Source organism: Capricornis sumatraensis, chromosome 1, assembly GCF_032405125.1.
Source record: "Capricornis sumatraensis isolate serow.1 chromosome 1, serow.2, whole genome shotgun sequence".
In the NCBI taxonomy this organism is placed as follows: domain Eukaryota; kingdom Metazoa; phylum Chordata; class Mammalia; order Artiodactyla; family Bovidae; genus Capricornis; species Capricornis sumatraensis.
This window is the reverse complement of record NC_091069.1, coordinates 192520058-192592146: the sequence shown is the minus strand read 5'-3', so window position 1 is coordinate 192592146 and position 72089 is coordinate 192520058.

Sequence of the window (72089 nt, the reverse complement as noted above, 5' to 3'; positions counted from 1 at the left end):
TGAATCACTTTGCTATACGCCTGAAAATAACACTGTTAATCAACTATATTCCAAAATAAAATAAAAACTTTGAAAAAACCCAATACCACTAAATAGTTATGAAGATGTAGAGCAGCTGGAACTCTGTTCACTGCTGGTGGGAATGCAATGTGATCAATAACTTTGGAGAACTGGTAGGCCGTTTCTTATAAAGATTATATGAAACAGAAGTTATATATAAAGTATAAATTTTTAAAAAAGAGTTAAGAGGGAGGCCTTTAAAACAAAACTTACTGAGGGAATATTACAGTGCTTATTAAGTGTGACATAATCCAGCTTGTTGTGACTACTTTAGGACACCTAATTCAGGTGCAAAAATAATTATCAAGCTGTGGCTATATTTTCATCACTGCTGCTCACCTCAGCTAATTTGGGCCACAGAGACCATGGCTGAATGAATTATGAAGAGAGAAAGAGCAACTATCCTCTTGATGGGCAGCAACTAGTTGAGAGGAGGAATCATTGTTTGTCCAAAATACCCTACTCATCTCTGCCAGTAACCCACTCCGCCAGGATTGAAGGCTATTTGGGAAAAACAGATCTTTATAAAGAGTGAACCTGGAATAAGGCAGTAAATTAGAACAATGTATTTTTTTTAAGGCCTGACGATTTGCCCCAAAGCCAAAAAACATGGCAGAGGGCCCAAATCCCCATTTGCTTTCTTCTGTAGAACCAAAGGGGCTTCTCAGGTGGCGCTAGCGGTAAAGGACCCACCTGCCAATACAGGAGACACAAGAGATGCAAGAGATGCAGGTTCAATCACAAGAGACACAGTTTCAATCCCTGGGTTGGGAAGATCCCCTGGAGAAGGAACCAAAGTGCTCCCTGCCAGTCTTCTTCTGCAATTAACCCTGGAAGACACAATATGGCTGCTGGGCAAACCCATTCTAAAACTTCATGTTGTGTTTTTCCCAACTACCTGCTTCCTAGAGGAGAAATATTTGTTAGCTCCCAAGTACCATTCAAGATCCTAAAGCCCATTTGGATGAGATTATTTTCCAATTATTGGCTTAGTCAAAACTGTGAACACAAATAACTGCTCTGTGTATCTCAGGGTACAAGAGGACATAAGCCTTAAATTGTGGCATAAATAACTTGTTTTTGAGATAGTCCTAATGCTGTTACTATGATGCCGGGCTGTGGGGAGCAGAATTCAAAGAATGCTGTGACAAAGACTATGTCTTCAGCTGCAATCCTGGGTTATATGACTAGACACAAAACCAACAGACTAGGATAAAGATGTTCAATGCAAACACTTAAATTATTTTTTTCTTAAAAAAAAAAAAACCCTACCCTTTCATCTATTAGTCTTCAAATGAGAGGACAAAGTTAAAAAAGAGAGAGATAACAAAGATATAACAGTCCCTCCTTATGTGAGGAGAATTTGTTCCAAGACCTCCAGTAGATATCTGAAATCTCAGATACTACCAAATCCTATATATATGCACACACACACACACACATATGCATGTCCTATGTATATACACACACATATATATATACTATTTTTTTTCTTATACATACATACCTGTGATGGTATGCTGTACTCCATGGGGTTGTGAAGAGTTGGGCACAGTGTGGTGCCTGAAACAACAATAATGAATGTATAATAAAGTTTAATTTATAAATTAGGCACAGTAAGAAATTAACAATAATAGCTAGTAATAAAATAGAATAATTAAAACTATATACTGAAATAAAAGTTATGTGAGTGTGATTTCTCTATCTTATTATGCTATACCCACCCTTCTCCTTGTGATGGTGTGAGATGATAAAATGCCTACATGAGGAGATAGAGTGAGGTGAATGACAGGCACTGTGACTTAGCGTTAGGCTTCATTTGACCTTCTGACTATATGTCAAAAGAAGAACTATCTGCTTTGGGTGATCTTGGACTACTGAGCTTGATGATGGTTGAATGTTAGGAGCAGATAATGTCGGTGAATGGGGACCCCTGGCATGAGCAAGTAGGATGGTGTAAGATTTCATCATGCTACTCAGAACAACTTGCGATTTAAAAACTCATGAATTGTTTATTTCTGGAATTTTCCATTTAATATTTCAAAACACAAGGACCTTGAGGAACTGGAACTGCAGAAAGCAAAACCACAGAAAAAGGAGGACTACTGTAATAACTAGGCAAGTATGAGAATTTTCCCACACAAACTCTATTCTAAGTGAAACTTGGTCATGGATGAACATATTGCAAATTTGAGAGGAAAAATCTTAGTGAGGCTTTCCAAGGAAGTACAAAATGAGAGAAGGAGGTTTAAAATGTGTGAAATTACTTTTTTAAAGTAATAGAAGCCAAATGTGTTTATAATTTTTCAGTCTGCCACTCTAGCATCAGTTACACTGTCTTCTCTGTTGTTGTTCAGTCACTAAGTCATGTCCAACTCTTTGCGACCCCAAAGACTGTAGCACACTAGACTTCCCTGTCCTTCACTATCCCCAGAGTTTACTCAAACTCATATCCTTTGAGCTGGTGATGCTATCCAACCATCTCATCCTCTGTCGCCCCTTCTCCTCCTGCCCTCAATATTTCCCAGAGTCAAAGTCTTTTCCAATGAGTTATATGCATATATAACATAACACTTTTAGCCAAATAAATAAATACACACAACTAGATAGGATTAAGGGTGTGTATGTGTGTGTTTGTGTGTGTGTGTACTTACAAACAGTATTTGTGCATGTGTGTATAACCCTATATATAGGATTAAGGATCTATATTTATATTTTTATAGATATAAAAATGTTGCCATTTCCTTCTCCAATATAAAACCAATGTAATGTGGTATTGGAGAAGACTCTTGAGAGTCCCTTGGACTGCAAGGAAATCAACCCAATCAGTCCTAAAGGAAATCAGTCCTGAATATTCATTGGAAGGACTGATGCTGACACTGACACTCCAATACTCTGGCCACCTGATGCAAAGAACTGACTCATTGGAAAAGACCCTGATGCTGGGAAAGACTGAAGGCAGGAGGAGAAGGGGATGACTGAGGATGAGATGGTTGGATGGCATCACCGACTCAATGGACATGAGTTTGAGCAGGCTTTGGGAGTTGGTGATGGACAGGGAAGCCTGGTGTGCTGCAGTCCATGGGGTTGCAAAGAGTCTGACAGGACTGAGGGACTGAACTGAACTGAACCAATGTAACAAGCTGTGTGCATTGGTTATTTTAATAGTGGGGAAGGGAACAAATATGAGATTTTATACTTTGGGGTTTTTTTTGTTTTTTTTTTTTTACATTTTTGGCTTTGTACTAACACCTTGAAATGTCTATGCCGTACTTTTTTCTTTAAGAGCAGAAAGGGAGGAGTTCATCTCCAACACCAAAGTGAAGAACTGGAGATTATCCTGTGCTCACAGGCTTTGGCAGCAGTGTGATTGTGAACAGTCTGCAGCCAGGTCATTTTCTAGTGGTCTGCAGAAAGCCCTCAGAAAACCAACTCCCTCCTTCTGTGAAGGCTTCCCAATAGAACCAGGCCTTCTGCAGGCCCTAACCTGAGTGAGAGCAAGGGAGCACATCCAGCTGGAGCTTGGGACAGGGACCTAATTTCTCCGAGTGCGCAGAACTCCCCCCAAGCAGTGCAGAGACCTCAGAGTCTTTCCAACGGAACAAAGTAATCTGACCCACAACATCTGTCCTGACCTTTTCTTGAAAAACAGCCTGGAGTTAGCCATATTCCTCCACTCAAAATAACTATTAGAATGCTTGCATAGCAGAACAAGAAAAGTGTGCACAGAACAAAAACAATTTAAAGGAGAAATGACACAGGCCTGGCTTAACTGTGTGTAAACTTGTTATAGGGAGAACCCCAATTTTATTTCTTCTGTATTTCAGGCACATTCAAAGGAGAGTCAGGAGGACATCACACCGATTGTAGATTCTACTCATCACTGGCATGTGAGGTGAGAAATAAATAGTCTATCTGGTCGTGCATGAATGCAACAAGTGGGCTCTTCACTCCTTTGATCTCTAATTTTCACAAGTCTCTCTTTAGCAGCTGAGGAAACTGAGTCGAGAAAAGCCAAGTTAACCTTTTCACATCACATTGTTCGGATAGGTTTAAAATCCAAGTCTATCAGATGCAAAATCCCATATACATTCTCCTTGACACACAATGTCTCCAAAAGAACCTACTGCTTTACGTAAATAAAATCATAACAATGATATTGCAAGTAAATGTCATTTTGGTCATTTTTAAAAAGTGAAACCAAATGTCTTGCTATACATGGAAACTGAAAAAAAAAAAGATCCCCAGCTTTACCAAATGTGAGGCAGAAAATATAGCAAATTATTTTTTAAAGTAACATAACAATCTTATTTCTACCTTGTGGAATAAGCACTTTTCTCCCTTCATTTGTTTTTTTCTAGCCTTTTAAAAATGCATGTGCTTAGTTGCTCAGTCATATCCAACTCTTTGCAGCCACATGGACTGTAGCCTGCCAGACTCCTCTGTCCATGGAATTTTCCAAGCAAGGATACTGAAGTGGCTTGACATTTCCTACTGCAGGGGATGTTCCCAACTGAGGGATGAAAACCACAATCCAAGTATCTCCTGAATTGGCAGGCAGACTCTTTATGACTAGTGCTACCCGGGAAGCCCTAAAAAATATATTGTTATTCAGTCACTAAGTCATCTCCAACTCTTTGGGACTCCAAGGACTGTAGCACACCAGGCTTCCCTATCCTTCACTATCTCCAAGTTTGTTCAAATTCATGCCGATTGAGTTAGTAATGCTATCTAAACATCTCATCCTCTGCAAAAAAAAAAAAAAGTATATGTTTTATTTGTTCAAAATTAGACTTATACTAAGTGATTTTTATCCTTGATTTAAAATGTTTAAAAGGTAGCATAGGCGAAAATAATGAGAATATCCAAAGCATCCTTCAATGAATGATGATACCAACAATGAATCTAAGTAGCTCTTTAAAATAATAAAATAGATCCATATGAATTGAGTTGGAAAGCTGTCTAGGCTGTATCATAAACTGAAAAAACAAAATGCAGAACAATATGGAATGTCTGATCCCATCAATACCAAAAAATAAACTATACATATGTGGCTACATTTATTCATACCTAAGGGAATATGTAGCCTCCCCTCATATATGTTGGTGTGAGTATAAGAAAAAGACTGGAGCAGTGGCTTTCTCTGGGAAGTAGAAAGGGAAAGTAGACCACTTTCACTAGTTATTTCATACACTCACCTACCTAAATTTCTACACCAAGTATGTGTACTATGGACTGAATTTATGTGTTCCCCCAAAATACATATGTTGAAGCCCCAATCCCTAGTTTGGCTATTTATAGAGTAAGGAAGTAATTAAGATTAAATGAGGTCATTGAGGGGGACCTTGATTCAATAGGATCAGTGTCCTTATATTGAGACACCAAAAAGCTTGTTCTCTCTCTCTCCTGCCCTCCCACTTCTCCCTTTCTTAGGAAAGATTGTATGCTGGTTCAGGATGGGAGTGGGCCCAAGTTCAAGGTCCTGGAGGGTAGAGAGAAGTTTGGAAAGCCAGCCAAAACCAAATCAAATTTTGGTTAGCAAGTGTTTTGTTCCAACCGATCAATGGGAATAAGCAGTTTGTCTAATCATTTCTGAGGCAAGGAAAAGAAATTTTAAGGGTCTGTGTCTGGCTTTGTTACATTTAAGCAAGGGAGGTATCTGTGAGTCTTACCAAGTTATTTTTCAAAACACAAGGGGTAGGAGGAACATATTAATCACCACTGTTTTCCAGGAGCAGGGGGGTTAGGTAAAATTCAATACTGTGACAAGTAATGTTAAAAATAGCTACCACTCCATTTCTTAAGAAGTTAATGTTATCCTTGGTATTATGCTGGATATACCCATATATTTTTTCATAACCTCATAGCATTAATTTAATTCATAACAACCCCCTGAAGTAAGTGCTACTGTCCTCAGTTTTACAAACAGGATCCAGGCTCATGGAAGTTTAACATTTTCAAGGTCACAAGACTAGTAAATGGATGCAGCCAGTACTCAAACCAGATCTTTGTAATCTATATCCCATTGCCTTCATGAAATTACATGAAAAGTGTAACTGGGAAGTTAATGGATTCCTTGGTGATCTGGAAGGTGAGTGCGGATTTAAAGAACCAAGTTCTCTTGGAGTTTATACTGTCTGAATGGAAGGTGACTTGGAGAAGTGAAGTTTCATGTGATAGAAAGAATATAGGCTTTCACATCAAATTACCTGATTCTGAGTCCTAGCTGTATCATTTCCTCAGTAAGACACTATCGATGAGTTGCTTAATTTAGTTGAGTCTTAGTTTCTCCACCTCTGCAAAATGGAGATAAAAACAAAACTATTTCAAGTTTTCTCTAATTTTATCTGTGTTTTAAATGTTTTGAAATTTTAAAACCCCAGTACAAAGTTAATTAACCTTCATTGTCCTTCCTATTCTTATTAGTCAACCAAATATAAGATGCTGCTATTAAGAAGCATCCATATTCTATACTCATCCAAATTGGCTAGAATGTTTTATAGAATTGTTGACATGTTAAGTTGAAGCTGTTATTTACTTCTACAAATAAATATGTAGAACATTTCTAACAGGCGAGTGATCCAGGCTAATAATTTAAACCTGACAGGGTCATCTGGAATTGTGGTGCTTCGTATGCAGAACTTGTGTTAAGCAATCAGATAAAAAGAAACAGGGAAGCTCACAGAGTACTTGACCAATAGCACTGTGTATAAAAGCTAGGAGTGCTTTACTAAGATAGTGAAAAGATACACTTGCAGTCATAATATAGCAATGCACTCAATCCTCATTATACAGTGTTGCCTACAAATGCTGTTAGAGTTTATTCTAACTCTGTATCCATTATAATAAAACGCCACTTTTAAGGAGTTATAATTCAGCCAAAATAATTTTCTATGGGAGTGTTTCAGAGGACCTTTTTTATAACCCTTTGAATAAAACCCCAACATCAGAAATTCTAAACAATAACGATTCTGCCACTTCTAATGGAATTGTTGTTGGATGAGTGTTAAATTTTTGGTCACGTGGGCCTTATTTCTATTATATGAAGTTCTTCTAGATTGCATCTTGCTTAGTTAACAGACACTAATAGGAAATGGAGAGCCTCAAAAAAGGTTTCTTTGCTACATTTTTTTATTAAGAGAATGAACAGAAAAGGCATTTGAATAAAGAAAAAAAGTTAATACATTTTTTGCTAGTAATTCACTTAGTTCAGCCCTGATAATTTAGCTTTACAAAATAAAAAGATTTTATTTTGCCTAAACTTTTAGAAAAAGCTATGTGTCTGTGGAAGTTTATTAAATTTTTCAAGATACTAAGGGGATAAAAGGAAATGCTGTAATAGAAAAATCATTTAATCCAGGATTATCAAACTTTGTTCCTAGGAACATCAGATGTTAATAGTTGGCCCACCCAAAACAAACTAAATAAACAATGAACTGAATTCAGTGAATCATAGAAATTTGGAATATTCTACAAAGAAGCCATCCTTGGAAATCCACAAAACATCTTCAGGATACTAAAAATTCTGAAAATGTATATTTAAATCCATTTAATATGTTTATCCCTGCATTGCCCACATTTATTTTTACCCACTGGCTGGCTAGCTTTTCGCAATCAACCACTATTCACCACAAAACAAACATTAGGAATCAGTGACTTAATCCACAAAGTAGAGTTTCTCTTTGTACAGTGAGAGGCCATGGTCAGAATCCCTTGTTAAAAATACAGATTCCAGGGCCCTTACCCCAAGTCTACTGATTCAGACTCTCTAGAGTTCAGGCCCACAATCTGCATACTGACACACACTTCTGCCACCAACGCCATCCTTGGGATTATTATGTACTTTAAAGCTTGACCGCCACTGAGAGAGTGTCCAATAAGATATCCCAAGGACGTAAAATTGGCAGGTGTTGTTCCTCTGGGGTAAAATAGATACAGTTTTTTAGAGATTGAAATAGCTTTTATCTGGAATCAGTCTCATCAGGGAGGATATGACTGGACAGGCAATGCAGTTAGTGTAGCTAAAAAGGCAACTGTGTAAAGTGGCTTTACAATAACATAGAAAGTGCCTCAAAATTAAGAATTGAGAAGCTGTTATCAGTCGTGGTATTCAAAATTCCAGTATTTGAAATTCTATTGTTCTTAATTTTTTCAAAAGCAATTTTACATTAGATAGTAAGACCTTAAAAATATCAATAACCTTTCACTCAGTGATACTGCTTCAGGGGAAAAAAATTAAATTCAAAAAAACAAAGTCTGTACAAAGATGTTAACTACAAAACTTATGGAAATATTAGAAACAATCAAACCCTCTGAGAGTGTGTAAATAAATTTGTGTATATTCATGCCAATATATGCATGCCTGCTCAGTTGTGTCCAACGCTTTGTGTTCCCATGGACTGTAGCCCCCAGGCTCCTCTGTCCATGGAATTTTCCAGGCAAGAATACTGGAGTGGGTCCCCATTTCCTCCTCTAGGGTATCTTCCCAACACAGGGATCAAACCCATGTCTCCTGCACACATCAAACCTATGTCTCCTATATTGTAGGCAGATTCTTTATCACTGAGACACCAGGGATATAATGCTATATTAGGTGTTTATATCAAAGTTCATAATAAAATGAAAAATATACTGTAATGATATTTAGAAAGCAAGATAGTTTCTAGAAGTTGGAATTAGAAAAAGAATGGAGGGACTTCCCTGGTGATCCAGTGCTAAGACTCCTTGCTCTCAGTGCAGGGGGCCCGGAATTTGATCCCTGGTTAGGGAACTAGATCCCATATGCTACAACTAAGTGTTCAGATGCCACAACTAAAGATCCCACATGCCACAACTAAGGCCTGGTGCAGCCAAATACATAAATATTTTAAAAGAAACAGAAGGGAAAGAGGAAAAACACTTTTTGCTTTTAATTTCTAAATTGTTAGAATTTGTTATACAAATATTAATAATATGTATCTTTTTAAAACCATTTTAAAAAGTTGAAGTATAGCTAATCTACAATATTGTGTTTCAGGTGAACAGCAAAGTGATTCAGATATATATATATATATATATATGGTATATACATATTTACAAAATGTACTTTTATTTTTTACAAAAATGCATTCTTTTTCAGATTCTTTTCCATCATAGGTTATTATAAAATACTGACTATAGTTCCCTGTGCTATACAGTCTGTCCTTATTGTTTACCTATTTTATATATGTGTTCGTGCTAAGTCACTTCAGCCATGTCCGACTCTTGCGACTCTTTGTACTATATCCCACCAGGCTCCTCTGTCCATGGGGTTCTCCAGGCAAGAATACTGGGGTGAGCTGCCATGCCCTCCTCCAGGGGATCTTCCCAACCCAGGAATCGAACCCCACATCTCTTATGTTTCCTGCACTGGCAGGCAGATTCTTTAAAATTAGCACCACCTGGAAAGTCCTTATTTTGTATAGAGTAGTGTGTATACATTAATCCCAAACTCCTAATTTATCTCTCCCCACCTCTGCTATTGGAGAAGACAATGGCACCCCGCTCCAGTACTCTTGCCTGGAGAATCCCAGGGATAGGGGAGCCTGGTGGGCTGCCATCTATGGGGTCGCACAGAGTCAGACACGACTGAAGTGACTTAGCAGCAGCAGCAGCCTCTGCTATCCCCTTTGGTAACCATGTTTGTTTCCTATGTCTGTGAATCTATTTCTATTGGTAAATAAGTTCCTTTGTATCATTTTTTTAGATTCCACATAAGTGATATCATATCTTTCTCGTCACTCAGTATAATCTCTAGGTCCATCCATGTTGCTGCATATGGCATATTTCATTCTTTTCTATGGCTGAGTAATATTCCATTGTATATGTATTACTCAGCCATAGAAAAGAATTATGCACACACACACACACACACACACACACACACACACATGCATGGAATATCAGAAAAGAATTGTATATACATATATATAAGACCCTGATGCTGGGAAAGAGTGAAGGCAGGAGGAAAAGGGGATGACAAAGGATGAAATGGTTGGATGGCATCACTGACTTGATGGACACAAGTTTGAGCAAGCTCTGGGAGATGGTGATGGACAGGAAAGCCTGGCATGCTACAGTCCATGGGGGTCGCAGAGAGTCAGACGTGACTGAGCGACTGAACTGACTGATATATGGAATTCTACTCACCCATAGAATAAAAGAATTGTGTGTGTATATATATATATATATATATATATACACAATATGTATATATTATATGATTTATATAATATATATTTATGTATATATAATTGTGTGTATATTATATATACAGATATATAATTGTATATGTGTATATATAAATATATTTTATATATACATATTGCTTCCGTGGTGGCTCAGACAGTAAAAAAATCTGCCTGCAGTGGAGGAGACCTGGGTTCAATCCCTGGGTCTGGAGAAGGAAATGGCAACCCCTTCTGGTATCCTTACCTGGAGGATTCCATGGACAGAGGAGCCTGGCAGGCTACAGTCCATGACATCAGACAGAGTCAGACATGACTGAGTAACAAACACAACATATATATATATTTATATCTCACATCTTCTTCATCCATTCATCTGTTGATGGACATTTAGGTTGTTTCCTCATCTTAGCCATTGTAAATAGTGCTGCAGTGAACATCAGGGTGTGTGTATCTTTTCAAATAAGAGTTTTCTCCAGATACATACCCAGGAGAGAATTGCTGGATCATATGGTAACTCTATTTTTAGTTTCTTGAGGAGCCTCCATACTGTTCTCCATAGTGGCTATAGCAACTGACATTCCTACCAACACTGTAGGAGTGTTCCCTTTTCTCCAAACCCTCTCCAGCATTTATTATTTGTAAAGTTTTTGAATGGTGGCTATTTTGACCGGTGTTAAGTGGTACCTCTTTGTAGTTTTGATTTGCATTTCTGTAATAATTAGTGATGTTGAGCATCTTTTCATGTGCCTGCTGGCCATCTGTATGTCTTCTTTGGAGAAATGTTTATTTAGGTCTTCTGTCCACTGTTTGATTGGCTTGTTTAGTTTTTCATTTTAAGCTGTGTGAGCTGTTTCTATATTTTGGAAATTAGTCCCTTGTTGGTAGTATTGTTTGCAAATATTTTTTCCCAGTCCATAGGTTGCTTTTCATTTTGTTTTTGGTCTCCTTTGCTGTGCAAAAGCTTTTAAGTTTAATTAGGCCCCATTTGTTTATTTTGTTTTTATTTCAAACATGTATCATTTTGACAATTTTTCCTGAGGTTAAAATAGCCTTAAGAACATGAAAAAATACACTAAAGTTTAATACCGCTGTTATATAAGGAACACAATTTGAGGTAATTTTAATCTACTTCTTCAATTTTATGTATTTTTAAAATTTTCTCTAATAAATGTGTATTTCTTTTATAATCATAATCTGACCATTAAATAAAACAGGCATTCATACATTGCAAATGAAGGTATAAATTGGTATAAGACTTCTTGAAAGTACAGTGACATAAACATAAATTCTTTCCTGAGTCATAGTACAAATTTAATTTTTTTAAAATTGACTAGGAAGTGTTCAGCAGAGAAGCAACCTTGTCCACTGTATTAAGTAATTTGCCCTCTAAAAGAGGTAATACTTTTGGACTTTATTCCAAATAAATGTAAATAGAAAACTGAATCCAATTGCTTAAAATTGGAAAGTTTGGATGAAGAGATCTATAGCATTGGGACTCGAACTTGGGAGGAGACGTTCCTGGGTGGCAGATGCTGGTACCTCTGAGAGGCTGTGATAGGGCTGGTGCTAAAAAAAAACAAACTACAAATATGGACCAAGATTCCTTAAGAAACCAATGGCTGCTCCAACCAAACGACAGGAACAGGAAATAAAAGCAGGACAAGACGCAAACCAAAAAGCATCTAGTCCAGTTTTCCTCCTTCAGCTTGTTTGTCTTCCTCTAGCGCCCCCTATTGGCAGAAGATAACACCAGAGCAGAAATGTGACGAAGCAGAAACAGGACTGCAAAGTACCAGCCATAGCATCTCACAGAGGATGGAAGGATAGGTTTGAAACTGAAAGACAACAGCTTGGTAATCAGCCAACACAATATGTTATTATGTGAAGCAAGCAACTTGCAAATGATTAAAACTCTAACTCATGTTCATCTGTTTGATTGAAGACTCTAAGACAATTACTGTCTCCCTTTCCCTAGATGTCTTTATCCTTTCTTGTTTTTTACACACAATGAAACAGAGTCTTAGTTTTTGATATCTTTGACTCTGTGATACTTTTTCTCAGCCAATTTTTTTAAAGTAAAAAAGGTGAAGTTAAAAATATACATCATCTAACACAATATACCCAAAATATTAAAAGTATTAAAATCTCAATACATAATCCATATAAAATTATCAATGTGATATTGTACAACTTTTGTACTAAGTTTTTGAAATCCAGTCTGTAGATTACATTTAATGCCACATCTCAGTTCAGTCAAATTACGTTTCTTTTTTAAATTTTTAAGAATTTTTGTTATAGTTAATTTAAAATGTTGTGTTAGTTATTCTGTACAGCAAAGAGTGTCAGCTATACATATACATGTATCCACTCTCTTTAAGATTCTTTTCCCATATAAGTCATTACAGAGTACTGAGAAGCGTTCCCTGCACTATACATAGTCCCTTATTAGTTGGCTGCACTTGGTCTCAGCTGTGGCACATGGCATCCTTGGCATTCAAACTCTCAGCTGCATCTGTGAACCTTTACCTGTGCCACACGGTCTAGTTCCCTGACCAGGGATCGAACTTGGGCCCCTGCATTGGGAGCATGGGGTCTTAGCCAGTGGGCCACCAGGGACGTCCTATTTTATATATAGTAGTGTATGAATGTCAATCCCAGGATCCCAATTTATCCCTTCCCTCAACCCCTGCTTCCTCCCCACCCCAGTAACCATAGTTGGTTTTCTACATCTGTGACTCTATTTCTTTTTTGTAAATAAGTTCATTTGTACCATTTTTTTTTAGTTTCCACATATAAGCAGTATCATATGATATTTGTTTTTCTCTGAATTATTTCACTCAGCATGACAATCTCTAGGTCCATCCATGTTGCTGCAAATGACATCATTTTATTCTTCTTTATGGATAATATTCCAGTGTGTGTGTGTGTGTGTGTGTGTGTGTGTGTGTGTGTGTGTGTTGGTTATCTGTATGTCTTCTTTGGAGAATTTAGATCTTTCACCCATTTTTTTAATTGGGTTGTTTGGTTGTTTTTTTGTTTTGTTTCATATTGAGCTACAGGAGCTGTTGTATATTTTGGAGAGTATACAGTCACTTGTCAGTCACTTCATTTGCAAATATTTACTCCCTTTCTGTGGGTTGTCTTTTGGTTTTCTTTATTGTTTCCTTTGCTGCAGAAAAGCTTTTAAGTTTAATTAGGTCCCATTTGTTTATTTCTGTTTTTATTTTCACTACTGTAAGAGGTGGATCAAAAAAGATGCTATGATTTGCCAGAGAGTGTTCTTCCTATGTTTTCTTCTGTGTGTTTAGTCGTTCAGATGTGTCCAACTCTTTGTGACCCTGTGAAGGAGGGGTGAGGCTTCTTTGTCCATGGGATTTTTCAGGCAAGAATAGTAGAGTGGTTTGTCATTTCCTCCTCTGGGGGATCTTCCCGACCAGGGATCAAACATCCATCTCCTGTGTCTCCTGCATTGGTGGGTAGATTCTTTATCTTCTGAGCCATCAGGGAAGCCCATGTTTTCCTCTAAGAGACTTCAAATATTTGCAGAAGAGTCAACACCTATCCTGCTGAAATCCTTTGAAAAAGTCGCAGAAGAAGGAGCATTCCCAAACTCATTCTACAGGGCAGCATCACCTGACACCAAAACTAGACAAAAGATATTACAAAAAAAGAAAATCACAAGCAAGTATCACTGATGAACACAGATGCAAAAATCTTCAACAGAACAGTAGCAAACCAAATTTAACAGCACATTATGATCCATCCACCATGATCAAGCGACATTTATCCCAGGGATGCAAGCTTTCTTCAGTATATGCAAATCAATTAATGTGATATGCCACATCAACAAACTGAAGAATTAAAACCATATGATTATCTGAATAGATGCAGAGAAAGCTTTTGACAAAATTCAACACCCATTTATGATTTTTTGAAAAAAAACTGTCCATAAAGCAGGCATGGAGAAAACCTAACTCAACATAATAAAGGCCATATATGACAAATTCACAGCAAAGATCATTCTCAATGGTGAAAAACTGAAAGTATTTCCTCTAAGATCAGGAATAAGACAAGGATATCCACACTTGCCACTGTTATTCAATGTAGTTTTGGAAGTCCTAGATATGGAAATCAGAGAAGAAAAAGAAATAAAAAGAATCCAGTCCGGAAAAGAAGTAAAACTGTCACTGCTTGCACATAGAAAAGTTTCTACACATAGAAAATCCTAAAGATGCTACCAGAAAACTGCTGCTGCTGCTGCTGCTAAGTCACTTCAGTCGTGTCTGACTCTGTGTGACCCCATAGACAGCAGCCCATGAGGCTCCCCTGTCCCTGGGATTCTCCAGGCAAGAACACTGGAGTGAGTTGCCATTTCTTCTCCAATGCATGAAAGTGAAAAGTGAAAGTGAAGTCGCTCAGTCGTGTCTGACTCATAGTGACCCCATGGACTACAGCTTACCAGGCTCCTCTGTCCATGGGATTTTCCAGGCAAGAGTACCAGGGCGGGTTGCCATTGTCTTCGACCAGAAAACTACTAGAACTCATCAAATCGTATTTCAGGTGCTCAATATCCACATGCAGCTACTGACTCAATTTTAGACAGCATAGTTCTAGAAAATGAATTTCATCCAGCCAAGCAATAACTGAGAAAACATCAGCCAAAATTGTGTGTGTGTGTGTGTGTGTATGTATATATGTATGTATATTAGGGTATGTGTGTGTGTGTATATATATATATGTATGCATAATATATATATATATATTAGGGCTTTCCTGGTAGCTCAGCTAGTAAAGAATCTGCCTGCAATGCAAGAGACCCAGTTCGATTCCTGGGTTGGGAAGCTCTGCTGGAGAAGGGATAGGCTACCCAGTCCAGTATTCTTGCCTGGGAAATCCCATGGACAGAGGAGACTGGTGGGCTACAGTCCATGGGGTCGCAAAGAGTCAGACACAACTGAGTGACTTTCACACTCACACTCTCAAACACATGCACACACACACACACACACACACATACACACATACAAATATATAAGCCATGATATGCTCAGCTGGTAAACATATATATATATAAAACATGATTGTAGATTATTACAAATAAAACATGAAGACAAAGAAGGAATAATGTATAAATATTAGATGTGACAAAGTAGAACTAATACAAACTAAATAATGAGAGGGAAAGGGATTAATTAGCAGTTTGGGATACACACTACTATATACAAAATAGATTTTAAAAAAGACCTACTATCTAGCACAGAGAACTATATTTGATACCTTGTAATAACCTATAATGGGAAAGGGTCTGAAAAAATATATATAATTGAATTACTTTGCTGTATACCTGAAACTAATGCAGCATTTTAAGTCTACTTCAGAAAACAAAACAAAAAAAAGCTTAAAAAGCTTTTATCAACTGGATAAAACAACTTGTGTTACATCATCGGAAGAAAGAAGCTGCTTTGAAAAATAAAATGACTGGGAAGAAGTAGCAGGACTAAGATTTTCTTGGGAGCAGATCAGGGCAAGGAATGGAACAGCAAAGAAGAGGTACCTGGTGACTAGAAGCTGGGAAGAGATTTGCTCAGAGAAGAAACAGTTTATGGGGATTTTCTGGAGGAATGCTGAACTTTTGTGTGAGACCCCTTTTTGTATCCACAAATCTTCAGTAAAAAAGCAAACATTTTGCTGCTGCTGCTGCTAAGTCGCTTCAGTCGTGTCCGACTCTGTGCAGCCCCATAGACGGCAGCCCACCAGGCTCCCCCGTCCCTGGGATTCTCCAGGCAAGAACACTGGAGTGGGTTGCCATTTCCTTCTCCAATGCATGAAAGTGAAAAGTGAAAGTGAAGTCGTTCAGTCGTGTCCAACTCTTTACGATCCCATGGACTGCAGCCTACCAGACTCCTCCATCCATGGGATTTTCCAGGCAAGAGTACTGGAGTGGGGTAAAACAATTTGCTAGCTTGGCTCAATTGCATTACTTGTGAATGCAGAGTTAGCCCCTTCCAAAGACAGTAAGTCTTTACAGACGAACAGGGTGAGTCAACATCTGGCTTTTGTTTCCAAATTTCAGATGAAAAGATCTTGCTGTGTATAGCCTGGAATTTTACCAAACATACTGTAAAGAGGATGACAAGTTTGAAATTTATTTATCCTCTTTTACATCAGCTTTATTTTAGAGAGAAATAAGAGTAGAGAAGCTTTTCTCCATGTAGGGAATCCCTTATAGTTTTCTACTGTTTATTGTGATGATAAAAATGAAGAATTAGAAGTAGGAGAAATTGCAAAGACAAGTTCCGAGACTACAGCATCCGAGACTAGTAAGACCAAGTTCACGTGCATGCATGTTTAGTCACTTCAGTCGTGTCCAACTCTGCGACCCTATGGGCGGCAGCCCACCAGAAGACCAAGTTCACATCGGACACAATTTAAGTTTTGGTTGAGTTATTTTTCTTTTTTTCCTCATTCTCTTCCATTTTGGAAAACAAGTCATTTCCATATCTGCTTGACACCAAGTCCTGAACACATAACTACTTTCTTCTGTTTCACCAAAATAATGATAATCTCTTTAATTCTCAAGTTTTTCCTTGCTTCATTTGTAACAATAAATAAATAAAAACTTGTGATGTGTACCATTAATTAGTAAACCTGTAATTACTGTTCAAAGAAATGATACTTTTTAATATTCCAAAATAAACATTTTACTAAATTGAATTTTGTACAAAACAACATCATGTCTATGTGTATTCTCTTTTAGGGCTTCCCTGGTGGTGCAGAGGTTAAAGTGTCTGCCTGCAATGCGGGAGACCTGGGTTCAATCCCTGGGTCGGGAAGATCCCCTGGAGAAGGAGATGGCAACCCACTCCAGTATTCTTGCCTGGAGAATCCCATGGATGGAGGAACATGGTGGGCTACAGTCCACGGGGTCACAAAGAGTCTTGCATAATTTCACTTCTATCTGTCCGTCCCCCTTTCCTTGTGGTGGAGAAGAATTCTTTTTTCTAAGGATTCAGAGTCCCCCAAATCCTTTAGTGCTTTATATTCCCATCCCACTCAATCTAATTCTACCCTTAACTTCTCCCCCAGTACTCAGACAGTCTTCTTGGATTACGCACACAGTCAGCACACAGCATCAGGCTGAGAGTGAAGGGAAAAAAGATGAAAGCCCCAAGCACATAGCACCCTCGGAGTAACAGTTTACCACCACTGCTTCTCAAAGTCCAGATGTATTTTTTAAAGTAAATTTCTATAACAGCTAAAACCTGTCATAAGTGATTATATCAAAAATCCATTGGAATTTAAAATATAGTTTTAGATTAAAAATTTGAGACCTTCATTTAAGATAATTATAAATATAAATATTTTCATTTAGAAGACCTTCTTAGAATGGTAGTGGTAGATATCTCTGTTTATAGAGGAAAAAAATAAAAATACAGAGTGGATAATAGACTTAACCAAAATTTTGCAATCCTTGTAAATTTTAGAGTTTTTACTTTTTATAAACATTTATTAGTTCCCTCTGGTGACAACATGTATAAGAAAAAAGAGTGTGACACAGCCCTCTCTTATAAATGATGCTTTTCTTTTAAAAATTGAAATTAAGACTGTTTAGATAAATATGAAATAGACTTCACTTTTTCTTCTCTGGTCCCACTGAATAAGCTTTTTTTTTTTTTCCTCTCTCTCTCATGATTCAGAATATTGAATACTCAGCTTGGAAATGGTGCAGTGGTGCCACGAATACAACCCTCTACCTCTTCTGCATTTGGCTTTCATTTCTTTTTTAGCCTTTCACCTTCTCATTTCATTAATGAGCAGAAGAAGAGACAGGAGGGCACGGATGTTGCTTCTTTTTATCCCTGAGTCTTTTACATGACAGGACACCTGACTGACCTCAGGCTGCCTTCATTTGAGTCAGCAGTGTCTCTTGGCAATGCACCCCTGCCCACACCCTATAACCCAAGGTCAGTCAGTCAGTTCAGTCGCTCAGTCGTGTCCGACTCTTTGCGACCCCACGAATCACAGCACGCCAGGCCTCCCTGTCCATCACCAACTCCCAGAGTTCACTCAGACTCACGTCCATCGAGTCAGTGATGCCATCTAGCCATCTCATCCTCCATCGTCCCCTTCTCCTCCTGCCCCCAATCCCTCCCAGCATCACAGTCTTTTCCAATGAGTCAACTCTTCTCATGAGTTGGCCAAAATACTGGAGTTTCAGCTTTAGCATCATTCCTTCCAAAGAAATCCCAGGGCTGATCTCCTTCAGAATGGACTGGTTGGATCTCCTTGCAGTCCAAGGGACTCTCAAGAGTCTTCTCCAACACCACAGTTCAAAAGCATCAATTCTTCAGTGCTCAGCCTTCTTCACAGTCCAACTCTCACATCCACGCATGATCACAGGAAAAACCATAGCCTTGACTAGACGGACCTTAGTCGGCAAAGCAATGTCTCTGCTTTTGAATATACTATCTAGGTTGGTCATAACTTTTCTTCCAAGGAGTAAGTGTCTTTTAATGTCATGGCTGCAATCACCACCTGCAGTGATTTTGGAGCCCAAAAATATAAAGTCTGACACTCCTTCCACTGTTTCCCCACCTATTTCCCATGAACTGATGGGACCGGATGCCATGACCTTTGTTTTCTGAACGTTGAGCTTTAAGCCAACTTTTTCACTCTCTACTTTCACTGTCATCAAGAGGCTTTTCAGTTCCTCTTCACTTTCTGCCATAAGGGTGGTGTCATCTGCATATCTGAGGTGATTGATATTTCTCCCGGCAACCTTGATTCCAGCTTGTGTTTCTTCCAGTCCAGCATTTCTCATGATGTACTCTGCATAGAAGTTAAATAAGCAGGGTGACAATATATAGCCTTGAGGTACTCCTTTTCCTATTTGGAACCAGTCTGTTGTTCCCTGTCCAGTTCTAACTGTTGCTTCCTGACCTGCATACAGATTTCTCAAGAGGCAGGTCAGAAACAAAATGCCTTCAATTTACCACACCTGAGAAATGTCGAGCAGGCTCAGGAAAATATTATAAAGAATCCTCATTTATTTGTATTCCACGAAGTTTTTGCTTTAAAATATAAAGATCCCAGTAAACGGTCAGAAAGCCGATGAAATTTAAGAAAAAAAATTCTGTGCTCTTGTAATTCTGTTGAAAACAGTAATTTTATCCACCTACTTCAATGAGGGACAAAAAATAAAATAGTGGCCTGGAATCTGAGGCAGAGGGGAAAAAATTTAAACTGTGATGACCACTCATGAGATAAGCCTCTTCTAAAATGGTAGTGGTATCTTTTTTTCTCTCTGGCACAACTAGTAGTATTCCATAAATAACTGGCCTGGGTAGTGAGAGTCACATACCTTTTGTGTGCCAAGTGGGCCTGCCAAATTGCTTCAATCTAATTCAGCTGCTGAACCTGCTTACTTGATTTCCCTTAAGGTTAAAATAGAGTGGGAAAATACTGGGAACATTAATTAGTTCTTTGTTTGTTTCAGCTTTATATTTGCTTAAAATCTTCCATGGACTTGCTTACACTCTGAGTATCAAGGTGGAGTTTCCCAGTGGGTTTCTACAGACATTCAATTCAGTTCAGTTCAGTTCAGTTGCTTAGTCATGTCCGACTATTTGTGACCCCATGAACCGCAGCATGCCAGGCCTCCCTGTCCATCACCAACTCCCGGAGTTTACCCAAACCCATGTCCATCAAGTCGGCGATACCATGCAACCATCTCATCCTCCGTCGTCCCTTCTCTTCTGGCCCTCAATCTTTCCCAGCATCAGGGTCTTTTCAAGTGAGTCAGCTCTTCGCGTCAGGTGGCCAAAGTATTGGAGTTTCAGCTTTAGCATCAGTCCTTCCAATGAACACCCAGGACTGATCTCCTTTAGGATGGACTGTTTGGATCTCCTTGCAGTCCAAGGGACTCTCAGGAGTCTTCTCCAACACCACAGTTCAAAAGCATCATTCTTCAGCACTCAGCTTTCTTTATTGTCCAACTCTCACATCCATACATGACCACTGGAAAAACCATAGCCTTGACTAGACAGACCTTAGTCGGCAAAGTAATGTCTCTGCTTTTTAGTATGCTGTCTAGGTTGGTCATAACTTTCCTTCCAAGGAGTAAGTGTCTTTTAATTTCATGGCTGCAGTCACCATCTGCAGTGATTTTGGAGCCCAAAAAAATAAAGTCAGCCACTGTTTCCACTGTTTCCCCATCTATTTGCCGTGAAGTGATGGGACCAGATGCCATGATCTTCATTTTCTGAATGTTGAGCTTTAAGCCAACTGTTCCATTCTCCTCTTTCACTTTCCTCAAGAGGCTCTTTAGTTCTTCTTCACTTTCTGCCATAAGGGTGGTGTCATCTGCATATCTGAGGTTACTGATATTTCTCCCAGCAATCTTGATTCCAGCTTGTGCTTCATCCAGCCCAGCGTTTCTCATGATGTACTCTGCATATAAGTTAAATAAGACATTAGTCCCATGAAATGTTCCATGAAGTAAAGATAATAAAGATTCTAGAGTCATATACACTTGGGGAATAGTACAGTTATATTGATAGCTCTTGCTTGGAGATTCACAATGCACAGTAGTAACTTAAAGGTTCAGAGTAGTCACTTAGGAAAGAAAATGATGTAATTTTGTTAACTTAATACTGTTCAGATTTATCTGACCACAGAACATTTTTTTTTCATATAACACTCTTAGCATCAGGCTAGTGTTCAAAGAGCATATTTTAGCATATTTACTTAGAGGTACATAGGCCAACAGGTTTTATCATTTTCTATTTTGATACAATGAGTTATTTTTCTTTAAATGTGTGTGTGTGTGCACTTGTAAATTCATAGAAATATATCTCAGCCAATAGTTCTCAACCATAGATGATCTTTTCCCCTGAAGACATTTGGCAATGTCGGAGGACATTTTTGGTTGTCACAACTTGGAGTTGTTATAAGCATTCTTGGTAAAGACCACAGATGATGCTAAACATCCCACTATGGACAGGACAGCTCACAAAAAAGAATTATCTGGCTTATGTGCCATAGTACCAAGACTGTGAAATTCTGATGCAGATCATGGTTAACTCTGAGGAGTGGGACTGGAAGTGGGGAAGAGGAGACAGTTTCACTTTTGCTTTTGTACAAGTTGACTTCAATTATTTTTGAGGTTAAAAATATATAATCCAAGTAATGTGTAGACGTTACAGAGAAGTTTAAAAATACAACAAATACAAATTTTAAATTACTTAGTCATAACCACTATTAAAATGCTGGTAGATGAGAATAGAGATTGTGTAGTATGAATGCTTATTCTAGACTTACATTCGTCCCCAGATTTCCAGAAATAGAAAAATAACATTAATAAGTCCATGGCAGCCTAGGACAACAATAAAGAATGGTTATGTTGGTTTAGCAAGCATATGAAATCTCTGAAATATAGGAAGCAGAGGAAGTTATTGAAGGAGAAGTCACAGCCCAAAATGAACAAATAAAGATGTGCAGAAGCAGCTTAAGGGGTACTTCAAGAGAGAGGTAGCTGGTTTAGGGAACTGGAGGAAATTTGGAGGAAAACTAGGTGATTATTTGGAAATCCACAGAAAGAGCAGCCAAATAGGTCTAGCATTTACTATCCTGCTCCTATTTATCTAATGTGGAGCAAGAAAGGGCTCTCATCCCAGACAAGAGCAAAAAGTGTGGAGCCCTTAGGCCAAAGAGGCAGAGGAGCCAGTGCTGACTGTAACTCTCTGAAGGTATGAAGAGTTCCCATATCTAGAATACTCCACTCCGTCTATAACCCTTGCCACCTCTCCCCCAGATCACTACACTTCAGGTTAGAGTTTTTAAAAAAGAGAAATGCAGAGCATTTACAGATGGAGAATGACAGAATCTAAAATAAGATTCTAAAAAAGTATACATCAAGTGTTCAAGAAAAACCAATTGTAGGCTCCACAAGGACAGAAGCAAAAGTAAATGTGCTCTGGAGGGATATACCTTTATCCCAGGCAATGAATGGAGTTGCCACTGACTAAGGTAGAGTTTTGGATTTAATATAATACAGTCATGATAGCTGCTGTGAAAATGTTTTGGTAGTACCTTAATCAAGTTATCTTGCTTACACTTTTTCCTAGGTATGTACAAGAGTGACATATACAATATATGTGTAAATAAGCCAAAATGGTAATTTAATAAATATTTTTTAAAATCTAAGTGGAAAAAGCATTGTATTTGTTCTTTTATACTGTTACATAAAATAATGGCATCTTAAGATTCTATAACATATGATAGATGCAAAATGCCTAAACCAAATACCAGCAAACTAAATCTACCAATATATAAAAGGATAATTTATCATGTCTGGATTTATTCAAAAAATACAAGATTGTTGTAATTTAAGACTTTTGATAAAATTTGATATCCAGGTACAACAAAACTTATGACAAATTAAAAATAGAAGAGAATCTCTTTAGCTAATGAAGGGTATTTATAAACAAACAAGCTACTTCAAACATTATGCATAATAAAAAACTCTTGAAAGCAATTTCTTTAAGATCAGGAACAAAACAAATATGCCTACTATCATCAGTTCCATTAAACAATGTATGAATGATTTACATTCAGAAAATACAATCAACTCCTAAAAAGAAGTAAGAGAAAAATAAAATACAATTTTTTAATGGGAAAAAGTCTTGAATTTCACAAAATGGCAAATTCAGATGACCACGAAACATGACAAAAATACGAAATTCTACACACTGTTGATGGGTGTATGAATTGTCTGTAAAACTTCAAAAAGCAGTAGCATCATCAGAGAAGTTAAAGATACAAACTCTATCTCCTAGCTATTTTTCTCTTGATAACATCTTTTAAAAGAAATTCTTGCACACGTGTGCCAAGATAGTTTTGCAGGATATTCATAGCAACACTGTTCACAATAGCCAAAATCTGAAAACAACTGAAATATCATCAAAAATTGGTGAACAAATAAATTGTGGTATATTGATACAACAGAATTCTATAAAACAATGAAAATGAATAAAACCACAACCCCACACCAATATATGAATAATATTGATTATTATTCACAACTAATATTGATGAAATGCAAGTCCAGAAGACTATATATCTTATAATTGCATTTATCTACAGTTCAAAAACAGGCAAAATAGACTTCAGGGTTTGTGATAGTGTTGAATTGTGTCCCCCCCAAAAATGTGTTAAAGTCCTAACCTGCGCTACCTATGAATGTGATCATGTCTGGAAATAAGATCTTTGCAGATGTAATTAATTTAAGATGAGGTCATAAGCATGGACTCTAATCCAGTATAACTGGTGTCCTTATAAGAAGAGGAAGAGACAGACATAGGGAAGATAGCTATGTGAAGCCGGAAGCAGATATTGGAGCTACACTGCCTCAAGACAAGGAGCACTTGGGGCTACCAGAAGCCTAAGAGACAAGGCAAGGCCCTACCCTAGAGACTAGAGATGGCAAAGAGAGTGTGCACCTCCTAATAGCTTGATTTCAAGCTTTTAGTCTCCAGAAATGTAAGAGAATAAATTTCTTGTGTTTTAAGCCACCTAGTTTAGTAGTACTTTGTTACAGCCCAAGGAAACTAATATACATGGTAAACTGTGGAAAACAACAAACAAAAATGCAAGGGATATATTATCCCAGAAGCAAGGATGGACAATTACCTCTAGAGTCTAGAGGTCAGGGATGAAATTGTAATGAAAGTGGTGCTTACAGTATCTCTGCTATCTCACTTTCATTAAGATCTGCTCTTATAAACCTCTTTTTGAGGTTTGTAATGGACTATCATGGATCTTGCTGTGGATATATTGTCATATTATTTTGTTTAAGATTCTTAAACATCCTATATCTGACACAGGTCTGAACTATTCTTAGCCAGTATCTCTTCTCATATTTCCTTTTCATCCTTTTCTCTACTCTCTCCTTCAGGAATTCTGACTGGAGGCAAAATACATGACTTGCTTGCCTCAATATAGTTTATATTTTCCACATCCAAGGAGGAAAGTTTGATGAGGAGCTGGATATTTGCATGATCTCAAAGAGTCTTCCCCCAAAGTGTTGATTAGTAGCAAGGAGGAAAGCAGTAACTGTATACAATCTGATTTCATTTATTACATGTGATAGAATTATCATAATAAGAGCCAAATGTATATATGTCTATTTGAAAATTATAAAATTTCATTTAAAACTTGGATTAAAGAAGAAATCAAAGAATAAATTAGAAACTGTTCTGATATGAACAATAACAGTGCCATATATCAAGTGGTGTCCCTAAGAGATGTCACTGCCTTTACATAACTACATCAATTTTTTGAGTAATTTGTCTATTAAACTGATGGTCATCAAGTGGTTAAAAATCAAAATAAGTAGAAAATATATCTTATAGTCAACATCATGCATTGCTTTTAAACAGTGTATTGCTGCCCTCTATATTTTCTTCTCTAATTTTATTTTATTTTTTTAACAATTGGTAAATGGTATAGGGAGGTTCATTGCATTGTGCATCAAAATATTCTCTATATTTTAAATTTTGGAAAATAAAAAGGCAATATTAAATAAATTTATTTAATAAAATGTGAAAGTATATGACCCTGTGAGTATATGACCCTGACTAAAATTTCACAGAAGTATAGACTAAACTATAATTCTCTCAGAATTTTAAGGAAAATTATATGTAGTATATAAACATATACATATATAGGCATGGAGTAAGGCAGGCCTTCTTAATTAAATAATACATGAACTGCAAAGGAATTCATGGAAAAAAGTCATCAAGGAAAATGATTGTAAATGCTGAAAATAGGATGACATCAATATGGAAATCTTCTGTAGGATGAAAAGCAACCTAAAGCGAATTAAAAGACAGATCACAGATTCTGAAGAAGGCAACCTGGAGAGAGGAGGGTGTTGTTGAGACCATCTGCCTCTTAGGGCCTCTGTAAACTTGTGATATTCTGGCACAGAGACCAACATGAAAGGTACAACATGTTACAAATAAAATAAGGGAATAAAACCCAGAGAGGACAAAAGAAAAAGGAGTAGACTCAAGTGCAGTGTGAGAAACTGCCTCTTTCTGGAATTCTGAGTCTTGTAGACTGTAACCACAGATGGGGCTTGGGTCACTACCTTCTTTAGATGCAAATCTTCATGGGAACGAGTGCTGAAGTTAGCAGGGTGAGGGAAGTAATGAAGCTCTTTCAGTAATTCTGCAAGATCAAGCCCTGAACATTTGGAGAGGGAGCACTGACTCCAAGACCCTACACTACCAGAGAACTAACTCTAGGGAGTATCAAATAGTGAGAACTCACACAAAGGAAACCACTTGAATAAAAGAACCAGCATCACCCAACCACCAGTAGAACCCTGTGCCTCATCTAAACAACAAACAAAATAAAAATACAAACCCAATCATCAGCAGACAGGATTACCACCTCACTCAGCCCTGCCCATCAGTGGAAAAACAAACAAACAAAAATTCAGCAGAAATCTCACCCTGGAGGGCAGAAACCAAAGGGAAAAAAAAAATTCAACCTTGAAGCCTGGGAAAAGGAGACCTCAAACACAATAAGTTAAAAAAGTAATGAAAAGGCAGAGAAATACTACACAAATGAAGGAACAGACTAGAAACACAGAAGTCCAAATAAATGAAGAGGAAATAGGCAAACTACCTGGGACAATATTAAATGCACCAACAATCGAATTACAGGGGTCCCAGAAGAAGAAGAGAAAAGGAAAGGGTATGAGAAAATTTTTGAAGAGATTATAATTGAAAATTTCCCCAACATGGAAAAGGAAATAGCCAATCAAGTCCAAGAGGCACAAAGAGTCCCATACAGGATAAACCCAAGGAGAAACACAGCAAGACACATACTATACAAACTAACGAAGACTAAACACAAAGAAAGAGTATTAAAAGCAGCAAGGGAGAAGCAACAGGTAACATACAAGGGAAACCCCAAACACTTAACAGCTGATCTTTCAGCAGAAACTCTGCAGGCCAGAAGGGAATGGCAGGGTATATTTAAAGTACTGAAAGGGAAAAATCTACAACCAAGATTACTATACCCTGGCAAGGATCTTATTTAAAATTAATGGAGAAATAAAAAGCTTTTCAGACAAGCAAAAGTTAAGAGAATTCAGTACCCCCAAACCAGCTTTACAACAAATGTTAAACAGAATTATATAGTCAAGAAGTACAAGAGAAGAAAAAAGATCTACAAAATCAACCCCAAACAATTAAGAAAATGACAATAGGAACATATATATCAATAATTACTTTAAATGTAAATGGATTAAATGCTCCAACCAAAAGACACAGACTGGCTGAATGGATACAAAAACAAGACCCATATATATATTGTCTACAAAAAACCCACTTCAGACCTAAAGATACATATAGACTGAAAGTAAGAGGAGGGAAAAAATATATTCCATGCAAATGGGAAGCAAAAGAAAGCTGGAGTGGGACTCCTCATATCAGACAAAATAGACCTTAAAATAAAGATTACAAGAGATAAAGAAGGACACTACATAATGATCAATGGATCAATCCAAGAGGAAGACATAACAATTGTAAATGTCTATACACCCAACATAGGAGCACCTCAATACAAGGAGAAAATGACATCAACATAATAATAGTAGGAGACTTTAACATTCCGCTCACACCAGTGGACAGGTAATCAAAACAGAAAATTAATAAGGAAACACGAGTCTTAAATGATACATTAGAAGAAATGGATCTCATCGATACCAGGATATCAGGACATTCCATTCAAATGCAGAAGAATACACCTTCTTCTCAAGTGCACATGAACATTCTCTAGGAAAGGCCACATCTTGGGTCAGTAAAATTTAAGAAAATCTCAGTAAATTTAAGAAAATTGAAATCGTATCAAGTGTCTTCTCTGACAACAACACTGTAAGACTAGATAGCAATTACAAGAAAAAAACTGTAAGAAACACAAACGCATGGAGATTAAACAACACATTTCTAAATAACCAACAGGTTACTGAAGAAATCAAAAGGGAAATTGAAAATTTTCTAGAAACAAATGACAATGAAAACACAACAGCTCAAAATTTATGGGATGCAGCAAAAGCAGTTCTAAGAGGGAAGTTTATAGTAGTACAATCATACCTCAAGAAACAAGAAAAACATCAAATAGACAACCGAGCTTTACACCTAGCTTTACATTTGGGAAAAGAAGAACAACAAAAAAAATTGATAGAAGGAAAGAAATCATAAAGATCCAAGCAGAAATAAGTGAAAGAAACAATAGTAAAGATTAAAAAAACTAAAAGCTGGTTCTTTGAGAAGATAAACAAAATTGACAAACTGTAGCCAAACTCATCAAGAAAAAAAGAGAGAAGAATCAAATCAACAAATTTAGAAATGAAAAAGGAGAGGTTACAACAGACAATCCAGAAATACAAAGGATTATAAGAGACTATTATGAACAACTATATGGCAATAAAATGGATAACCTGGAAGAAATGGACAGATTCTTAGATAAGTTCAATCTTCCAAGACTGAACCAGGAAGAAATAGAAATTATAAACAACTCAATTACAAGCACTGAAATTGAAGCTGTGATAAGAAAAAAACTCCCAAAAACCAATAGCCCAGGACCAGATGGCTTCACAGGAGAAGTCTATCAAACATTTAGAGAAGAGTTAAAGCCTATCCTTCTAAAACTCTTTCAAAAAAATTGCAGAGGAAGGAACCTTTCCAAACTCATTCTACGAGGCCACCATCAAGTAATGTCGTTCAGTCATGTCCGACTCTTTGCGACCCCATGGACTGTAGCCTACAACGCTCCTCCATCCATGGGATTTTCCACGCAAGAGTACTGGAGTGGATTGCCATTTCCTTCTCCAGAGGACCTTCCCGACCCAGGGATCGAACCCAGGTCTTCTGCATTGTAGGCAGACGCTTTACCATCTGAGCCACAAGGGAAGTCCATCACCCTGATACTAAAACCAGACAAAGATAACACAAAAAAAGAAAGCTACAGACCAATGTCACTGATGAACATAGGTGTAAAAATCCTCAAGAAAATTTTAGGAAACAGAATTCAGAAACACATCAAAAAGCTCATACACCATGATCAAGTTGGGTTTATTCCAGGGATGCAAGGATTCTTCAATACACACAAATCAATCAATGTGATACACCATATTAACAAATTGAAAAATAAAAACCATGTGATAATGTCAAGAGATGCAGAAAAAGCCTTGACAAAATTGAGCACCCATTTATGATTAAAACTCTTCAAAAAATGGGCATAGAAGGAACCAACCTCAACATAGTAAAGGCCATATATGATAAGCCTACAGCAAACATTTTTCTCAAGGGTGAAAAACTTAAAGCATTCTCCCAGGAACAAGACAAGGATGTGCACTTTTACCACTATTATTCAACATAGTTCTGGAAGTCCTAGCTACCATAATGAGAAAAGAAAAAAAAATAAAAGGAATCCAAATCAGAAAAGAAGACGTAAAGCACTCACTGTCTGCAGATGACATGATACTGTACATAGAAAACCCTAAAGATAGTATCAGAAAATTATTAGAACTACTCAGTAAATATAGCAAAGTTGCAGGATACAAAATCATTACACAGAAATCATTTGCATTTCCATATAATAACAATGAAAAATCAGAAAGAGAAATTAAAGAATCAATTCTATTCACCATTGCTACAAAAAGATTTAAATATCTAGGAATAGACTGTGCACAGAAAATTATAAGAGACTGATGAAAGAAATCAAAGATGACATAAACAAATGGAGAGATATTCCATGTTCCTAGGTAGGGAGAATCAATATTGTGAAAATGACTATACTACCAAATGCAATCTACAGATTCAGTGTAATCCCTATCAAATTACCAATGGCATTTTTCACAGAACTAAAACAAAAAATTTCACAGTTCATATGGAAACACAAAAGACACAGAATAGCCAAAACAGTCTTGAGAAAGAAAAATGGAGCTGGAGGAATCAATCTCCCTGACATCAGTTTATACTACAAAGCTACAGTCATCTAGACAGTATGGTACTGGCACAGAAACAGAAATATAGACCAATGGAACAAGATTACTGCAGATGGTGACTGCAGCCATGAAATTAAAAGATGCTTGCTCCTTGGGAGAAAAGCAATGACCAACTTAGACATCATATATTAAAAAGAAGAGACATCACTTTGCCAAGCAAGGTCCATACAGTCAAAACTAGTTTTTCCAGTAGTCATGTATGTATGTGAGAATTGGACTATATAGAAACCTGAGTGCTGAAGAATTGATGCTTTTGAACTGTTATGTTGGAGAAGACTCTTGAGAGTCCCTTAGACTGCAAGAAGATCCAACCAGTCCATCCTAAAGGAGATCAGTCCTGAGTGTTCATTGGAACGACTGATGCTGAAGCTGAAGCTCCAATACTTTGGCTATCTGATGTGAAGAGTTGACTCATTTGCAAAGACCCTGATACTGGGAAAGATTGAATGCAGGAGGAGAAGGGGATGACAGAGAATGAGATGGCTGGATGGCATCACGGACTCAATGGACATGTTTTAGTAAGCTCCAGGAGTTGGTGATGGACAGAGAAGCCTGAAATGAAGGCCATGGGGTTGCAAACAGTCGGCCATGACTGAACAACTGAACTGAACTGAACTTCAACAAGATAGAAAGCCCAAAAAATAAACCCATGTATCTCAGTTCAGTTCAGTTCAGTTTAGTCGCTCAGTTGTGTCCGACTCTTTGCGACCCCATGAATCACAGCATGCCAGGCCTCCCTGTCCATCACCATCTCCCGGAGTTCACTCAGACTCACGTCCATCGAGTCCAAGATGCCATCCAGCCATCTCACGCTGGGTCGTCCCCTTCTCCTCCTGCCCCCAATCCCTCCCAGCATCACAGTCTTTTCCAATGAGTCAACTCTTCCCATGAAGTGGCCAAAGTACTGGACCTTCAGCTTTAGCATCATTCCTTCCAAAGAAATCCCAGGGCTGATCTCCTTCAGAATGGACTGGTTGGATCTCCTTGCAGTCCAGGGGACTCTCAAGAGTCTTCTCCAACACCACAGTTCAAAAGCATCAATTCTTTGGCGCTCAGCCTTCTTCACAGTCCAACTCTCACATCCATACATGACCACAGGAAAAACCATAGCCTTGACTAGACGGACCTTAGTCAGCAAAGTAATGTCTCTGGTTTTGAATATACTAACTAGGTTGCTCATAACTTTTCTTCCAAGGAGCAAGCGTCTTTTAATTTCATGGCTGCAATCACCATCTGCAGTGATTTTGGAGCTCAAAAAAATAAAGTCTGACACTGTTTCTACTGTTTCCCCATCTATTTCCCATGAAGTGATGGGACCAGATGCCATGATCTTCGTTTTCTGAATGTTGAGCTTTCAGCCAACTTTTTCACTCTCCTCTTTCACTTTCATCAAGAGGCTTTTTAGTTCCTCTTCACTTTTTGCCATAAGGGTGGTGTTATCTGCATATCTGAGGTGATTGATATTTCTCCCGGCAAGCTTGATTCCAGCTTGTGTTTCTTCCAGTCCAGCATTTCTCATGATGTACTCTGCATAGAAGTTAAATAAGCAGGGAGACAATATACAGCCTTGAAGTACTCCTTTTCCTATTTGGAACCAGTCTGTTGTTCCATGTCCAGTTCTAACTGTTGCTTCCTGACCTGCATACAGATTTCTCAAGGGGCAGGTCAGGTGGTCTGGTATTCCCATCTCTTTCAGAATTTTCCACAGTTTTTTGTGATCCACACAGTCAAAGGCTTTGGCATAGCCAATAAAGCAGAAATAGATGTTTTTCTGGAACTCTCTTGCTTTTTCCATGATCTAGCAGATGTTGGCAATTTGATCTATGGTTCCTCTGCCTTTTCTAAAATCAGCTTGAACATCAGGGAGTTCACGGTTCATGTACTGCTGACGACTGGCTGGGAGAATTTTGAGCATTACTTTACTAGCATGTGATATGAGTGCAATTGTGCAGTAGTTTGAGCATTCTTTGGCATTGCCTTTCTTTGGGATTGGAATGAAAACTGACCTTTTCCAGTCCTGTGGCCACTGCTGAGTTTTCCAAATTTGCTGGCATATTGCGTGCAGCACTTTCACAGCATCATCTTTCAGGATTTGAAACAGCTCAACTGGAATTCCATCACCTCCACTAGCTTTGTTCGTAGTGATGCTTTCTAAGGCCCACTTGACTTCACATTCCAAGATGTCTGGCTCTAGATTAGTGATAACATCAACATGATTATCTGGGTTGTGAAGATCTTTTTTGTACAGTTCTTCCATTTATTCTTGCCACCTCTTCTTAATATCTTCTGCTTCTGTTAGGTCCAGACTATTTCTGTCTTTTGGCACCTTATTTTTGACACAGGAGGCAACAATATACAATGGGGGCAAAGACAGCCTCTTCAATAAATGGTGCTGGGAAAACTGGACAGCTATATGTAAAAGAATGAAATTAGAACACTTCCTAACACCATACACAAAGATAAATTCAAAATGGATTAAAGGCCTAAATGTAAGACCAGAAACCATAAAATTCTTAGAGGAAAACATAGGCAGAACATTCAATGACATAAATCAAAGCAAGATCCTCTATGGCCCACCTCCTACAGTAACAGAAATAAAAACAAAAGTAAACAAGTGGGATCTGATTAAACTTAAAAGCTTTTGCACAACAAAGGAAACTATTCCCAGCTTGGAATGGGAGAAAATAATAGCAAATGAAACAACTGACAAAGGAGTAATTTCCAAAATATACAAGCAGTTCATACAACTCAATGCCAGAAAACAACCCAATCAAAAAGTGGGAAAAAGACCTAAACAGACATTTCTTCAAAGAAGACATACAGATGGCTAACAAACAATGAAAAGATGCTCAACATCACTCATTATTAGAGAAATGCAAATCAAAACTACAATGAGATATCACCTCACACTGGTCAGAATGGCCATCATCAAAAAGTCTACAAACAATAAATGCTGGAGAGGGTGTGGAGAAAAGAGAACACTCTTGCACTGTTGGTGGGAATGTAAACTGATACAGGCACTATGGAAGATGGTATGGAGGTTCCTTAAAAAGTAGGAATAAAACCACCATATGACCCAGCAATCCCACTCCTAGGCATATACCCTGAGGAAATCAAAATTGAAGAAGACACATGTATCCCATTATTCATTGCAGCACTATTTACAATAGCTAGAACATAGAAGCAACCTAGATGTCCATTGACAGATGAATGGATAAAGAAGTTGTGGTACATATACACAAAGAAATATTAGCCATAAAAAGGAATGCATTTGAGTCAGTTCTGATGAGGTGGATGAACCTAGAGCCTATTACACAGAGTGAAATAAGTCAAAAAGAGAAAGATACATATCATATTCTAACACATATATGGAATCTAGAAAAATGGTACTGAAGAATTTATTTACAGGGCAGCAATGGAGAAACAGACATAGAGAACAGACTTATGATCATGGGGAGTGGGGAGGAGAGGTGAAATGCATGGAGAGAGTAACATGAAAACTTAATTACCATATGTAAAATAGATAGCCAATGGGAATTTACTGTTTGTCTCAGGAAACTCAAACAGGGGCTCTATATCCACCTAGAGGGGTGGGATGGGGAGGGAGATGGGAGGGAGGTTCAAAAGGGAGGGGATATATGTATACCTATGGCTGATTCATGTTGAGGTTTGATAGAAAACAACAAAATTCTGTAAAGCAATTATTCTTTGATAAAAAAATAAATTAAAAAAATTAATGTAAAAATATTTGTCAGCAGATTGGTATGTGAAAGTACTTTATATCTTTGGTTTAAAAACTGTCCAGATTTCTTAATGAAGTGTTAATTAAGAGAGTGTTTCATGTATATATTCTAAGAAAAAAGAGAACCCCCACACCCCTCAAAACAAGACAGGTCACAAATACCAACTAAGATAGATACAATAGTAGGAAAACATAATAAGAAATATGCAAAATCTATATGGGGAAATTTTAAAATACCATTGTGGATAAATTAAACATATAAATAAATAAATAAAAATAAAATATCATTGAGGAAATTACCAAGAAGTGTGAATAAATATATTGGCATAATATGTTCTCCTCTATGAGCACTAAACCCCAAACTAAACTTTAAATAAATTGTAATTCTAGTAAAGGAGGGACAAAAATTTGTTTTAACTGAATAAGCTACAATTTATTGAAAAAATAAGGAAGCAAGAATTGGAGGGAATTTTTTGGGGGAAAAAAAAGAGCACAATGACTGGTCCTATGAGATATTTAGTATAAACATAACAAAATGGTTGCACTTACATATGACTAGACAGGTAGCTCAACAGAACAGAAAGGAAGTCCAGAATAGACCAAAGAGCTTAAAGGAAACTAGCATGTGATAAAAGTAGCTATGGTTTCTTGCAGTTCTTCACAGTTTCATTTTTCATACTTAAATATTTAATTTATCTCAAATCTATCTTAGAGTAAGATGTGATAAATAAATTAAAATTTATTTCCCTCCTAAACCAATTGCTCCTAATCCCCCAAATTGATGATTGAGATTTAAACATAAAAAATGAAACCATGAAGAACTGAGAAACCATAGGAAATATTTTATTTGCAGAGTGAAGAAGGCCTATTATATTTTACAAAATCAAGAAACCATCAAAGAAAAATTAATGTTTGACTATGTGAAAATTTTAAAATTTATTCATGGAGGAGAAAAAAAGCACAAGAAAATTAAATACGAAATGACAAACTGGAAAAATTGTTCTTAACTCATATCAACAGAAAGGGATAAATTCCAAAACATATATTCTATACGCTGCTAAGTCACTACAGTCGTGTCCGACTCTGTGTGACCCCAGAGACGGCAGCCCACCAGGCTCCCCCGTCTCTCGGATTCTCCAGGCAAGAGAACTGGACTGGGTCGCCATTTCCTTCTCCAATGCATGAAAGTGAAAAGTGAAAGTGAAGTCGCTCAGTCGTGTACAACCCTTCGCAACCCCATGGTCTGCAGCCTACCAGGCTCCTCCACCCATGGGATTTTCCAGGCAAGAGTATTGGAGTGGGGTGCCATTGCCTTCTCTTATATTCTATATATGTTCCTATAAATCAGTAAGAAAGGACAAAAACACAATAGAAAACTGGGCAAAAGATATCAACAGTTTATGGAAAAATAAATACAAGTGACTCAAATATTTAAAAAGATGCTCATCCTCTCATTATAAAGGAAATGCAAATTAAAACTATAATGAGACACAAGGGACTCCCTGACAGCCCAGTGGATAGGATTCCTTGCTTCCACTGCAGGAGGCACCAGCTGGATCCCTGGTGGGTTGGATCCCTGGTCAGGGGAAGTAGGAACCTGTGTGCCCTGTGGCACAGCCAAAAACAACCCCACAAAAATGAGACAAAACAAAATAAAACGATATCGAGATACAATATTTCACCTATTTGTTTGGTAACAATTAAAAAAAAAATAACACATTGAAGATGCTATGGGGAAAAGTTGCTCTCAGACATGGCTGGGGGGATGCAAACTGGTAGTCACTATGCAGGCAGTTTCATATCACTGTCAAAATTACGTGCACATCTTCTTTGATTCTAAGAATGTATCCTAGAGATATGCTCCTGAATGTGTAAAATGACATCTATTCAAGGTTGTTCATTGCACTATTTTGTGTAATAGCAAACACTATAAAGACAATCCAAGCCTTTGGAATTCTGGTAGAGAAGGACTGTCCACTAAGTGAACAGACAAACCAAGTAAGTATGCTATAGCAGGAGACTAGAAAAGAAGCCTGACTCAAAAAAGATAAGACTGATCAACAGTTTCAAATGCTGATGAGTGGTCAAATAAGATAAGAACAGAAAATAGACAATAGATGTTGGAAAGATACACAGAACTGGTCATCTTTAAAAATAATGGTGGAGCACAAAATGAAATGGTGAGATCAAAAATATTTATTGGAATAGGTAAAGAAAAGAACGGGAGAAAATAAAATATAGAATTTTTTATTAAAAAAAATTTTTTTTAAGAAGAGAATGGGAGATAAGAAAGTGGAGGCAATGGGTATAGATTGTGGCCAGAACGTTTTGGGTTTTTAGAAGATGAGTAGTAGTATAGGAATGGAATAATATTATAGAGAAATAATAATGTACACAAATACCCACAGCTACTTGGAAGAAAGAAAAAGAAAGAAGGGAAGGAAGGAGAAGAAAGAAAGGAAGGAGGGAGGGAAACAGAAGAGTTACACTACGATAGTACACTATTTAAAACTGAGCCACTAATAGTCCCTAAAGAAGGCTGATAACGTTAAGATCTTTTAGCTATTGTTGAACTTCGATCAATTAGACTTTTTTTGATAGTCTCTCATAATCAAAGATTATGTTAGTGCTAGTTATTAGAACCATGTGTATATATAATTAGTAAGTACAGAAATTCTTGCCACATAAACTTCATTGTCACTTATTAATCTGTAGCCATGCCTGTAAATGGTGCCTCTTTTTTGTTGTTTTTCGGTCCAGCCACGTGGCTCGTAGGATCTTATTTCCCTGACCAGGGATCAAACTCCACTGGCCCTGGCAATGAAAATGCCCAGTCCTAATTACTGGACCACGAGGGAATTCCCAATGGTGACTTTTTTAAGGTGTAGATTTGGCCTTTGTAACTTCCTTGTTCTCATTGTTGTTGTCTGTTTTCTATTATTTGCTCTACATAGAGTGATTATTTTGATAGTTACCATCTAACGAATCATACATGTAACAGTTCCATGTTGAGAAAGCTATCACAGCTTCAATGCTGATGGCATGCCTGCACTCAGAAATTCATTATCGCTTATTCAAACATGTCATCTAACGTCACATCTATAACTATGTGGCAGTTTGAACATTACTCTTTTCTGTAGACTGCTCCATTTGCCTGAATTTTAATGCCATTAATATTCCACATTAAACTCTTTCAAAAATAAGGAGAAGTACATGTAAATTGTAAAAGATAATACCATTTATTCATCCTCATTTATTTATGGAGTGTCTACTCAGCGTAAGGCCTACAATTGTTCCTGCCCTAAGAAAGCTTACAACCCCATGGAATAAAGAGACAATAAAACAATCATTATAGAGTGAGTAGATGCACTTTTAGGGAAGTTCTAGATGCAATGGAAGCACGCCACAGAGTCATCAGAGAGGGCCCATGCAGCAGGTCCTTTGTGTAGTAATACTGAGGTCTCACATGATGTCATCATTAGTCAAGTTATGGGCAAAGTCTTCCTGAAAGCCAGGTGCAAAGGAATGAAACTGGATAGGTCCTCAAGAGTTTATCATGTCATTGCCAACTTGGATCTGAATGCATTTAACTCAAATTGTCCCTACATAGATGCAGAGAGGTGTCAAGTCACACAACCAGTTTATGTACCCCTTTACACCTGTGTATGAATATGTTTATCAGACCCTGTCCAAAAAAGCATATTTTGATGAGAAGGAAAAGAAAGTATCTTCAGGCCTAGGAATCCTGGGGACACACTATCAAGTAAGAGAAAAGGGTGGAAGGCAGAAGATACACAGGACGAACATTATTTCTTCACAGGTGGGCCTGAAACAGGTTGTGGATGTGTTGCTAGATTCAAAAGTACAAAGGGAAGTACCACTTGTTCTAGGATGTGCTCTGAAAAAGTCCCTCACTATTCCTTTCCCAAATGAATCTGGATTCTCTGCATTGCCTGGTTGAGATCGCCTTCCTTTGCTTCACTTTTACTCTAGATGGCAGCAACAGAACAAGCTAGAGGAGAAAAACTATTTTCAATGAAATCTCTGACTACTAGATAAAAAATAGTCTCAAATGTTATTCAAAATAAAATATGCCCTTTCAATTTTTTTCCAATATAGATATACATCAACAGTATTTCAAATAATTAAGTCAAGGTACAGATGTCTTTGTCATTATTCAACTTAGGCCACTGATCAAATATTTGTAGAGAAGTTTTATTATAATAACAATATCTCTGTGAAGACTCACTGCTTATGCACACAAGTTTATATTTGAAGCTAAAATATCAAGGTCAAATATTAAGTATACTTCTTAAATTAAGGAAATTTCATCCAATAAAGGGCCAGATAGTCAGACAGACAATAGACAGCTATTCTCTGGCTAAATAGAGAAATAAAATTTTGTTATTTCTTTAATAAATTTAAGTTTTTAAAGTCATTTCAAATAAACATCCCTATGTGAAACTGGTTTATATGTATATATATATATATAAAACACTTTACAAGTATTTTAAAAGGATTAGTTTAGTTTAAAAATGACATTTGCCATCACTCTCTCTAAGCTAAAAGAATTTATGATCCCAGAACAGTTTGTAGGTGAGAATGCAGAAATACCAGAAACATTATTTAAAAAAAAAAAAAAAAGACCTGAAAATAAGCCAGGAGATTAAAAGAAAGATGAAAGTTGTAATAATTTTCAAAAAGGGATTTCAAGAACACGTTATATTGGTTGACACTATACTCTCACACAATTCAAGGCGGGATTGAGCAGAGGATACCCAAGGGGGTGGGAAATATAATTGTCCAGGTTATGTGTCACATGGCTCTAGAAGCTGCAATTTATTGCTCTATACTCATAGGTTTATGTATTGGTTAGGTTGATTTTCTAAAGTATCTTGGAGAAGGGTCATTTGTTTGTTTGTTTGTTTGTTTTTTCAGCTATGTTTTTTAATTTTTAGTTTATTTGAATTTTATTTTATTTTTTTTTAATTTTAAAATCTTTAATTCTTACATGTGTTCCCAAACATGAACCCCCCTCCCACCTCCCTCCCCATAACATCTCTGTGGGTCATCCCCATGCACCAGCCCCAAGCATGCTGTATCCTGCGTCAGACATAGACTGGTGATTCAATTCTTACATGATAGTATACATGATAGAATGCCATTCTCCCAAATCATCCCACCCTCTCCCTCTCCCTCTGAATCCAAAAGTCCATTATACACAGCTGTGTCTTTTTTCCTGTCTTGCATACAGGGTCGTCATTGCCATCTTTCTAAATTCCATATATATGTGTTAGTATACTGTATTGGTGTTTTTCTTTCTGGCTTACTTCACTCTGTATAATCGGCTCCAGTTTCATCCATCTCATCAGAACTGATTCAAATGAATTCTTTTTAACTGCTGAGTAATACTCCATTGTGTATATGTACCACAGCTTTCTTATCCATTCATCTGCTGATGGACATCTAGGTTGTTTCCATGTCCTGGCTATTATAAACAGTACTGCGATGAACATTGGGGTACATGTGTCTCTTTCAATTCTGGTTTCCTCGGTGTGTATGCCCAGCCAGTGGGATTGCTGGGTCATAAGGTAGTTCTATTTGCAGTTTTTTAAGGAATCTCCACACTGTTCTCCATAGTGGCTGTACTAGTTTGCATTCCCACCAACAGTGTAGGAGGGTTCCCTTTTCTCCACACCCTCTCCAGCATTTATTGCTTGCAGATTTTTGGATCGCAGCCATTCTGACTAGTGTGAAGTGGTACCTCATTGTGGTTTTGATTTGCATTTCTCTGATAATGAGTGATGTTGAGCATCTTTTCATGTGTTTGTTAGCCATCCGTATGTCTTCTCTGGAGAAATGTCTATTTAGTTCTTTGGCCCATTTTTTGATTGGGTCGTTTATTTTTCTGGAATTGAGCTGCATAAGTTGCTTGTATATTTTTGAGATTAGTTGTTTGTCAGTTGCTTCATTTGCTATTATTTTCTCCCATTCAGAAGGCTGTCTTTTCACCTTGCTTATATTTTCCTTTGTTGTGCAGAAGCTTTTAATTTTAATTAGATCCCATTTGTTTATTTTTGCTTTTATTTCCAGAATTCTGGGAGGTGGATCATAGAAGATCCTGCTGTGATTTATGTCAGAGAGTGTTTTGCCTATATTCTCCTCTAGGAGTTTTATAGTTTCTGGTCTTCCATTTAGATCTTTAATCCATTTTGAGTTTATTTTTGTGTGCGGTGTTAGAAAGTGATCTAGTTTCATTCTTTTACAAGTGGTTGACCAGTTTTCCCAGCACCACTTGTTAAAGAGATTGTCTTTACTCCATTGTATATTCCTGCCCCCTTTGTCAAAGATAAGGTGTCCATATGTGTGTGGATTTATCTCTGGGCTTTCTATTTTGTTCCATTGATCTATATGTCTGTCTTTGTGCCAGTACCATACTGTTTTGATGACTGTGGCTATGTTACTGTCAAAATTTTTTTAATTATATAAAATGGCACAGGACCAAAGGTAGGCTACCAGAAAAAGAGTATGGTATCTAATGATATACTCAGAAGCCAGGATCACTTCACGGCAAGGAAAATCCCCAAGTATATAAAGACAAATCACACTGTCTTTTGTGTGTGTTTTGATTTGGATTGCAAGTTTTTGCAAAGCTTGCTTCCTCCTCAGCCTTAGGAAGATGAGGGGGCGGGGGCAGGGGGCGAGGAATACTGGCAGCATGTTTCAGCCAGATTACACAAGGGGGTGTACAGATCCTATTTCCAAATGCTTCCCTTTGTCTTCCAGGAAAGAGAAGAAACAAACAAACAAAGACATTTGATTTGGTGACTAGTTAAAATGTTTTAATAGGTTTATTTATATAGTCCACCACTGTTTTCTAACCTGAGAGATCTTTGAGGGGATGAAACTTTGTATAAACCACCTCCACTCCCTCCACATTTATTCCATAAGAAAAAAAATATTGCAGGAAAATAAGCAGCTTTTTAAAGCACAATTTGTAAAACTGGAGACAGCCTAAATGGCCAAGAATATGGGTTGTTAAATGAATTATGGTAATCATAAACAAATTAGAAAGTAACCATTAAAAATGATGTTGACATGGAAGGACATTAAAAAGCAATTTTTAAAAAGCAATTTATACAATAATGTGTACAATATGATCCAATTTTTATGTAAATACATAGTAGACATAATAGAAAAACCTAGAAAGATGCTAAAATATTAATAGATGCTGAAATTAATAGATGCTAAAATATTATCCTTAAGAAATGAGTGAGTGAGTGACTGAGTGAAAGTTGCTCAGTCGTGTCTGGCTCTTTGCGACCCCATGGACTGTAGCCCAACAGGCTCCTCCTTCCATGGAATTCTCCAGGCAAGTATACTGGAGTGGGTTGCCATTTCCTTCTCCAGGGGATCTTCCTGACCCAGGGGTTGAACCCAGGTCTCCTGCATCTTTACCATCTGAGCCACCAGGGAAGCCTTAAGAAGAGAGTGACAGTTTTTTTCATTGCCTTCTTTCTGCATGTGTACATTTTAGCATTTCTGTCTACAATAAATAAAGATTTGTTTTTAAAAACAAGAACAAATGAGTCCAAATTCTTTGAAATTTTCTTTCCAAATAAAAATGAATACCTCTTCTTATGACCTTTGTTAATTAAATATATATGGAGATTACTACAAATTACTCAGAGATATGGTGACAATACTGGTGTATTTGCTGAAGACAGTTCCACTTTATGACTGTTGTTTTCATATAACTATTAATAGTGCCCCTTTCACTCTCAGAGTTTGAATAAGTCACCCTATAGGTATATTCTTAAATTTTTCCCAAGAAGTTTTTAGATTACCTTGAAGTTTTCCCCCTTTTGTCATCAGTCTGCTTTCAATCCAAAAGATCCTAAGCCTTGTCTCTACCAATGTGCTAAGATGCAACACTGGCCCCAAAATTCTGAGATTCCTCAGGCTGCATTAGGGTTACAGTGAAGCCAGGGTTTACTCCAAAACCCATGTGAATCACAGAAAGTCTTTTTGAGACCCAGTTTGAGCTGATGGCTCAGGTGACTTTAAGGCTACACATCCATTAGCAGGAACCATCCATGGAATAGTGACATGACACCTTACCATCATGACACCTTTTGATGTACCTTTTGGGACTGACTCCTGGCACTATTAGGATAAGATAGTATTTTTCAAATCACTACTGTACATGTAAAACCACCAACTATACTGCCTTGAAAATTCCTTGGATTAGAAGTAACAAATACCCACTCCAATAACAAGTAAAAATGGAAAATATTCTAAATTAATCTAAGGGTGGTATCTCCCGGGACTGAGAGCACAGGGACCAGCCGAGCCTCACACAGGACCAGAGCCAGAACTGAAAAGTGGAGACAGCTCTCTCTCTTTTTCTTTTTCCTTCTCTTCCTCTTTCATGCTATTCAATTGCATACTTCTGTTTCTTTGTGCACATCTATATCATTTGTCTCACCCTGCAGAAGGGTTTATTCTGTTGTCCATAAACAGAGCCAAAGACAGTCACCTTCAGTGTCCCTATGTGTTCTCTCAAGTCTAGCAGCAATTAATTAGTGCTAGTGCCCCGGGTCCAAATTCCCAAGGGATAGATTCTGACTTTTATACATGAATAAATTTTCAGTCAGGTGTCCACTCAAACTCAATCAATTATGGTCAGTAGGGCTGAAAATGGTCCATCCATGTGGATTAGGGAAGAGGAATGTAGTTGGGTAGATCCCTCCATGAGAATCTGCTAGCTTTCCTTCCTTCAGAGAACTTAGCAAGTTTTTTTCTTTGATGACATACTCTGACTAAACAGGCAGGAAAGAAGGAGCTCTCAGTAACTCAGATCCACATACCACAGGTATTATGAAACTCTCAATGACACCCTCAACCATAGTTTCTCCCATACCTGTTTCACATTTTCTTAATTCTATTGACAAATTCCAAGGAACTTGGAAAATATTCCTTACCTGTTATCTTCCACATCTTAAATTCTATGATAAAATACCTGTGAGAAGGTCATGCATCACCCATTTGAAGAGCAAAATATTTATTTTTTTGTTTTTTATCCATTCTTTCATGAAACAAACATTTATTGCATTGCTACCATATGTCAAGGCCTGTGCTCAGTGCTGTGGGAAGCAATAGCCACAGACCTTATTACCAGGCATTCACGAAGTACTGAGAGAGTCCAAGAGATAAAAGAATAATTATGTGATAGGACACAGTGATACAGAAGAATATACGAAGTGAGTTGAATGCAAAGAGAAGGATCTAAATTATCTTTAGGGAAATCAAGAAAAGCATCAGAGAGATTATACTCCATTTGGGTGCCGAAAGAATAAGACTTTTCCGATGGAGATCAAGTAGAAGATTCCCAGCTAAAATAACAACAATAATAAGTAGCTGCCATTGACTTGTTGGGCTTCTCAGGTGGCACAGTGGTAAAGAATCTGTCTGCCAATGCATATTGTGGTCTGATCCTTAGGTTGGGAAGATGCCCTGGAGTAGGAAATGACAACCCACTCCAGTATTCTTGCCTGGAAAATTCCATGAACAAAGAAGCTTGGTGGGCTACAGTCCATGATCACAGAGAGTCAAACATGACTGAGCGAGTGAGCACACATGCACCATATACTTAGCATTTACTGCATGTGGATACTCTATCACATGCCATACTTGGATTATCTTGTTAAACCTTGCAGCCCAGCTGCAAGATCTGTCTGTCACTCCACTATGCAAATGTATCTCAGAATCAAACACTTAGAACACAAGATCCCCAGGAGGATAGACCTATGCACACAGAGGAAATTTAATAAATGCCAATGAACTAAAAATAACCCATGTTAGTGTGTCTGAAGAAACAAGCATTTTTATACACTGTTGGTGGAAAGTACAACTTCCTGTAGGACAATTTGTCAATATGCACCAAAATTCACTCTTAGAAATTGACTTTAAAGGAAATAATTGAGAATTTAGACAAAGTTAAAACTACAAAGATATGCATGATGATATTATACATAATAACAGTCTAAAATGTTGAACAATGTTGTCACAAAAAATTATATTCTGGGTCTTCCCTGTTGGTCTAGTGGTTAAGATTCTGTGCTTCCACTTCAGGAGGCACAAATTCAATCCCTGGTTGAGGAAATAAGATTTCACATGCTGACTAGCAAAGCCAAAAAAAAAAAAAAAAAACAAGAGAGAAGAAAAAGATGGTAAAAAATGATGTTGTAGAAGTATATTTATTGAATTTAAAGATATCCATAACTAGTCTTCAAAAATCAATGTAAAAGCAGAATGAAGGTTTTTTTATTTCATATGTGCATATATACAAATATAAGTATCAGTTCAGTTCAGTTCAGCCGCTCAGTCGTGTCCGACTCTTTGAGACCCCATGAATTGCAGCACACCAGGCCTCCCTGTCCATCACCAACTTCCAGAGTTCACTCACACTCACGTCCATCGAGTCGGTGATGCCATCCAGCCATCTCATCCTCTGTCGTCCCCTTCTCCTCCTGTCCCCAATCCCTCCCAGCATCAGAGTCTTTCCCAATAAGTCAACTCTTCACATGAGGTTGCCAAAGTACTGGAGTTTCAGCTTTAGCATCATTCCTTCCAAAGAACACCCAGGACCAATCTCCTTTAGAATGGACTGGTTGGATCTCCTTGCAGTCCAAGGGACTCTCAAGAGTCTTCTCCAACACCACAGTGCAAAAGCATCAATTCTTCGGCGCTCAGCTTTCTTCACAGTCCAACTCTCACATCCATACATGACCACAGGAAAAACCATAGCCTTGACTAGACAGACCTTTGTTGGCAAAGTACTGCCTCTGCTTTTGAATATGCTATTGGGATATAAGGGTATATAAAATAAAATATACATATATTTTAAACATGCATATATATCTATAGATGTGTATGTCTTTATATATCTTAGTAAATATGTGAATTACATAATATAAATATCATATATATATATACACACATGCACACACACACACAGTTATATGAAATGCTAGAAAAGTATACACTAAAATTTATCAACAATTTCTCTGGCTAAGAACTTGGCAATTGGATACTTTCCTCTATTTTATCTGTCTTTTTTAATTGTTCTATATAAAGCTCATATTATTTTTAAAAGTAAAAAATAAGAGCTTAAAAGATGCTGTGAAAGTGCTGCACTCAATGCTCCAGCAAACTTGGAAAACTCAGCAGTGGCCACAGGACTGGAAAAGGTCAGTTTTCATTCCGATACCAAAGAAAGGCAGTGCCAGAAAATGCTCAAACTACCGCACAATTGCACTCATCTCACACGCTAATAAAGTAATGCTCAAAATTCTCCAAGCCAGGCTTTAGCAATATGTGAACCGTGAACTTCCAGAAGCTCAAGCTGGTTTTAGAAAAGGCAGAGGAACCAGAGATCAAATTGCCAACATTCGCTGGATCATTGAAAAAGCAAGAGAGTTCCAGAAAAACATCTATTTCTGCTTTATTTACTATCCCAAAGCCTTTGACTGTGTGGATCACAATAAACTGTGGAAAATTCTGAGAGAGATGGGAATACCAGACCACCTGACCTGCCTCTTGAGAAACCTATAGGCAGGCCAGGAAGCAACAGTTAGAACTGGACAAGCAACAGTTAGAACTGGACATGGTTCCAAATAGGAAAAGGAGTAAATCAAGGCTGTATATTGTCACCCTGCTTATTTAATTGATATGCAGAGTACATCATGAGAAACGCTGGGCTAGAAGAAGCACAAGCTGGAATCAAGATTCCCGGGAGAAATATCAATCACCTCAGATATGCAGATGACACCACCCTTATGGCAGAAAGTGAAGAGGAACTAAAATGCCTCTTGATGAAAGTGAAAGTGGAGAGTGAAAAAGTTGGCCTAAAGCTCAACATTCAGAAAACGAAGATCATGGATGGCATTTGGTCCCATCACATCATGGCAAATAGATGGGGAAACAGTGGAAACAGTGTCAGACTTTATTTTTGGGGACTCCAAAATCACTGCAGATGGTGACTGCAGCCATGAAATTAAAAGACACTTTACTCCTTGGAAGAAAAGTTATGACCAACCTAGATAGCATATTCAAAAGCAGAGACATTACTTTGCCAACAAATGTCCGTCTAGTCAAGGCTATGGTTTTTCCAGTGGTCATGTATGGATGTGAGAGTTGGTGTTGGAGAAGACTCTTGAGAGTCCCTTGGACTGCAAGGAGATCCAACCAGTCCATTATGAAGGAGATCAATTCTGGGATTTCTTTGGAAGGAATGATGCTAAAGCTGAAACTCCAGTACTTTGGCCACCTCATGTGAAGAGTTGACTCATTGGAAAAGACTGTGATGCTGGGAGCGATTGGGGGCAGGAGGAGAAGGGGACAACAGAGGATGAGATGTCTGGATGGCATCACCGACTCGATGGACGTGAGTCTGAGTGAACTCCGGGAGTTGGTGATGGACAAGGAGGCCTGGCATGCTGCGATTCATGGGGTCGCAAAGAGTCGGACACGACTGAGCGACTGAACTGAACTGAAAATGCCATTTATTGATGACAATTAATAATTAAATCACATTTAAATTCACCAAGTTGAGAATAAGATCTCAAGGTATGACCTACACTCAACATAAATTTACTTAGTATTTATGTAACAGTAGTATCTCTGAAAGTTTTAGTAAAAATTTGCATTTTCAAACAATATTTTCATGGACATTATGTGATATGCAAATTATCTCTTATATCAAAGAATATGAACAATCAAAAAAAGGGACATTCCCATTCTGCCAATAGTATAAGATTTAGTAAATCACTTACCTTCTCTGAGCTTCTGATTATTTACAAAACAAAAGAAATGATAACTTCTCTTACTAGTGTTCTTACAAGTGAATGAATGTACCTGTGCATACTTTACAAAGTTCTATACTGATATTAGGGGAATTTTAATAAGGTCAGGTATTATATCCTTACATTCTCCTATTGGAAATTTTTAATTTTTATGAATTTACAAAAGATCAATAACTTTATAGATCACAATGTTATGAGCAGTATGCTCTTTGTTATTCAATCATGTGCAATCCATGAGTCATTGCCGACCCAGGAAAGTTGTAATATCTCATTAATAGGTTTGGACATTGTTATTATTACTATTGTATCTTTGACTGCACTGGGTCTTTGTTGTTCTTTGTGGACTTTCTCTAGTTGCATTGAGCAGGGACTACTGTCTAGTTGCTGTGCACAGGTTTCTCATTGCAGTGGCTTCTCTTGTTGCAGAGTACAGCCTCTTGGCTGCACAGGCTTCAGTAGTTGTGGTGCACAGGCCTAGTTGCCCTGTGGTGTGGAATCTTCCTGGATCAGGGACCAAACCCATGTCTCTTGCGTTGGCAAATGGATTCTTAACCACGGGACCACCAGGGAAGTCCCCTTTGGAGCTCTATCATAAATTTGTCCTGCTAGTAGAAAGCTTATGTGAACTGATTCAAGCTCCTTAATGCTTTTGATTGTAGAATTCTACAGCAGGATGCTAAGCCTAACAAAATAGCTAATAATAATGTTAAGGCTAATTTTAACTCCCTGGTCTTTTTGCAATCTTTTGTCCAAGGATGCAAACTTAGAGTTACTCTTCTTCCTAGTGTAGCCAAAAACCAGTTATTTCAGTCATTGGAATACCTTTTCCATTCTAGCTTCTTATGCCTTACCTAATCTAAGAAACCAATGTTAAACATGCTGAATATGAGATCTGATTTAACCCATATTTCATCTGTTGAATTCTATCTCTGTCTGTTATGACTTCATTAGACACCTGTCCCCTGTACATTATTGGAAACGACAGTGCAATGCAGTGAGACATTGGAGTCTTTAGCTATGTTTGTGCTTAGTAATGTCCAACTCTTTGCAACCCCGTGAACTGTAGCCCACCAGGCTCCTATGTTCATGAGGATTCTTCAGGTGAGAATACTGGAGTGGGTTGCCATGCCTTCCTCCAGGGGATCTTCTCAACCTAGGGATCAAACCCAGGTCTCTCACATTGCAAGTGGATTCTTTACTGTCTGAGCCACCAAGTCTTTAGCTATATAAGCTTTTTCTTTAATATATATATTATATATGTATATTTTTATTTGTTTTGTTTTTACTTTTCACAAGTAGAGTCTTTTCCTCAGGTCAGCTTTTAACAAATACTCAATGCTGGTAAGCATACTCTCTTGGAGAAACCTAGGAGATCCTAATTTTGGAATCCTGAAATCTTTTGGCATCTCTGAATTTGAAAGATGATCTGGGTGGTGAATTTATAACAGTGTGTTCTAATCTTCTTTGGGTCTATGACACCATTATGAATGTACTAGGACACATCTGAAGGGTGTTTCCCTTCCCTACCCTGCCAGTTCTCCGCCAGCCCAGACAACTGTTTTGATATACTACTTTCTACCTTTAACACTTACCAGGGTGGATAATGAAAAAAGCAATGCAAAGGGAAGCTGAACTCAAATTGTTCTTTGTCTATTAAACTATATTTCTACACAGTATGCATTAACTATACTTCAATTAGAAAAAAAATAAAGACTGAATCTTAAAGAAAAAAACAACTACATTTCAATAGCCAAAGCACTCAGTGCCTTTTACCATAATTGCTTATTTAATTGTAATTTGTTATATTTGCTTTCCCTTTAGACTATAACTTCTGGTGATTCTTGCCTACTATTTAACATAGTGCTCATTACAAAGTAGGTGATGAATAATAATTTATTAAATGAATGAACCACCTCTCCCAATCCTGATTCCCATTTTCAACAACAAAATTAACTAGTCAAGAGGGAGGTAATCAAGAGGAGGGACATGTGAATCAACTCAAGAAAATACAGTCCACCAGTGCTAGGCTATGTGACTCAGTCCCAGTATCACCCACAATAAAGATGTTTCCACAATGACATATGGGTGACAGTGAAGTAAAATGTTAAAATAAGTTATGCTGGATCAACGGCAAGGAATTCCATTACACTTTTTATTTTAAAATCAAACAGCTGCTGCCACCTTTTATTATCAATAGTCTTGCCTCTAGCATTTGCTCCTTCCTCTACATAATAACTAAGGCGTACTGAAGGCATACAGGTGATGAAAGTGTCTTATGCACTTTATAAAAGTGCATTATCACTTTAATCTTGACAGTATGATAAGGTAGATATACTTATTAAGCCCAGTCTATAAATTAGAAAATAAAGCAATAAGGTAAAATCAATTGTCTAAGGTTCCAAAATATGTAAGAGATAGAGCTAGAATTCAAATCTGCTTCTATTTGAAACCAGAATCCAAGCTCTTGTCTACTAAATTCTATCAATACTCGTTAAAACTCAAGATTACCAGGTTTATTTTAATTCCATTGTATTCAAAGAATACACCTTGTATGATTTCATTTATAACTCAGGATATTGTCTATCTTAGTCAATGTTCTTGGTGCACTTAAGGAAAATGTACACTCTGCTGTTGTTGGGTGGAATTCACCATGAATGTTAATTAAATCCAGTTCCTTGATGGTGTTTTTTAGCTTTAGATTTTTGTTAATTTTCTCTAACCTGTTCTACCAATTATTTTTCTGCTCTACCAACATTTCTTATGTTCTTGCATACAGTGTCAAAAACTCTGATGAATCATTTAACATTTATTGCTTGAATAATCTATAGATGGTGACTGCAGCCATGAAATTAAAAGACACTTGCTCCTTGGAGGAAAAACTATGATCAACATAGACAGCATATTAAAAAGCAGAGACATGACTTTTCCAACAAAAGTCCATCTAGTCAAAGCTATGGTTTTTCCATCCATCCAGTTATGTATAGATGTGAGAGTTGGATTATAAAGAAAGCTGAGTGCTAAAGTATAGATGCTTTTGAACTGTGGTGTTGGAGAAGACTCTTGAAAGTCCCTTGGACTACAAGGAGATCCAACCAGTCCATCCTAAAGGAAATCAGTCCTGAATATTCATTGGAAGGACTGATGTTGAAACTGAAACTCCAATACTTTGGCCACCTGATGCGAAGAGCTGACTCATTTGAAAAGACTCTGATGCTGGGATAGATTGAAGGCAGGAGAAGAAAGGGATGGCAGAGGATGAGATGGTTGGATGGCGTCACCAACTCGGTGGACATGAGTGTGAGTAAGCTCCAAGAGTTGGTGATGGACAGGGAAGCTTGGCATGAAGCCCATGGGGTCGCAAAGAGTTGGTCACGACTGAACAACTGAACTGAACTGATAGGTATTATTATTGCCTCCATTTTACAGAGGGTAAAACTGAGGCTAAAGGTTATTTTATTTGTCCATAGTCACAGAGTAAGTAAGTGCAGCAGGGCTGGGATTTGAATCCTGTCTTTCATACTCTTAAACTTCCTGCTCCTAGTCAATATCCTACAATGACTGCTTTGTGGAAATGCTTTAGATCAAATCTTTTAGTAGCAATGGAATATTTATTAAAGAAAAATATTTCTTTCTTTAATAAATTGCATATTGTAGGAAGACTTTTTGAAGGTGGACAGATGGATTGAAAATCCAAGGTATTTTAGTCTTTTAAATAATGGCCCAAGAGCTTACATCTTTAGTCTGAGGCTTAAATATGGGTTTTTTTTTTTTTTTCCAAAGAGAAAATAGCAAAACATTCTGGAGATTGGCAGCATTCCATTGAAAGTCCTAAGGTCTGCGTTTCCAACATTAATGCAGGGCATTCTGACCTTGCTCTGAAACACTAGACAGGATGGGAAGCAAGGGCTGCAAAGCTGCACTTTGTAAAAATGGGATGGAACAAGCCAGGGTTTTGAAAGAGAACTAAGCAAATACTGAGGTCAAGAAACCTATATAAGTGTTATTCCAAATTCAATTCAACACCTGGAAATCAAGTTCTCTATTACTTAAGACCAACAATGATCTTACACTTCTTGAGGCCAATTCATCCAATGAATAAAGTGCCATAAGCACCAAGGACACAGGCTTTCATTATTGGATGATTCACCTGTGATGAAAGAAAAGTTCTGAAGAATTGGGGCTACTTTCCTTTCCTCAGAAAAAATTAGATTTCATTTTAGAAACTGTACTTTCTCTGTAAAAGGGACTGTATTGAATTTGAACATATTAAACATGAATCATTAGATAAAATTGTTTTCACCTTTCTGGAAGGTAGTATAACTATAGTCTATAATTATTTTATGCCCTTTCTGATAGCACATAGAACTTAATATTTATTTAAAATTATAAATAAATGAAATGTAAAAAAATATCTTGAACATTTTCAATAATTATATTATTAATTATAACACTGATTATGCTATTCTGAAACTACTTTTTACAATTTAGGATAGACAGAAATAATTAAGTTTATGCCATTAAGAAACAAAATATTCACAATAGTAGAAAATGGAATGAATATAAAATCAAAGAAGTATAAACATTGTAATCTTAAATTTATAATATTGTGAACTTGTCTTTTCTTTTTTTTTCTTTTTCTTTTTTGTCTTTTCTTTTAAACAATATTTACATATTCCCAACTCTGAGCAAGCTTAGAAACAATGACCAATGCAGTAGTAATAAATTTTCCTAAAATCCAGATTGTGGTCTCTATACCATTTCCCAATACTGGGCTCCTTGGATAAATGGATAATTTGAATTCTGGAGCAAGAGATATCTCAGGTGATCCCAAAACATCTTATCATACCAGAAAACAATGAGGTTACCAAAGACTACTGAGGTTTGTCAAAAGTATTCGAGAGCCAAACTGATGATACTTCTACAAGTCAAAAAATAGTAACATTTGAGCATCAGTAAAGATGCAGTGGATTAAAACATATAAAAACATTTTAAAAGTTCATTCATCACCCATGGACTATGACACAGAATTAGTGGTGAAAGCTGATAAATAAAAAAGAAAGAATATTTTGCCTTTCCCATATGAAATGTACTGCTGGGTTACCAAAAGTTTCTCTTCATAGAAGCATTTCAGCCAATAAGTGAAGAAACAGTGATATAATATTAATGCTTTGTAACCACTAATGGCATAATGGACCTATTCTAAACAATGACCAGCTATCAACATCACAAAAAGGGGAGATAATCAGACTTATGTGCTTCCCGGTGGAAGTGCCAATACTTCCCATGAAGTAGCCTTATAAAAAAGCAATCCTGAACATAAGCAAGCCAAGTCTTAAGACCTAACTATTAAACTTTATAAGAACTACAGGGCACAAAGTGTAACTATAAGGCCAATGACTGTTTCTTCAACAAATATATTTCTAGGGAAAGAGAAGGAGAAGGAATAGAAGAATTAAAAGATGGCTCAGAGGATAAAGCATCTGTCTGCAATGCAGGAGACCCAGGTTTGATCCCTGGATCAGGAAGATACCCCCTGGAGAAGGAAATGGTACCCCACTCCAGTACTACTGCCTGGAAAATGGCACGGACAGAGGAGCCTGGTAGGCTACAGTCCATGGGTTTGCAAAGAGTTGGACACGACTTCACTTTCACTTTCACTTTCTAAGAGGCATATAAGCAATTGCTATATGTGGACTTTATTTGGATTCTGATGTAAATCAACATAAAAAATAAAAATAATTATGAGTCACTGATATTTTGATATTTTAAAAAAGAGTCTTCAATTTTTTAGAGATGCATACAAAAATATGTGTGCTTAAAATACTATGGTAATTTTCACCATATTAACAAAGTAAAAGATAAAAATCTTATGATGATAGATGCAGAAAAAGCTTTCCACAAAATTCAGCACCCATTTATGATAAAAACTCTTCAGAAAAGGGCATAAAAACAACCTACCTCAACATAATAAAGGCCATATTTGGTAAGAGTGAAAGTGAAAGTCCCTCAGTTGTGTTTGACTCTTTGGGACCCCATGGACTATAGAGTCCATGGAATTCTCCAGGCCAGAATACTGGAATGGGTAGCCTTTCTCTTCTCCAGGGGATCTTCCCAACCCAGCGATTGAATCCAGGTCTCCTGCATTGCAGGCAGATTCTTTACCAGCTGAGCCACAGGGAAGCCCCCATATATGATAAACCTACAGCAAAAATTATTCTCAATGATGTAAAATTGAAAGTATTTTCTTGAAGATCAGAAACAGGACAAGGATATCCACACTTGCCACTATCATTTAACATAGTTTTGAAAGTCCTAGCCATGACAATCAAGGAAGAAAGAGAAATAAAAGAAATCCCAATTGGAAAATAAGAAGTAAAACTCTTGCTGTTTACAGATGACATGATACTATACATAGAAAACTCTAAAGATACTATCAGAAAATTACTAGAGCTAATCAGTGAACTTAGTAAAGTTGCAGGATAGTGTATAGGAATCCTTTGTATTTCTATACGCTAACAATGAAAATCCAGAAAGAAAAATTAAGGAATCAATCCCATGCATGACTGCAACAAAAAGGATAAGATACGTAAGAATAAATTTGCCGACTAAGGTCCATCTAGTCAAGGCTATGGTTTTTCCAGTAGTCATGTATGGATGTGAGAGTTGGACTGTGAAGACAGCTGAGCGCCGAAGAATGGATGCTTTTGAACTGTGGTGTTGGAGAAGACTCTTGAGAGTCCCTTGGACTGCAAGGAGATCCAACCAGTCCATTCTGAAGGAGATCAATTCTGGGATTTCTTTGGAAGGAATGATGCTAAAGCTGAAACTCCAGTATTTTGGCCACCTCATGTGAAGAGTTGACTCATTGGAAAAGACTTTGATGCTGGGAGGGATTGGGGGCAGGAGGAGAAGGGTACAACAGAGGATGAGATGTATGGATGGCATCACTGACTCGATGGACGTGAATCTGAGTGAACTCGGGGAGTTGGTGATGGACAGGGAGGCCTGGCATGCTGCGATTCATGGGGTCACAAAGAGTCAGACACGACTGAGCGACTGAACTGAACTGAACTGAAGGAGACAAAACTGGTCTCCCCTGGTGGCTCAGATGATAAAGACTCTGCTTGCAATGTAGGAGACCCAGTTTCGACCCCTGGGTTGGGAAGATCCCCTAGAGAAAGAAATGGCAATCCACTTCAGTATTCTTGCCTGGAAAATCCCATGGACAGAGGATCCTGACAGGCTACAGTCCATGCGGTCTCACAAAGTCAGACACGACTGAGTGACTAATGCTTTCAAGAAGACAAAAGAGCTGTATACAGAAAACTCTAAGACACTGATGAAAGAAATCAAAGATGACATAAACAGATGGAGAAATATACCATGTTCTTAGACTGGAAGAATCAACATTGAGAAAATGACTATACTACCCAAAGCAAGCTACAGGATTCAATGCAGTCTGTATCAAATTATCAATGACATTTTTCACGGAACTAGAACAAAAAAATCTCACAATTCATGTGGAAACACAAAGGACCTGAATAGTCAAAGCAACCTTAAGAAAGAAGAATGGAGCTAGAGGAATCAATTTTCCTGACTTCAGACTATACTGCAAGCCTATATTACAAAGCTATAGTCATCAAGACAGTATAGTACTAGCACAAAAACAGAAATATCGACCATTGGAACAAGATAGAAAGCCAGAGATAAACCCACACACCTATGGGCACCTTATCTTTGACAAAGGAGGCAAGACTATAAGTGGTGCTGGGAAAACTGGACAGCTATGTAAAAGAATAAAATTAGAACACTTTCTAACACCATACACAAAGATAAACGCAAAATGGATTGAAAGTGAAAGTGAAGTCGCTCAGTCATGTCCGACTCTTTGCGAGTGGATTAAAATGGATTAAAGACCTAAAAATGTGTCTGAGAGAAATGCAAAAGATAATAAATAGATAGGTATAAGGTTTGATTCTCCGAAGAAACATCTGAACTAGAGGTGTATATTTAGGATTTATCAGCTTCCCTGGTGGCTCAGAGGTAAAGAATCTGCCTGCAATGCAGAACATGTGTGTTTGAGAGCTGAGTTCCATCCCTGGGTCATAAAGATGCCCTGGAGAAGGAAATGGCAACCCACTCCTGGGAAATCCCATGAACAGAGAAGCCTGGTGGGCTACAGTCCATGGGGTCATGAGTCAGATATGACTTAGTGACCACCACCATTTAGGATTTATCGGCAAAAGGGTGGGAATGGGCTTCCCAGGTGGCTCAGTGATATAAAATCTGCCTGCCAATGCATGAGACATGAGTTTGGGACAATTCCCTGGAATAGGAAATAGCACCCCACTCCAGTATTCTTGCCTGAAAAATTCCTTGGACAGAGGAGCCTGGTGGGTTACAGTTTGTGGGATTTCGAAGAGTCTGAGGCGACTGAGTGACTGAGCACACATTTACGGGAATTGATACAATTACTTAGGGAGAGAATGTATTGCAGAATACAAGCAAATTAAAGCTTCGGTTTGGTTTGGTTCAGTCCTGTCCGACTCTTTGCGACCCCATGAATCACAGCATGCCAGGCCTCCCTGTCCATCATCAACTCCCAGAGTTCACTCAAACTCATGTCTATCAAGTCGGTCATGCCATCCAGCCATCTTATCCTCTGTTGTCCCCTTCTCTTCTTGCCCCCAATCCCTCCCAGCATCAAAGTCTTTTCCAATGAGTCAACTCTTTGCATCAGGTGGCCAAAATATTGGAGTTTCATCTTTAGCATCAGTCCTTCGAAAGAACACCCAGAATTGATCTCCTTCAGAATGGACTGGTTGGATCTCCTTGCAGTCCAAGGGACTCTCAAGAGTCTTCTCCAACACCACAGTTCAAAAGCATCAATTCTTTGGTGCTCAGCTTTCTTCACAGTCCAGCTCTCACATCCATACATGACCACTGGAAAAACCATAGCCTTGACTAGATGGACCTTTGTTGGCAAAGTAATCTCTCTGCTTTTTAATATGTTATTTAGGTTGGTCATAACTTTCCTTCCAAGGAAAAGCGTCTTTTAATTTCATGGCTGCAATCACCATCTGCAGTGATTTTGGAGCCCCCAAAATAAAGTCTGACACTGTTTCCACTGTTTCCCATCTATTTCGCATGAACTGATGAGACCAGATGCCATGATCTTCATTTTCTGAATGTTGAACTTTAAGCCAACTTTTTCATTCTCCTCTTTCACTTTCATCAAGAGGCTTTTTAGTTCCTTTTCACTTTCTGCCATAAGGGTGGTGTCATCTGCATATCTGAGGTGACTGATATTTCTCCCGGGAATCTTGATTCCAGCTTGTGCTTCTTCCAGCCCAGTGTTTCTCATTCATGATGTACTCTGCACATAAGTTGAATAAGCAGGGTAACAATATACAGCCTTGATGTACTCCTTTTCCTATTTGGAACCAGTCTGTTGTTCCATGTCCAGTTCTAACTGTTGCTTCCTGAACTGCATATAGGTTTCTCAAGAGGTAGGTCAGGTGGTCTGACATTCCCATCTCTTTCAGAATTTTCCACAGTTTATTGTGATCCACACAGTCAAAGGCTTTGGCATAGTCAATAAAGCAGAAATAGAGTTTTTCTGGAACTTTCTTGCTTTTTTGATGATCCAGCGGATGTTGGCAATTTGATCTCTGGTTCCTCTGCCTTTTCTAAAACCAGCTTGAACATCTGGAAGTTCACGGTTCATGTACTGCTGAAGCCTGGCTTGGAGAATTTTGAGCATTACTTTACTAGCGTGTGAGATGAGTGCAATTGTGCAGTAGTTGAGCATTCTTTGGCATTGCCTTTCTTTGGGATTGGAGTGAAAACTGACCTTTTCTGGTCCTGTGGCCACTGCTGAGTTTTCCAAATTTGCTGGCATATTGAGTGCAGCACTTTCACAGCATCATCTTTCAGGATTTTACTGAGTGCCTATTATATATCAGGCACTATTTTAAATTCTTTATATATATTCACATAATCCTCACCATAACCCCAAGAAGTAGATATTACTATTATCTCATTTTCATATATTAGAAAACTGAGGCACATAGGTGTAAGTGAGTTTAAGCACTGTAACAAGGATTCATATCCTTGAAGTCTGACTTTGTGTAAGAATAGAATATCCCAGGGCTAAGACCTGAAGAGTTCTGATATCTGATAGAGTATAAGCCAAAAAGGGACTCTGAGAAAAGAGCCAAAAAGGTAATCAAGAAGTAGTTGAGTCAAAGAGCCAAGATACTTCTCAACAGTATGGTGTAATTCCAGTGTGATTCTGACTTGATAAATAATAAGGAAATAATAACTTCTACCATTATACATTTACATATAACAGCTTCCCTGATGGCTCAGATGGTAAAGCATCAGCCTGCAATGTGGGAGACTCGGGTTTGATCCCTGGATCGGGAAGATCCCCTGGAGAAGGAAATGGCAACCTACTCCAGTACTCTTGCCTGGAAAGTCCCATGGAGGGAGGAGCCTGGTAGGCTACAGGACTGAGCAACTTCACTTTTCCTTTTCTTATGATAGCTTCTGCTGTAACATATCTTTCCTCGAATACATGAAATACATAAATCCAGACACTCAAAATATAATTTAGAATGGATTTTTCTGTGGTTAACAATAGAATTCCTTACTGAAATGATTCATCTTATGATTCTTTTATATGGGGATTTTTCCTAATACATTTAAAATATGATTCAATTTTCAAATCTGTTGGATATGAAAATTTAAAGACACATTTGAAATGCAACCTGCACTATTGATTTTTTATGTATTTTAGTGTTTTCTAGACTAGGAAGAATTTTAAAGAAGAATGAAGCTTAAAACCTGTCAAATAAAAATGATTAGCCAGTTTTCCTACTGTGCAAAGATAATCTTTAAATTTTCAAATCTTGTTTTCAGTTTCAGTGAATAAATTGTTAGCATTTATGTTCTTGGGTTCTAAGGGAGAATCTTCACATTTTCAGGAATTTATTTGTCCTACGGATTAATTATGAACTCCATTTTCATCTGCACATATGCGGTTCTTGAGGAATTTCCAAGCACCAGGTACATTGTACATGGTGAAAAATGAGTCAAAGATCTTCCTTTCAAAAATCTGTTTGTAATCATCAGTGTAATATTAGCTTATGTTTTTCACTTCGACGAAAGAAACTTGTCCAACAGAGCATTTTTTGGCTTGAATTTTTAAAACCTTAATAACAATTCTAGAAAATGGAAGATGATTACTTTCTCATCTACATTTAAGTGTTGGCCTAAAGATAAAATTCAATTATTAACCAGTTAGCTCTAACCTGGAAAAAAATTAGGAAAAATTGATGCTGTGCTTGACATGAACTGCATTATCTGAGGAAGCCTATGGAAAGTAAATATACTGTTAATACTTCTCTTCCCCCATATCCACTATAAAAGAAAAGGAAATAATAGATATATTAAAGTTTTCAACTACAGGACCAGAGCAGGCTCAGAGTCTATCACATATTAATATTGAACTCTAGTCCAGTGGTTTTCTGGATGGAGAAATGCAATCTGCATGCTCCTGGGGTCTCCAAGACACAGGAAGTGTGCAAAGCCAAAGATACTTTCATAATAAAACACACCAATACAAAATAAAAAGTTTACAGTTTGAAAAAAAAAAACTAAGATGCTATTTTTTTTCTTCATTATGTTAATATTTACTAGTGGTGCAAAAGCAATGGTGGGTAAAACTTTTGGTCCCTTAGGAAGAATAAAAACAGTGACACCATACTACACTGGTAGTTACATTCTTCACCATTATGCACTAAAATAAAAATATCAGTAAAATGCTAGGTTCACTTAAGAAGGTCATTTACAAGAAATTTCCAGTGGTTCAAACTCTGCACTTTCACTGCCAAGGGTCTGTGTTCAATCCCTGGTTGTGGAACTAAGATCCTGCAAGCTGTATGGCACAGTCAAAAGAGCAAACAAAAATGTTTGAAATCTGAAAAGAATGTCCTTTATAAAGCAATAAAATGATTACTTTATTAAATGTATACATCTTATTAATGTTCTGTATAATGAAATGAGAAGTATGCCTGAAGCCCTTCTGCTATATTCTGAAATATGATATTGTCTCTAGGAAAAGCAATTTGCACAATTGAGTAAAAAATGGAAACAGTTTACATTTTCATAAAACATCATTTTTACATGAAAAAAAAGACTGACAGACAAATAATGGATTATCAGATTGGGTATTTGTTACACTTTTCAGTTTAATTAACAAATAAGCCTGTCACTTCAAGGGAAACAACATATGGTTTTGTTTTGTTTTTTTTTTTGCCCCTGATAAAATTTGAGGGAAAACTAAAATTTTGGAAAACTTGAGTCTACCATGGTGAATTTTACAACTTCTCAACATTTAAAGTCTTATCTAATGAGATTCATGATGATATTAACAGAAAATTTGGGGGGTAATACATAATGAATGGGTTAAAATTCAGAGTATCTGAATAAATCAGGGAACAAATATTTTTCCAACGACCAATGAATAATATTACAAAATCATGCATTAGTAAAAAGAACCATTCAAAGTTTGAGACAGATCAGTAAATTTCTCACCCAATCAAATATACAAAGTTATTTCATATGGTTTCACATTCCACATTGTTATTAACCGTCAAGAAACTATTGTTTGTAGGGGTTTGGTATAGTATAAAAGATAATACAAGGACAGATAGGACAAGTAAATTGTTCAATATCAGAAATAAAATGCTGAAGATCTGAGATTAGAAACGTAGCTGCTAAATTCATACTTCAGAAGTAAAAGTTTCCAATAATATCATCCATGTCTTAGTGGCAGTTAGATCCTTGCTGGTATTTATTAAAATTCTGAAGAGGGACATGGTTCCACTTGATCCCTAATCATCAGAATTGAAAAAAAATTTTTTTTTTACTTTACAGTACTATATTGGTTTTGCCATACATTGACATGAATCCACCATGGGTGTACATGAGTTCCCAATGCTGAACCCCCCTCCCACCACAGAATTGGCCTATAAAATAATTTCCAACATTTTAGTGCTAAAACATTTTGAGGACTTCTGCATTTAGTACCCGTGTTTTGAGCATCCATTGACAAAATACTGTTAGAAATTATATTCAGCCTACAGGCAGTATGTAGTATACATTTTGATTCAAGGAAATCTCTTTCAAGGATCTAAATTCCACAAACTGGAACACAAGATTTTTATCTAAACCTTTGAAAGAACTAATAACAAGGTTAGCCCTCAGATTCAGACTAACACAGAAGGCAATAATTTGTCCCATCAGTTGTGGAGAAATCTAAATTGTGTGTGTGTGTGTGTATGTGGTGGTGGTGTTCAGTAGCTAATTTGTGTCCAGCTCTCTGTGACCCCATGGTCTGCAGCATGCTGGGCTTCCCTGTCCTTCACTGCCTCCCGCGGTTTGCTCAAACTAAAGTCCATTGAGTTACTGATGCCATCCAACCATCTTATCCTCTGTTGCCCCCTTCTCCTCATGCCTTCAATCTTTCCCAGCATCAGGGTCTTTTCCAATGACTCAGCTCTTCACATCAGGTAGCCACAGTATTGGAGCTTCAGCTTCCACATCAGTCCTTCCAATGAATATTTAGGGTTGATTTCCTTTAGGATTGACTGGTTTGATCTCCTTGTATGTGTGTCCTGTTCTGTTGTATGTGTGTGTACTTTATATTTTCTAACTTTTTGTTAGGGGCTTCCCTGGTGGCTCAGATGGTAAGAATCTGCCTGCAATGTAGGAGACCAGCGTTCCATCCATGGGTCAACAAGATCCCCTGTAGAAGGCAATGGCTACCCCGACCAGTATTCTTGGAGAATTCCATGGACAGAGGAGCCTGATGGACTACAGTCCATGGGGTCTCGAAGAGTCAGATGTGACTGAGCAACAATTCATTGTTAAAAACTTCTTGTAACTTCTTGCTCTGTGCATCCATTCTTTTCCCAAGTTCTTGGATCTTACAATCATTACTCTGAATTCTTTCTTGGATAGGTTGTCTATCTCCACATCACACAGTTGTTCTTCTGGGGTTTTATCTTGTTCCTTTGTGTGGAACATATTCTTCTGCCACCTCATTTTGTTTAAATTTCTATTTGTATTTTTATGTATATGGAAGGTTAGTTAGTTTTCTCAAACTTGGAGCAGTGGCCCTCTGTAGGGGACATCCTAAGTGTCCTAGAAGTACTCCCTATCTCATCACACAAGGGCCAGGGACCAGTTGGTCCCTGGGTAGGTTATGAACTGCATTCCCCAGGGTGCTGGATCATAGTTTTCATGCTTCTGGTGTCTGCCCCAAGGGTGAGGCTAGTCTAGAGGCTTGTGCAGACTTTTTGGTGGGAGGGGCTGGCAGGGTAGAACTGGTGGGTAGAACTGGGGTCTTGGCCCTCTTGCAGGCAGGGCTGCATCAGGGGGCATGTCTTGAGGTGGCTGTGGGCTTAGGAAGTCTTTTTCAGCCTGTCTGCTGATAGGTGGGGCTGTGTTCACACCATAGGTTTTTTTGGCCTAAAGCACTGGGCTTTCCTGGTAGCTTAGATGGTAAAGAATCTGCCTGCAATGCAGGACACCTGGGTTTGATCCCTGGATTGGGAAGATCCCCTAGAGAAGGGAATGGCTACCTATTCCAGTGTTCTTGCCTGGAGAAGATCCCCTAGAGAAGGGAATGGCTACCTATTCCAGTGTTCTTGCCTGGAGAATTCCATGGACAGAGGAGGCTGGCAGGCTACAGTCTATGGGGTCGCAAAGAGTTGGACCAGACTGAGTGATTAACACTTTCACTTCCATCCAAGCACTGGAGCCTACAGGTGTGGTGGGTGGGGCCAGGTCTTGGTGCTAATTATCCAAACAAGATGTCTGCCTCCAACCAGAGTTCAAGTAGATGAACACTCCCCAATATTTCTACCACCAGCTTTTATGACCCCAGAGAGAGCCTTCCCAGGACACCTTCCAAAACCAGTAGGTAGATCTGGCTCCATGACTATGTAGTCACTGCCTTTGCCCTGGGTTCAGGGGTGCAGGAGACCATGTCTGTGCACTCCAAGAGTGGAGTCTCTGTTTCACCTGATTCTGTGGAGCTCCTGCAATTAAGTCCTGCTGGCCTTCAAAGCCAAATGCTCTGGGGGCTCCTCCTACCAATGCAAGGCCCCCAGGCTGGGAAGACTGATTGGGGCTCAGAAATCACACTTCTGCAGAAGAACTTCTGCAGTAGAATTTTCCAGTTTGTGGGTTTCCCACCCCGTAGGTATGATACTCAATTATATCATGAGTGTGCCCCTTCTACCATCTCTCTTTTTTTAACTTTTTCTTTTATTTTGGAGTATAGCTGATTAACAACCTTGTGACAGTTTCAGGTGTAAAGCAAAATGGTTCAATTACACCTTCTACCATTTCTTTGGACTTTATGTCTTTGGATATAGAATATCCTTTTTGGTAAGTTCCAGTCCTTTTTATCAGGAGAATACAATGGCAACCCACTCCAGTACTCTTGCCTGGAAAATCCCATGGATGGAGGAGCCTGGTAGGCTGTAGTCCATGGGGTCGCTGAGTCAGACACAACTCAGCAACTTCACTTTCACTTTTCACTTTTATGCACTGGAGAAGGAAATGGCAACCCACTCCAGTGTTCTTGCCTGGAGAATCCCAGGGACGGGGAGCCATGTATGGGGTCGCACAGAGTTGGACATGACTGAAGTGATTTAGCAGCAACAGCAGCAGCAGTCCTTTTCATCAATAGCTATTCAGCAGTTAGTTTTGGTATTAGTGTTCTCTTGGGAGGAGATAAGATGAAGTTCCTTCTACTCTGCCATCTAGTCTCCCATCTTTTTGCCAAAAGGCAAGATGAGTGCATAAAAGATGGGTCCAAGCTATCTTTCTCTGCCATTAGCTTCTCCTCTTCCATAGCATGGACTTCAGGCCATCCCCCAGGAGGCACAAGGTTTTGCATGCTCAGAAGCAGATCACTGGGCAGTCCTTCCACCTGCCTGCCTCAACCAGGGCCTGGGGTCCAGCTCCCTCTCCTGCCCAGCACTGTGTGCCTGCTGCAGCTTCACACCACCAGGCCGGCTGTCTAGCTGCTGTCCCTCCTGTATGTGTAGGTATATGAGACAATTTTCTCAGAGGTGTCTATGTGATATCTTTCCAAAGTTCTAGCTTCTTGGGATTGATGGGAGAAATGCGACTCAGTCTAATCTCCTCTGTAAAGACAGTATTACTCTGGCTTTACCTGTGTTCCAGGTACATATCATTTCAACTTGCAAGAAAAATGTACTGCATTATTCCATTGCCAAGCCAAACCTGAAATCGAAACACACAGAGGATGCAAAATAAAAATGGCTGTGTACAAACATAAGGAATTGTCTCTGTCTGGTCACATCCTGTACAACATTTAGACTCAACATTTAGAATTTCAGATTCAGCAGAAGTCTAACAGATACTTCAGCTAATCCTCACTTTTCAAAGATAAGGAAACTGTGGCCCAGAAAATCTAAGTGTCTTTTTCAATTTTTCACAATGAGTTAATGCTAGAGAAGGACTGAAAACCACAGGCTTTTTTTCTATTTCATAACTTAATCATCTAATTGTTTTCTTCCTTGATTGTCAGTTCCCTATCTCTAAACCTAGATTTAGGCTTCCTAACCACAGCAAAGGTCCACAGCATGCTAAAGAATTAGTTAAGTCGAATTAAAGAACCCTATTTACTTAAAAAAAGAGAGAGAGCAAGATAGGTTTGTTAAATGCTAAGAAGTTCATAATAGTCTAGTCATTTGACACAGGTTCTTAGGTTTCAATTACAGGAAAATATTATTGCCAAAGTCCACAAGTGCTATCCTAATTTTTCAGATTACTTCCTCAGAAAGTGTGCTTTTGATCTGTTCTTCCATAGAAGAATAAATGTGCAGACTTCAATGCTTAATAAAGTTGAAAGCTTCTCCCTGGGGTAACTGAAATTCTATCAAAGGGGCGATAGACCTGGTTGCAGCTGCAACAAAGAAGTGCCATATAAAGCCAAGTGGAAAGCAGTTAAACATCATTGGTGGTACAGGGCTATTGAACACGGTCATATTAATTGGAATCTATTGCACAGGACATTCCACTACATGCTGGGCAAATGACCCTGAAAGTTTTGAGTCTCTCTGGTGTATAAAAAAAAGTTCAGATGTAAAAATAATCATACAGATGGTGGCTTCTCTATCCTTGAATGGGAACAGATACCCTGAGATATAGGTGGCTGAAAAATTTCTTTTTTAAATAATGCCCTTTGAGTGAGTCCCCATATATGCATCTTCTTTTACAATCACTTGAAAACTTGTCTTCTAATAATTTCACACAGAGCTTTCACTGCAGCAACATTCAAAAGAATAAAACTAATGAAACACAGCAACTTTTACATTTTAACTTTTGTGCTTTGGGAAAATTCCAACTAAAAGATACAAGGCAGTTCAAGTTGGAGTTTCTTTATTGCTCCCAAAGTGAATAACTTCTAATAAAATAGAAAAATTAGAGAATTTTAAAGCCAAGGTAGTATGGAACATGTTTCGGGTACACCAGGATGCAACCCTCTGCACTTCAGATTTAAATTTCTATATCCTTAGCTGGTCATATTGTTCCTGATTGCAGGTTGTGTGTAAAGAGCAATCACCATATTTGTCTTTTAGACAGAAGCATTTCTGAGCTTTATTACAGGCCCTTTATCTTACTCTTTAAACTAAGTATTAGAAAAAAAAAAAAAAACCACAAGATATAATACCATCAACAGGTCATCTTGAAATGTCAGAATTGTCATCAAGATATAGCTACCTGATAAGAATAATCCCTTTCTCAGTTTCCCAAATTTTGCACAACTTTATAAATAAATGACCTAGAATACAAATCAGTGAAAACATAAGCCCTAGTTAGATGATGACTAGAGGGTAAATGTCCTTTAAAAGTACCACACTTCAAGCCAACTTTCATTTACTCAAAACTGGAAGCCAAGACATTACTTTGCTGATAAAGGTCCGTATAGTCAAAGCTATGGTTTTTCCAGTAGTCATGTATGGATGTCAGTTGGATGATAAAGAGAGCTGAGTGCCGAAGAACTGATGCTTTTGAACTGTGGTGTTGGAGAAGACTTTTGAGAGTCCTTTGGACAGCAAGGAGATCCAACTAGTCCATCCTAAAGGAGATCAATCCTGAGTATTCATTGGAAGGACTGATGCTGAAGTTGAAACACCAATATTTTGGCCACCTGATGCGAAGAACTGACTCTTTTTAAAAGACCCTGATTCTAGGAAAGATTGAAGGCAGGAGGAGAAGGGAATGGCAGAGCATGAGATGGTTGGATGGCATCACCAACTCAATAGACATGAGTTTAAGTAAGCTCCAGGAGTTGGTGGTCAATAGGGAAGCCTGGTGTGCTGCAGTCCATGGGGTTACAAAGAGTCAGGCATGACTGAGCAACTGAACTGAATGGAACTGAACTGATGGTTTTTCTAGTAGTCATGGGTGGATATGAGAGTTGGACTATAAAGAAAGCTGAGTGCTAAAGAATTGATGCTTTTGAACTGTGGTGTTGGAGAAGATTCTTGACAGTCCCTTGGACAGCAAGGAGATCCAACCAGTCCATCCTAAAGGAAATCAGTCCTGAATATTCACTGGAAGGATTGATGTTGAATCTGAAACTCCAATACTTTGGCCACCTGATTCAAAGAACTGACTCTTTTGAAAAGACCCTGATGCTGGGAAAGATTGAAGGCAGGAGGAGAAGGGGACAACAGAGGGTGAGATGGTTGGATGGCATCACCAATTCAATGAACATGAGTTTGGGTAAACTCTGGGAGTTTGTGATAGACAGGAAAGCATGGTGTGTTGCAGTCCATGGGGTTGCAAAGAGTGGGACACAACTGAGCAACTGAACTAAACTGGAAGCCCCAAATTCTTATGTACATCAATCCTTTCACCAAGGTATATGATACATACTAAAAAAATGCTGAGTTTATATTACACCATGTCCTTGTCTCCCCCAGGGATCAACACATAATTGGATTTTTGTTAACATATTTATATAAAACATATCATTCATGAGAAGTCCAAACACAGAAATCAACTCATTTGCAACCATCTTTTCTTTAATTAAAGCAGTTCAAACAACTATGCCTATTTTTCTTCCATAACAATAACAAGTATCTTCTTTATATTTACCTTTCTATCAACAAATGAAATTTTGATTTCTACTTTTCATAAGATGATTACTTCAGAGTCAATTGGAGCTCCCAACAGGTAGGAATTATTATTGCCAAGGAGAACAGGGAGATATTTACAACCAGAGCTCATTAAACAATAGTATCTATGGAAAACCTACCTCTTTGCCAAAGGTTAAATATCAATGAATATAGCATTTAGGTAGCAGCAACATGACCTGTGAGTCACACTCCATTGGGTAGACTAGAACTCAGAAAAGATAAATGACATATGAAAGAGTATGATATTCTACTCCAGGCCTGGGTTCCCCCAGGTAATGTCTTGCATTAAATGAGAGCCAAAACAAGATTTAATGGCGATTACAAGATGGGCATATTAGGCCCTGCCAAATTTTCTCCTTAGATTGAGTAACTTTGGGCATCACTGCTTTCACTAATGATTACAGTAACAGTCCAACATGGCTATCACTGAAAAAAATGTTAGCAGGATATTAAATGAATCATTGTCCTACCAAGTCTTTATATTGTTCATAAAGCTTTCTTCCACAGCCCTTTACTAAAGTTGCTGTGGCCATAATATTCTGTGAGGGATGTGAACAAGCACTATACTATAAGTGGTCTCACTATAAAATACAATGGAAGATAGTAATCTGCAGTGAGAATGTGCTTTTCATAGATTACCTACTTTTATAAATGTGTATCACCTAATATTAATATTACTCAAACTATTTATCTGTATGCATATTGGGTTACGAAAGTAGCAAATTTTTTTCCCCAGAGTACAAATGTTTTCAAGCAATCATGTTATTGTTGTGTTATTTTTCTTAGTGACTGGTAAACTGTGATCATTTTACCTGCCTAAAAGACCTAGCAGAGACATTTGAGGAACGCTTGATGGTCCACTTAACTAAAAATCAGTCCTTGTCAAAATAGCACTAGGTTTGGAATCAAACAAATCTAATTTGAATTCAAACTACAATACCTATAAATTCTGTGTAAATTCTGAACATTTAGATCAGATTATATAAATTCTCTAATTCTCAGTTTTTTCATTTCTAAAATGAAATGATAATACTTTCAACATAAGGTTGTTATGAGGATTAAATGTGATAATAAATTTAAAATCCTCAGCATATGTCAGACACATAATAATTACAGGGATAAATGGTAGCTATCAGGGCCACCAACAGACTTTACAGGTCTTTAGAATTAGAAAAAGCCCTGTGGGGACTCCATTTGGAAAGCAGAGCATGAAATGGATTTTAACCTCCTCTGGCCCCCCAGCCAGGTGCTTCTGTACAGTGTACAAACTGTACAACTGTACTTAGAAGCCTTAAGAGGTACTATCAACTACAGCACATAAATTTCTATCATTCAAATAATGCCTTGTGAATAAGCTTTTTCCTCTCTCTAGGAAGCCCCTGCTATTTTGATATGCAGTGAAAATAAGAAGATGATGAGACAGATAATTTCACACACTACTGGTGGAATTATAAATGGTATAATGTTTCTGGAGGTAAAAATGGTAATATTCGCTAAAACTCTTAAACAAACAGGTTTATATCTTTGGGTTTAGTAATTCCATTTTGAGACCTTACTCTAAAAATAATCAGAGATACAGAAAAATATTTGTATAGCGTTATATGTAATAGTAAACATTGGAAACTATCTAAACATATGATTATAGTGAAATGAAATACTATGCATCACTTAAATTGCTTCTCAGAGAAGTTTACTAGTAGAGCAAAATCTCACTAAAATGCTGAGTGGAACAAGCAGAATTCAAAATTGCATATTTACATGATTCCATTAAAATATATTGAAAAAATCCTGGGATAAACTGACAACAGGTGATTTCCACCACCACCACCCCCCACCCCCCGGCATTGCAGGGCATGCAGGATCTTAATTCCCCAACCAGGGGTCAAACCCACACCTTCACAGTGGAAGTTGAATCTTAAACATGGGACCGTCAGGGAAGTCCCTTCAAGTTCTTCTTAACACATTCTCCTTAGATTTAGCATTTTTATTATTATAAGCAAAAAAGGAGGGTTTTTTTTTAAATTTTTGAAAAATTGCTTAGAATAAGAGATTTGTTAGTTCATTAGCACTGGTCCTTTAATGAGGTAACTAATATGCAACACAAAGAAAGAATGAGTAGGTAATTTAATCCGGTGGGAAAGAAGATAACAGGAATTCCTAGAAATGAGATTACTTTGAGGAATATGAATTACACAGGAGAGGATAGCTGAAGCTTTAACTTGGCTGCAACTAAACAGTATAAGGGATGTCTGCTTCTGGACAGATATACTAAGGTATATCTAGTTCTGGAATAAATAAAACCAGATATACTCTCCCTTCTGAAATAACCAAAACTCTGACAAAATATATCAAATGATAGTTTTAAAGATGTTGAGCATTAGGCGAGAAAGAATAGTGAACTCTGAGTCAGAAAACAATAAAATGAGTTTGACATTTACCCAGCTTACTGCCTTGAGAAAGTTTCCAGGCTGTGATGTAGGGAAAAATACCCAAGTAGTCTGTCTTCCTGACTTGAAGAATTAAAGCTGGGCTTTTGAATGACCAAAAGAACTACAGTTTACAAAGCAGAGTCCCAGAGAGGAGAAATCTGCATTGAGAGAATTTCAGAGGTCTATACAGGTTCCACCTGGTGCTGAGTACTGATCAGTACATACATTAAGAAAACTACTAGAGACTGAGGGAAAAAAAACATTCGATAATCCTCAGACCTTAATAAGACTGGAGAGAAAATATAATAGAAACTGATCTAGAAATGACACAGATGATAGAATTATTAGATAAGGACATTCAAGTATGTATTATACCCAATACTATAACTATATTCCACAATTTCAGTAAGTTAGAGGAAACACTGAACATATAGAGATATGAAAGACTTTTTAAGACACAAATTTAATTTCTAAAGATGAAAAATGACACCTGAAATAAAAAATACATTTGGTGGAATTAACTAGAGGAATACATTGCAGAAGAAAAAGTTAGTTAATGAAATAATGTGGAAATAGAAACTAGCCAAATGAAAAATACAAAGGATAAGGGGGAGGACGTAAAAAAAAGTAACAGGACATCCAGTCTGCAGAAGAATTTCAAGCAGCCTAACCTCAGTGTAACTGAAGTCCCCAAAGGAAAAGATAGATAGGAGAACAGAAAAAAACTTTAGAAGAAATAATGGCTAAAAATTTCCCAAAGTTGATAAATACTGCAAACCCATGAATCTAAGATTCCCAGCAAACTACAAGAACAAGAGACACAATGAAAACTATAGCAAGACATATTATATTATAAACACATTTCTTAAAATCATTGATAAAAAGAAAACCTTAAAAACAACCAGAGGAAAAAGACACATTATGTACACAGGAACAAAGACTACAGATTTCTCACTGAAAACAATGGGAGCTGGAAGATAGGAACACGTTTAAAATACTGAAAGAACTAAAACTGTTTACCTAGATTTCTACACTCAGCAAAAACATCTGACAAAAATTCTGCTGCTGCTAAGTCACAAAAATGAAGGTAAGATAAAAACTATTTCAGTTATAGAAAGGCTGAAAGAATTCATTACAAGCTAGCAAGACTGCACTATTAAAAAAAAATGTTCAAGTCTTTCAATCAGAAGGAAAATGATAACAGACTGAAATCTAGAACTGCACAAAGGAACGAAAAATACCAGAAATGGTAACTATATAGATAATTAGAAAGATATTTTCTCTTATTATTTAAATCCCTTTGAAAGGTACTTGACTGTTTAAAGCAAAATAATAATGTCTTGGGTTTCATAAAATATGTAGAAGTGAAATGTATGACAATAATAGTACAAACACTTGAAACACATGGAAGCATATTATTACAAAGTTGTTATACTATCAGAGGTAATTTAATATCACTTGAAGACAGAGTATGATGTCTTAAAGATGTATGCTGTACACACGTAAACTCTAAAACAATCACTATATAACTATCTAAGAGTTACAGCTAATAAACCAACAAAGAAATAAATGTTAAATAAATAAAATTAAAATGTTCAGTTAATCTAAAATAAGGCAGAAAAACAGAAAAAGTAAACAATGAACAGTTGGCACAAATAGAAAACAAATAGCAAGATTACAGATTTAAACACAAACATTTCAATACTCACATTTAATGTAGATAATTTAAACATCCCAACTAAAAGACAGAGATTGTCAGACTGGATAAAATAAGAAGACTCAACAATATTGTAAACTCACTTAAAAGCAAAATTACAAATAGGTTTCATATTAAAGAAAAGGAAAAATATGCCATGCTAACACTAATGAAAAAGCTGTAAAGACTATATTAATATCAGACAAAGTAAATTTCAGAGCAAATAAAGTTTCCAAGAATAAAGAGGGTCATTTTGTAACTATAAAGGGATCAATTCATTAAGAAGACAGAATAATTCTAAATATGTGTATGCCTAGTGCCAGCACATTAAAATACATGAAGCTAAAATGTTGAACTTCAAGGTGAAAAAAGCTTGCCATTAGATTTCAGAGATTTCAATTACCCTCTCTCAACAATTGACAAGTAGACAAGAAATCAGCAAAGGTATAGAGAACTTGAACAACACGATTAACCAGTTTGACCTAATTGACATTTATTGAACAAACACAACAGCAGAATGCACATTTTCTTTAGTGAATCTGGAACATTAACAAAGCTAGACCGTATATCCTGGGTCATAAGACAGAATTTAAAATTTTGAATGAATTAAAATCATTTAAAGTATGTTTTCTGAATATAATTACTTCAGATATCAATAACAAAGATTTCTGAAGAACAACCTAAAATTTGGAAACTAAAAAACATGCTTCTAAATAACCAATGGGTCAAAGAAATCAATAGGGAAATTATAAAGTCTTTGCAACTGACATAATATGAGTGGAGTACTGCAAAATTTATGAAATACACCTTAAGCAGTTTTTAGAGGAGAATTTATAGCATTAAACACCTACCATGGATGAGAGCTCTCAAATAAATGGTCTTAGCTTCAACCATTAGGAACTGGGAAAACAAGATCAAATGAAACCGATAGTAATAAAAGTAAAGGAAATAATAAGACCACAGCAGAAATTGATGATATAGGAAACAAAAAAGCATTAGAGAATAATCAATAAAAACAAAAGCTGGCTATGTGTGAATATCTATAAAATTGACAAACATATAGTAAGAATGATCAGGAAAAATGAGAAAGACACAAATGAAAGATCAAGAATGAGAGGTGAATAAATTTCAGATACTACTAAAAGCAGATACTAAAAGTATAATAAGGGAATATTATGAACAACTTTATGCCATGAAATTCAACCATTTAAACGAAATATTAAAACTCCTTGAAAGATACAAACTACCAATTTCCTTTGGAAATTTCAATTCTACTCAGGCAAAAGCAGGGTAGTATAGAATTGAAAGAGAACAGAAGTAATTATGGAAAATTATAAGGCATAGTTACAATGATAGTTTTTAACATACAGAAATTTTTAGTTTCTTTATGATCAGTTCTCTAGCAAAAAGCATCAGTAGAATCTGAGAATAAAATTTTAAATGTGTCAAAGATGTGATGGAAAGCATGTCTTTTAAGACCTAAAGGGAATCACTGTTTTACATACTGTAAATATAAGATCTTATGTAAAAAGTAATGTTAATGCAGTGATTAAGATAGGACTAATAATTCCTATATTCTCCAGAATTATCTTTTTATGAACTTGGAAAAATATCTATAATATTCATAAATGGTATGAAATGAGTATAAGGGGCTTCCACAAATTAACATGAAGCTATATAAAAATGATCAAAGGATATTGATATTATGATAATTCACAAGAAACATTATAGACATCCATAAATTTCAAACTATTAAAGCATCTTCAACTTTACTAGTTATCAGAAACATGCAAAGTAAAATAAGGAGATAGCATTTTTCATCCATTAGATTGACAATAAATAAAGGACCATAATAATAATCATTGCTCTTAATGAAGAAACAGGAAGTTTCAAATTTTCTTTTAAGGATATAAATTGCTATAGCTTGAGAAGAGCAGTTTAACATTATCTAGCAAAGCTTAAAATGCATATATGATGAAGCAAGGATGTACTTCAGTGATGCAGAAACAGCATTTGAGCTTTGCCAACCTCTGTGGCAAAAATGCTCAACAAACTAGAAACAGATGAGAACTTCCTCAACCAGATAAAGTACAACTAGAGATGCGGATTTGATCCCTGGGCGAGGAAGATCCCCTCCAGTAGGAAATGGCAACCCACTCCAGTATTCTTGTCTGGAGAATCCCATGGACAGAGGAGCCTGGTGGGATATAGCCCATGGGGTCACAGAGGGTCGGACAAGACTGAGTGAGTGAGCACACACACAATATCAACTAGATGGTGAAAGACTGAAGACTAGATTCGTTTCCCTAAGATCAGGAATAAGCAATGTATCTGCTCTTTCATTTCTATTCAACCTCATACTTTCTGTAGGATCTAGCCATGACAATTGGGAAAAAAGGAAAAGTAATAAAAGACATCCAGATAAGAAAGGAAGGGCAAAACTCTGCATTTGAAGTTGATATACTCTTATATGTAGAAAACTTTAAGAAATACACCAAAAAACTATAAGAACCATTAAACAAACTCTACAAGTTTGCAGGATTCAAGATCAACATACAAAATTCAATTATATGCACCAGCAATGAAAACCCAAAGCAAAATTAATTTTAAAATTTCCATTTATAGTAACATCAAAAGTAATAAAATACTGAAGAGAATTCCCTGGTGGTCCAGTGGTCAGGACTCTGCACTTTCACTACCGAGGGTGAGGTTTCAATCCTTGGTCAGGGAACTAAGATCCTGCAAGCCATATGG